The sequence below is a fragment of the Mchenga conophoros genome, linkage group LG22, assembly GCF_057382185.1.
Source record: "Mchenga conophoros isolate Kocher_MC1m ecotype Shallow Benthic linkage group LG22, M_conophoros_male_GT1.1, whole genome shotgun sequence".
Lineage (NCBI taxonomy): Eukaryota > Metazoa > Chordata > Actinopteri > Cichliformes > Cichlidae > Mchenga > Mchenga conophoros.
Genome location: NC_140546.1, coordinates 37,460,873 through 37,532,961, shown reverse-complemented (window position 1 = coordinate 37,532,961; position 72,089 = coordinate 37,460,873). Strand labels below are relative to the sequence as shown.

Here is a 72,089-nt window from a genome sequence, read left to right as displayed (position 1 = left end):
TTGGCTATAAATGCTAATGTTAGTAAGAGTTTATTGCTTCACTCTCATATCAGCTCATCTGTACCAATGCTGCCTGTTTTTATTTCTGGTAATCCTTTTAGAAACTCGAATATTAAAAGTAATATGTAATAAAGAATAAAGAATGGACTCCTTTTAGAGTCAAGTAGAGACTTCTTCTCAAAAACGGGCAATGCCAATTGGATAAACCAGCCAGAGCACACACTCATAATACAACTACATGTGTGTTACTTGTGATTATGACTTCATTTGCTAGTTATTATTTCAAACTATGATGTCTGGGTGACCATCACAGCACAGCAAATCTTAAAAATGTGAAAAATATCCGGTCCCTGTAACTAATATGTATTCTGATTACAGTCTTAATATCACACAGCGGTATTTTTCTCTGGTTTGGCTCACAGCTGGAGATGTGCTTACAATATCAATCTCAGTGAATCACTTTAAAAATCTGCACTTTTGTGGTATTTTGTGAGCAGTTATGACATCACTCATGTTTGCCCAGTTTGATCTTCACTCCACCAACACCAACACTTTCACTCAAAGCTTTTCCATCATCTGATGTAGTTTTCATCGATCTGTTTTCTTGTTTAACCATCTCAACATGGACTCAACATGAAAACAGCCAGCAGTGGAGTGTGGCTACAGACAGAACTGCACTGAGCATTATAAGCCATGAAAATATGTGTGTCTGTATAACATAATACATTCAAGTTTAAGAAAAACCTGAGCTTATTTACTTATTTTTGTGTCTGTTTTTCCCATCGTAGAAACCTTAGTTAATTTCTGTTGTTACGCTTACAGGCGACACTCAGCTGGAGCCACTCGCTTCAGCACTGCAGTCAGGCCAACCATTCCTTTAAGGGGGGGGGGGGTGATAGAGTACAGGACAACGTTCAAGAGCATCTGCTGAATAGAAGGAGTGAGGCAGGCAGGAAATAACAGGAGTGAGAAGCTGTTACAGTCTTTCACTAAAAACAATCATCTCACTATGAAATCTGCAGGTTACAACCACAGGAGGAAACCAGTACAATATACTGCATTCTCATCACTTACTACCAACTTCATGTCAGCTACAAGGAACCCCAATAGCAAGACTGGACCCAGTCTCTTTCCTCTGCTGGCTCACACAGCAACATCTCTTCTGTTAGGTTTTTCTATTACTCCTCCTCAGACTGTGAAACTGTTTTACCTTTAATATATGAGATGACAGGAAGAGGAGAAGGAGCACTAACAAAGGGCATTGCTTGTTAACAACATGTGTGTAAAACTCACTTTACCTAAATGTGTCTTTTATTTTCCTGTAATATCCTCAGCAAACTTAATAAAATATGAATTATATTCTTATACTGACCGACCCAGACACATTTCTGTGAATGAAAAATGAGCTTTCAAGTTGTCTGCCTCCCCCACACACGTAACAATCAACTTCAACATCAATTAGCATTCAGAATCAAATCTCACAGTGAGCTTGAGCCGCAGATTATTGAGGGGATAATTATTGCCTCGCGGTGCTTTAAAGTCGCCTGCCGACTGACTGACACTTATACATAAACATACATGAACAGTAATTACTAACAACCACATAAAGACACATAAAGAATAAGTGACACTGACAATTAACACACATGCACTCTTCTTTCCTATGCCTTCCAGAGGGCCTGTTTACACCACATTCACAATAATCCATCTCCATTAAGTCGATACAGGGCTCCGTCTCTGGAATTGTCACACTCACTAATTACTCTTAAAGATAATCAGCCCGTGTGGCTGGAGATGCAGCTCCTTTCCACGGCTCCGTCTTCTCAGGGAAAGAGAGGTTTAATCTGTGGTGAGATCAGAGCTACTGGGAGCAGGGGAAGGAGGATGGGAGGTGGATAGAGGGAGGTGGGTGGAAATGAGAAGGAATTTGGGCATCTTAACAAACTCTTAATTACATTCTCTATCCTCCGCTGGTGGCAGGCGTAAATGGCAGTCCCCGGGGAGCCTCTGATCCACTTTCTGATCTGCAGAATGCACAGCCGAGCTGCTGATCAAAAAGATGGAGCAGCCTAGATGCTTCAAACACATGGGACCTTTTTCCAGCGTGGGACTCGTAGCTTGTCATTGAGCGGAAGTTTGAATTGTTGAAATTCATGCTCAAAAAAGAAGAAAAAAACCCTCAGTTCTCTTTAAAGAGATGGAAAAAAGAGAATTTGAAGAGAGACGGGAGTGTTCAGTGGCTCCATGAATTGATAATGAGCATTTTTGCAACGTGCTGTAGGCGTTTGTCCCATATATGAGGCAGAATTCATTGGAGATGACCTCCACCCACATTCTCGCTGTTCTAATATGCCAGGCGCAGCTTTGATGTTGGCCATCAGCTGAATCCCAGGGGAAGCTCTGCTGTAATAAACCACAGCAGTGAGCACATTTCAACACACTCACCAGCAGGAAGAGCCATCAGCCCTTCCCCATGGCTCTCTGGGAGCTGCATGAGGTCAGGAGGCCAGTGAGAATGGATCATGTCAGGTTATTGTACTCGTTGTCCTCTGCTGACCACCAGTGTTAAATTTTATCTCCTGTATATGAAGCCAAATTTGATGATAAGATACTGTGATAAAAGGGTTTTGTTTGTTTTGTTTTTTTGTACAGCCCCATGTGACCATCGCTGACCAGCCTGCATGAGGTCGAAGGGAAATTCAAAAGGTTAAAGGTTTGTGAAAAGGACGCGGACATGCCAGAGCTCATACATGGAGAATGGAAAACAGAGCTTTTGCTGTTGATATAACTTTTCAATTTGTGACTTTTCAAATTTCCACCTCAGACCCCAAAAAGTAGATTCTGTTAATCTGGACATAAATTTTTCAGTGGGAGAAACTGTGACACTGAACCTGACTTTAATTCACTTGTTTAAGACCAAAACAAGCTGGATTCCTTTTACTGAATAAGAAAAAACAAACTGGAAAAGCAGTAGATCAAGTACTACAAGCAGAATAGCAATACTAGATGATTCAGAGTTTGTATTTTCAGGGAAGTCAATGAAATCGTGATTGAATCCTGGCATTTTTACCGTACATTCTCATCGCCTAACTCAATGTCTGCTCGTACCAGTAATGGCTTATAAAGAGAAATAATAAAAATCATTTTAAGGAGAATTTAGTTCACCTCAGTAGTGCCAGTTTGTCGTGTGGCCCCTTGGGGAAAATAAATGGCCACCCCTGGTTTTAGAGAGTAGTCTCCTTATTTGGGACAGCAGTATCTCTCACTGGCACAAAAGTATCAGACTTGCCATTGTCTTGCAGGTGTCTGCTCCCACGGCACACATTGAACAGAGACACGAATCACAGTTTGACTATTCAATTAAATTCAATTGAGTTTTATTTATACAGTGCCAAGTCATACCAGGAGTTGCCTCAAGGTGCTTTTTATTGTAAGGTTAACCCCTGAAACTGTAAAACCCCAGCAATTAGACAATCTAACCGAGCAACAGTGGGAAGGAAAAAAGGGAGATGGGAGAGAATAATGACAGCATAGGTTTAATTACTCCGGACATCACTTTAAGGTCTCTTTGGACTGGTTTTCATCCTTGTTCTTGGCTTTGTGTTCTGTAACACTAGCTAAGGTTACTGCAGGTTCCAGCATGATACAGGTTGTGGTTGGGAGAAGAACTCGGCAATGACCATCTGTGCCCCCACCCTATGGATCACCTTGAACCTAAATGGCTGGAGAGCCAGATTCCAGCGGGTGATTCAGGCAGAGGACAAAAATGAGGGAGAAGTCAGGCAAACACCGCCTGGCACTGCTCCATCCACTGGACCAGATCTGGAGCTCCCTTTCAGGAGGTCGGTTAAGAGATTGCTCAGCTGCAGTTAGTTTGGGACGGGAACGTTGGGGACAAACCTGTGGGAATAACAAGCCAGCCCCATGAACTGCCTCACCTCCATTTTAGTCTTGGAAGTGTATTAGACCATCTCCAGCATACCAGCCAATTACTTCTTAACTAACTGTCTCTTATGTTCGAGTTACCGAACCAGGGTGAGTTTCAAAATCCTGTGGATGTCTGGGGCTCCTCTGCACAGCAAATAACAAAGGGTCTAACCACTAATCCCAGTTGCATTCATCCTCGTGAATGAACTTGCAAATTAAAAACTTTAGAGATTTATTCAGTTGCATCACTAACCTTTTAGTCTGTGTGATTGACACTGGTCCTTTTAAAGTGCAAAACATAAACAAAGTCCCCTGGTTACTATCTTTTTTTGGGACGCCAAGTCAGGAATTGATCCAAAAACAGCATCTTTGCCACACTCTTTGCAGAAATGCTGCTCAGTGGCACAGTTTTAGATATTGCATTGCATAATCCACTCAAACTAATTGAAAGTGATGTCCACATGCACTCTGGTGAAATTGCTCGGTAAGGTCTATGCCATCACATTCAAACAGGACCTTCAGTAATGGCGATGGATGAACTCTTGAAGTCCTCTGGAGGCCCATTGACATATCTGTAGCATGAAAATACTTGCAACCATGCTGTTGGAGAATACAGGTTTCAGGCACAACTTTTGTCAATTTCAAGATGGTAACATTTGATTGGTGGATCTTTTTAAAGCTTTGCAGATCTAGAGGTAGTCATAATAATCTGAGAAAAATGTGTGTTTGCTTTTTGATGTTGGTGGTATTTATATTTTCATCTATTTGGAAATATTTTCTCATGAAACAAAACCGTCTTGTTCTTTTGTTGTTGTTGTTTTTTTTACATATACTCAATGCATACGTTGTAGTGTAATTACAATAGAACATTATTTTCTATCATAATTTACTTGCAGTTGACTACATCAAACTACAAACTACATCACTGGACTGTGTGATCATTTTCAAAGTACTTCCTCAGGGTGAATGAAGAATTTTAGTCTGCAGTTTTTAGTGACAGTCTTTGCATATTTTCCAGCACCATACACTTTATGTTGATATCAAACGCTAGTACAGAGCTCCCATATCAGCCTACAACCTTTGTCAGATCACAAAATTCCATATTCTGTGAAATATGAGGACATTTCTAAACTAGCTGCAAAGGAAACTGGGAGATTAGGGTGGAAAGTGCATTAGGATGCTGTGGTTGTAAATATATATGAGGATGGAGAGAGGGAGAGGGAGGAGGGTAGGTTTTTAAGTTGCTGTCACCACACTGTCACCGTGTCTGTCAGAACAGATCCATCAAGGCTCTGACACGTCAGGTTTCACATTTGCATGGAGTGCAGCAGGAGCGTGTCCTTATTATGCATCCTGCCTCACACTAACCTTCCTCTACCAGATGAGCTAACTAGCAGCAAGAGAGGCATATTTTACAGAATGGCATGAGCTGGAAATGATGGAGAGCAGTTATTGGCATCTGACTGTGTGTGTGTGTGTGTGTGTGTGTGTGTGTGTGTGTGTGTGTGTGTGTGTCTGTGTGTGTGTGTCTGTGTCTGTGTGTGTGTGTGTGTGTGTGTGTGTGTCTGTGTGTGTGTCTGTGTCTGTGTCTGTGTGTGTGTGTGTGTGTGTGTGTGTGTGTGTGTGTGTGTGTGTGTCTGTGTGTGTGTCTGTGTCTGTGTGTGTGTCTGTGTCTGTGTGTGTGTGTGTCTGTGTGTGTGTGTGTGTGTGTGTGTGTGTCTGTTTGTGTTTCTGTGTCTGTGTGTGTGTCTGTGTCTGTGTCTGTGTGTGTCTGTGTGTGTGTGTGTGTGTGTGTGTGTGTACCTATCTGTCCGTCTGTGTCTCGGTGCCGGGTGCCACCATCTTCCCTGGTGTATAAAGAACAGCCGTCTAGTCAGGTGAGTTGCCACTAACTATGTCTTGCTTTGCATTTTTCTCTGCAGGCTCAAACCTGGATATAGTCATGTGTACGTCTGTGTGTGCTGCACAGTATGGAGATGCAGATGCAGTCGGTCCCTCGGTGGGAAAGCTTCCGCTGGGACAGACACAGCTGTGGCACGGCATCAGGTTGCTAACGAGCCTTATCGCACAGGCCCTAGACTATGCACACACACACACACACACACACACACACACACACACACACACACACACACACACACACACACACACACATGTGCATACACATGCATAGAGGGAGTCGTGCACAAATTCCCTTTTAGTCACAAAACCGATGTCAGAGGTTTTAAAGTGTCCCACTCTAAGTAATAAATGTAAATATTTCCTCCATTGTTCTTTCACTATATGATTGCATCTGCAACTTAATAAATTATTTTTATTGTCCTTTCAGTTATATATTAGAGGTGGGAATCACCATACATCCCACGATACGATATTATCACGATACTTAACGCACGATACGACATTATTGCAATTTTTTAAAATATTTTGCGATATTCAGATTCTGTACATAAAGGTAAACTTTATCAATATTCATTTTATCTAATAACAAAGTCTCACACTCAGTCTTTCTCTCATTTCAGTCAGTTTTATTGTTGACAAACTGAACGGTTTGTATTACAGTCTAGTCCAACTTAACTGAATGCAACCATCTGGTACAATTACAGCTATTCTGAACTATGCAATATGAAAACTATGCAGCCCCTTCAGCAACTGAAGAATTTGAAAGTAAATTAAGACAAAATATAATTTTACATTAAATAAAAAAGTTTTAAACTTAATTAAAATAAAACATGTCTTAAATTAAAATAAGTAAACTGTCATGTTTATTGCTGCCAAAAACAAGTTAAACACATTTGGACAGTGAAGGAATGTCAGGATTCTTGCTCAGAAAAAGGATCAACATGCTCTGAAGTCAGAGTTCCAGTCCACAAAAACTTTTTTTGTAACAAAATATCGATTTCTGCTGTCCCTGTATCGATACATTATTAGCAAACAAAATATCACGATACTACACAGTATCGATTTTTCCCCCACCCCTATTATATATGAGTCCTTGCATTCACAAAGCTAATGGCTAATCTGTGGAAACAAAACATCAACACTGAGTGAGATGAAGTAAGAAACAAGTGAATATTAAAATTATTATCTTACTGCTATTATCATAGTTCATAGACTGACTTTGTGCAAATTGTAAATTCTTCAAGGATAAAGAGATTTTCCCCCCAGTGTATTAGGTTCAGTCATTTTCAGTTTATAACTTTGACGAAGCAGTGAACTCTCGGCTCATTTAAAAATTCGCCAATAATCTGAACACTCATGTCTAATGAGACAAGTGAGAGCAATTGTCACCCTTTGCCTGTTTCCAAATCTGGAAACAATGGCTTGTATTTATAGTGCAACTCTTACCACAGCTAAAACTGAGGGCAAAAAGGACAAAAACAAATATTATAAACTAGCTCTATAGCATGCTGGTGTGGTGGTTAGCACCACCGCCTCATAGCGAGAAGATCCTGGGTTTGTATCCACCATCTGGCCAAGTTAAAGATCACAGAGAAAACCCAAACAGTCAGATGCCCTCAAATCTCTCTGAATAACGTGGCTTTTGTTTCTTGTTCCTGGGCTTCTTCCAGTCTGTCTGTAACTACAGTTAAATGTAACCTCCCACTCTTTTCTCAGGAGGTTTTTGTACTTGCTCCATTCTTGCCTCAGCATTCCATCTTCTCCTTCTCTCCATTAGAAACTGTTGAAGGTAAATGGACTGGTTCTTATGTAGCGCTCTGCTCAATCTTGAGCACTCAAAGCGCTTTACCCAACTTGTGCATTCACCCATTCACTCAAGCACATTTTTCTTAGTGCTTTCTAACTTTCTAACATTCACACACATTCATACTCCAATGGATGCATCTGAGAGCAACTTGGTTAGTATCTTGGCCAAGGATATTCTGCATGCAGACTAGGGGAAGCCCCCTTCCGATCAGTAGATGACCTGCTCTAGCGCCTGAGCTACAGCCACCCATACCTACCCTACCCACCCAAGGTACTGAGCTCATGAAAAAAAGGTTTAGAGCCACCTGTTTTTTGGTGCCAAGCACAGTATCTACGTCATGGTGGAGATTTCAGGAGACAGTGATTTACTGTGGGAGAGCTGGACAGGACTGGTATCTGCTCCTTTGTGAAAGGATGAACAGACGGAGCACTACCAGAGACCTGCAAAGTGACCTCCAGCAGGCACTGGTGTTAATGTCTCTGACCAATCAGAAATAAACACCATGAGGGTGTCCTGAGGGTCAGACGCCCTCTAGTGGACCCTGTGCTCACTGCCTAGTACCATGGAGCCCCATTAGCATTTGCTGTAGTACACCTGAATTGTCAGGTCTACCACTGGAACCCCCCACCTGGCTTTTCACATATGAGAGTGGGCTCACCTTGACCACATGTCACAGATGTAAAAGAGTGTGGAGAAGCTGCGGAGAACATTATGCTGCCCGTAACATTTTTCAACATGCCCTGTCTGTTGGTGGGTCAGTGATGTCTACAGAGACACATCCATGGAGAGACAAATAGACCTCTACAGTCTAGGCAACAGCCAAATGACTGCCAATTGGGTATTAGGATGAAATCCTTGGACCTGAGCTTGGAAAGAAAAGTGTCTGGACTTTAAGCTTCTTGAAGACTTTTCATCTGAGAAGCTTCTTCAGTTTTAGGAGCGATTGGTGAAGAGCCCCAGATTTTAAGCCCAATTGGAGTGTCCCTAAGAGGTCCTGGACCTCCTATTGATCCTCTGCCTAATCACAGTGTGGGTCACAATCAGCCAAGGCTTCAGGTGAACCCGTTTGGAGACTTTGCCCCACCCTATCGACCATCTTTGAACAGAGGCGGTGGCTTACGACACCAACTGTCTGTCATCTATAATCCAGTTTTCAGATCCCTTCCTTAACGTCTACTCACATCCTGGGCCACCTGTTCTCAGTAAGTCACATGATAGGGTGGGGCTGGGTGTTCATTCAGTGGTGCTAGCTTCAGTCATTGTGTAAACGAACTGTTGGAAGGTTGGAAACCTGCAGTCAGCTGAGACTGAAGAAGTCTCCCACTGAAAACATCCAGATGAACAAAACCAGCTTTTTGACATTTACTTACCTGGATGATTGAGCATCAAGATGTCTCACAATGGGTTCACCTGAAAACTTGAAACTTTGGAAACCTTGGAAAGGAAAATACCAACGTAAGCAAAAACCACATTTTACTGTATATCAGCCTGTAACTATATTTTTCAGTCCTTTAAATTTAGAGATTTTAAGATAAGAGTCTACAGTATGAGGATTTTTGGAGTCTGCCAAGTGGCAAAAAGCAGAACTGCAGTTTTTGCCACTTGTTGGCTTCAACACTAGAATCAACGGTTATTATCCTACAGAGAGCTGAATTCTTAGATACCCCAAAAATCAAACTGAAAAAATGATGTGGTGGATTAGTCAATTTTACTGAACTTTCATTCAAGCAATTCCCAGAGGTATTCAGTATGGTCTGACAATGAGTCCAAGGATTGTCTGCAAAGGTTCTCAATCATCCAGGTCATCAGGAGCTTGGAAAGAAAAACATCTGGATGTTGTGAGCGTGTGCATTGCCTTTTGGACTATTTTAACAGATTACCTGACTAATGTTAAGGCTGTATTATGTGGTAAAACCAAGGTTTTTGTGCTCTGACCTAGAAAGCGTAGAAACATGGTGTACAACTAGACAGTTATTCTGTCTTCCAGTAACACTGGAGGCAGTCACCTCGTGGGTGTTCCAGCCATGTCCTTCTGGGAGGAAGCCCGTAGACCTGATCATCAGCTGGCCTGGGAAACGCTCAATGTTTCTCAGATAAGCTCGTGGAGGTCACCCGTCTTCAGATAAGTGTCACTTTTACTGAAGTTTTTGTCATTAATTTTCAAACAGCGTGCATCATTAATAATGCACGGCACAATGCAACGCACTTTTTAGTTGCGCTTTTTTGTTTTATTGGCGTTAATTTGTCATATTTTAATATCACGTGAACATCTTTTGTAGTAACATGTTTTCATATTATATTTGTGCCTTGAGAAAACTGTTGTGTATGGCACTAAATAAATAAAATTGAATTGAAATGAAATGAAGAATTTGTGCTTCAGGTCTGTCACATTGTTGTCTGTGCATTTCACCGTTTTTAAAGGGAACTTGCTGACCACGCCAGCTAATAAATTTAAACTTTCTTTCGTCACTCTAAGGTCATTTCTGGTTCCAAAAAACCCAAAATGCTAATTTTGTAACTTCAAAGGAATCCAAAGTGGGAGTCAACACAGTTACCATTTATACATTCACCTTCATTTATACACTTTCACTATAACATTTTTAACTATTTGGATCAATCAGAGTAAAAAGAGGTTCTTTACTTTTGTCAGCTTGTTTTATTGAAAATAAAACAATCACCTAGAAATACCTCAAACATACTGAAGTATTTATAGCATTATAATTTCTGCTTTCTTTGCATAATTATTTGTTGACTTGATAATATTAATATTGCATTATTAGTATTAACATTGTTAATATTCACAGTTAGTCACTGAAATTTGATTTTCCTATATGAGTTCTGTTGGCATCATCAAAAATCTCCAGCCAGTGAATTACTCTTGATCTTATATGACTTTATATTTTATTTTTTTAATCTTGGAAAAGCATGAACACAAACTAGAACTAAACATGTAAAACTAGTCCAATCGAATCACAGAGACACAAAACAAAAAGGGTTGTATTTTTTATTTTACAGTCACCAGAAGAGCAGATACATCATTTTAGAAAAGAAATTGATATTTGCAAAAAAACTATAGTACAATTTTGTCAATATAGATTATGTACATAACGAAATGTCGTCAAACTGAAATAGCTTTCCACTTCTTCGTCATCAAGGAAACAGAGAAGTGAGGGGTCTGGTCCTCCGTAGACCCAGCTCCCTAACCAATAAATATAAACTGTATATATTATCTGGTGCACTCAGCCAGGCATAGACAACACCAGGGCAAGTTATTTCTCAATAATATTCCCTTAATCAGTTCTTGTACATCACTGTGATACACGCTCGCACACCCACGACAAGCTTGACACAATTGCACACAGGCCAGAGAACAAATTACAGTTGAATTACAACAATGGGCTATCTTAACTCCTGAAAAGGAATGAAAAAATCAAAAGAAATGTGCATGGAAATACCCGTCATTGTCCTTGATCACCAGGGAGAAGTGGCTTTCTGGTCAAAGCTCGCTGCAGCTAGCTGAGTAGCACTTGACATTTGGCCTGATTGAAACAGCCAATTCCAAGCTAGAAAATCTCTTACGGTCTTAGAGATCCTACCTCCTCATTCAGCTCTTTTCCTCCCTCTTAGCATCTCTTGATATCCATCTACCTTCCTTCCCTCTCTTGTCCCTATTCTCTCTATCTTGAAGGGGACAGTTGCCAGCACGAGGGCTGGCAATTGCCACCCTTTTCCTGTTTTCCCCACTGCGAACAAAGAAAATAAAATGCACACAAAAGCTCCTATCCACGCTGTACCGAAACAGGACAGACAACTGCACGATCACAGAACAAGCACAAGAAAAGACAACAGCAAAGTAAAGCTATGGCCGGGATGGGAGTCTTGTAAAGAGGATTCTTGAAGGACATAGCGAGCATACCGTTTGCCAGCCGCTCTACCTCGTCGCTGGGTACCACCTCTCAAAATACGCCCTGCTTGTGCTTTGTGGGAGGTGCAGAGAATTATGACTTTGTGCCAATGAGCGAATACACACACTTGCATAAATCATCCATCTTGTTTGGCGGTTAATTACTCTTGTTTACCCTCCGAGTAACCTCGGGATGGGGCGGCGCGATAGGAGGGAGCCTGGGAAGAAGAGATAGCACCAAATAGTAATCTGCTGACGGTGTTCATCAGTGAGCAATTCACAGGAGTAAAAGCACATAGTGGGCTTGAACCTGGGTGTTAGTGAATTACACAAGGTTACCTGGGGTCTGAGGACAGCAGCTCCATCAACATGCTGGCCTGACCACACTTGCTCACTAAGGTATTCTCGGGTCAGTCGGTGAAGGTGCCACGCCGAGGCGATGAGGCACAGGCCAATCAGAGAGCCCCTAAGGATGCACAGCAGGCCGCGATCGTTGCTTATTTCATTATGGGGAAAGCTACATAAATCCACTAAATGGAGAAGAAGAGACACAGAGGGAATATTTGCATTTCTTCTCTCCTATCATCCCCCCTCAATGCCACCCCACCCCCGCCCTCAAAAATCACCCATTTCAATCCCTCGCCCATTTAGTGCAGAGTGAGTTTAATCATCACTTTTGCCAAAACACATTAAGCCAATGTGTCCAGAGTTGAAGAGAAAGGGGGAGGTTGAAAAACTATAGAGTGGCGCATTAGATTTGCAATAGTGATGCATCACTCTGGCATTACTTTGGAGATTAAAGAAGGGACGTTGCATTTCAGTGCTGAGCGTTGCCTAATGGACGCCTGTCCTCCTGTGCCGAGCCTGAAACGAAACACCGTTGTCCACCTGGAGAAGATGAGTCGCAATCACCCTGGAGTTCCCCTCTTCTATACCTGCAAATTCCCTCTTCTTCTAAAAACCTTTTTTCTTTAAACTTCAAAGCCTTCCCTTGACTTTTAACCCCCGATTTGAGAGCACCTCCACACTGAAGACATTTATGCAGCTGTTTGATCATGTTCTCAAGTCAAGAACAACGCCTCCTTTAATACTGTAAAGTGGATTGCATACATTAAAGTTAAGCCAACACACAACATGACTTTGCCTGGGCTCTGTGTTACTGCTGTTGTATGAAAAGATGGATATAAAGTGCTTGGAAGCTTAGGGACAGGCAGAATGAGCTTGGGATTAGAGAATAAAAATATAAAAAATGAAAGGCGGGGGGGGCGGGGGTTGCTTTAGCACTGTGCTAACTGGGGGCAGGTTCGATATGGCGACAGAAGGCTTTTAAGTAAGAGAAAGAGCACAACATCGGAGTGTGGGGAGTCCCCAGAAAACAAAATGATGATACAGAATCACAGTCAGTCAGTCCAAGGCTACAGCCAAACAGCAGCCCAGCCCAGGGAATGAGCTTTCTGGTCACGAGTCTGTATGTATGGGCGTAAGTTCACCCTGGCACCCAGCTCTGGTTGCTGTGTGAAGGTGGGGGGCATGCAAAAGCCCCTAGACTCATGCCCATCCCCATCCCCATCCCCACTCCCTGGGACAGAGAACCGTCAAAGTTGAAGTCCATGTTTTCTGTATTCATAAAATCACTGAGCAGGATAGAGTCCACATCACAGTCTAGACTATTAGGGACATTCTCCATCTCCAGGTCAGCAGCCATTCTACTCTGGGAGTTTTGAGGTTGGAAACCAGCATTCCCTGACTGGTGATTGTTGGGGTAGAACCCATGCCAGGAGTCAGTGATACCCTGATGGTGAGCTCCAGGGTAAGGCTGATGACGAGGGTGAGGTGCGGATGCCAGGCGGCAGGGGTCCTGGGGAACACCCATGAGGCCGGCAGGGTTCGGGGGCAGAGAAGGGGATGTTGGGAGGTGGGGACGGGGTCCATAGTGGTTAGAGGTCTTGAGACTGTAGGGCTGCAGGATGTCAGTGCTCACTCTCGGGGAAAGAGCCTGATGGTGAGGCCCGCTATGCATAGGGTTATGAGGGTTGTGGGGATTGTGGTTGTGCAGGTGACTCTGCGTGGAGTGAGGGTTGTGATCATGGCTAGGATTTACTTTACTGTGATTGTGATCATGACTCGAACCGTAGTCGTGAGCCGGGTGGGGCTTGTGACTGTGTGCGTAGTCGAGGCAGGCTTGGTGTTTGTGACCCTGATTGTGGTTCTGATGGTGAGTTGTGTTCTGGTCATGGTCATTGTGTAGACTTGCATTGCGAGCATGCTCTTGGCTGTGGTTCTGATTGTGGCTGCGATTCTGATTGTGGTTGTGCTGGCTGTGAATGCCATTGGTTCCCTGTGTCATTAATGTGTGTGGTTCCCGTCCTTGGCTCAGAACTGTGTCTTTGTTGCAATATCGAGGACCTCCAGTGAGCAAACTCTGCAGGGCATTGTTCTCTGAATAGCCCCTCACTGGGCGCTGAAAGCTGACTGGCTTGTTCTCCTGGATGGTCTCCATGGGAGTGTGGTGGCGCAGCATGCCCATAGAAGGCTGTCCGTACATTGGCGCACAGTAGGAGCCCTCTGCCTTGGGTCCAGGCACATAGGGATAACCATTGCATTTAATTTGTGGTGGCTGGGGGTAGCCACTCTCATCTAGACTGATAGCCCCAGTCAGGTCAGTCAGCTGAGGCAACTCCACCGTGGGACAGTGGCCTCCAGTGCCCAAGGCTGGGGAACGCGTGCTAGTGGGGCTTGGGTAAATTCTTGGGGAAGCTGAATTGGAAAGCCCACCCTCCTCTGGTTCATCAGCCTCGGCCTCAGCTAGGATTGGAGATAGGCAGCCGCTCAACGTGGAGCCAGAAGATGACGTGCGGGAATGGAGGTCTGTCCAAGTATCATACTCCTCTCCACCTATGCCCACACCTCCTTTCGCCGCTGGACTGCCATGCTCTGGGGAGCCTTGCATCGCTGGTCCAGCTCCCTGACCTTGTCCTCGTTGGAGCCCCATGGCCCCTGCTCTCTTCCGGCTGATGCGACCCTTCGTCTTCAGGTAGCGGGTGCCATTGTCTATAGATGCACGTCGCCTCGGTCCCTTTCCCATCTTCCCGCCTTCTGGGTTGAGCATCCACCAGGAACTCTTCCCCGTCCCTTCATTTTGCACCCGGATGAAGCGACTGTGCAGCGACAGATTGTGCCTGATAGAATTCTGCAACAAGAAAGAAAAATAGGAGAAAGGAAGAGAGAGAGAGAAGAAAATTGATAAATGTTAACACCCAAGGGAACATTTAGGGTTAAATAATCATTTCTTGAGAAAACAAAGTCATTTCGAATTATGGTTAAACTGTCGAGGCAGCACTGCAAGTGAGAAAAAAGATGGATAAAGAAAAAGCAGATGGAGGGGTGAGCAGAGAGGGCAGGGAAAGTGAAGGGCCAATCAATATCTCCCTTGACCTGCCTCTCCTCTCCACACGCGCTCAGTGAGTCATAATATGGACATGGGTGCAGCCTCTACATCAAACCATCACCAAGGTTACAGAAATGAATCACACAAGGCAACCCAATCACAGACAGCCCGTATCGATTGCAGGGCCTCCAAATATGAAAGCCTAAGATCCAGCCAGAGAAGAAGAGGGGGGAGGCGGGGGATTTGGCACGAGAAGCTGTGGAAGAGCACCAGAATAAAAAAAGAAACACTACAGAGGCCTGGAATAAGTTACAGTGGAAGTAAGTGGGAGGACGGGAGGGACCTGCTCATCTGACCTCTTTTAAAAATCATGGCACAATTAGCACGACTGTAGGTGACCACGGCAGACAGCTTTATAATGAAGTCCTTCTGCAAGTCGCTTGAAATGGAGACGGATGCAGTGACTGTGGGTGGGTGAGGAGCGCTGTGGGGTGGTGGGGGGGGAGTATGCAATAAGCCTCTCCAGACCCTGTTTAAGTGTCTGAGTGACGGCTGTATAGTTAATCCAGAGCTCTGCAGCAGCATTTGAAACTGGTGCCAACCTGGAGTGAGTTGATGAGATCTAAGCCTGCCTAAAGGAGAGCTTAGCAGGGATACACATCATCTCAGCTGGCCAAGTAAGACTAAGTACAGCATGTTCATCCAAATCTTTCCGGCTTGTGTCATTATTCACACTCTTTCCAGTTTTCCTCGCCATTCTGCCCTCTCTTTCTTCCCTTTGGTTTTTTGGTCTTTTGGGAGCAACAATTCCTCCAAACATCTACCCCAATGCCCGCAATCACACACTTTTCTTTTTCCTCTCAGGAGATATCTATCTATTTCTGCCTTGTTTATTACCTGCACATAGCTCACAATCTCTGTCTCCTGATATCTCGAGCCATTCTCTATCTTCATTCACTCCCCGTCCCCTGTCCAATTTTCCTGCTCTCAGCCCCATTCATCTCCCTATCTGTGTCCCAGCCTCTCTAGATCCTGACAATGCTCATTTTCTCTCTCTCTCTTATTCTCTCTCTATCTATCCTCCCATCATCTCGCAAAACTTCGGCTACCACCTCTCCTCTATCATTCACTCACTCATTTATTCATACATGCATATATTCGCATGTAAAAGCAAATATCAACCAGAAACAAACCTAAGGCTAAACATTTCAGTGCTGCCTGTAGATTCAGCATATGTATAGCCCCTCACACACACACACACACACACACACACACACACACACACACACACACACACACACACACACACACACACACACACACAGTTAACTGGCTGCAAATTGGACAGCACATTATGAAAAGCACAGCATCCAGAGTGGCAGGTAATGGGTTTCTCACAGGAAGAATTCAGGTTTATGTGAGTTTGGGATCAGTCTTGTATCCCACCTACTACTGTTTTCATTCATGCAGAAGAGCCCACCCATCCCCACGGCGTGACTCCTAACAGGTAATGTTTACCTATCCTCCACTCACATCACGCTGCCTTGACTAGACTCTCTTCACAGATGTGGAAATTTCCTACGAGAGCTGTATTTATGGTTTTTTCCTGCTGTTTCAAAGTGTTCTCTCCAAAACACCAGGTCAACAAAATTGCACAAGCTCAACATTTACCAAAGAAATAGAGCGACTGCACTCCTGCGCCGCAGCTCGCTATGGAGAGCAGACTTAATCAGAGCCAAATTGAACGATGACACCATGTGAAAGAGGCCACCAGTGGAGGCGACCCGCATCAGGTGATCTGAGAGCGGCACCCTGACAGGTTCCTCCGCAACATGACGGCTCCGGCTGAGCGTAGCCATGGCAACAGAGTAAACCAAAAGAGGCGTAGTGAAGAGAGGGGAGGTGATGGTAAGGAGGAGAAGTGGGGGGAGGAGGCTGATGCTGTTTGATGCTGCAGGCAACTCCAAACAGCCTTTTATCTGAGTCTGTCAGATTCCTGCTCCAATCCACCAGGGAGGCTCAATCACCAGTAGTCCCAAAGCCTCACTACCTGTACCAAGCTGTGATTAGTGTGTGTGTGTGTGTGTGTGTGTGTGTGTGTGTGTGTGTGTGTGTGTGTGTGTGTGCGCGCGCGCACGGTGGGGGAGGGGCTTCTGAACACCTACAAGAGCAACAATTATGCCACAACAGCAGGCTGCTGTTCCCGTCCCTGCTTTTATAATGTGTACGTTCATGTGGCTGCTTACATATTATGATTCCTGACTGTCAGTCCTTCTGAAACAATAACAGCACAAAGAGTTAAATCCTGAAATTAACAATTATGTAAACTTACTTCAGCTTCTTGCACTGCACCACGCTGCCTGCATTTTCAAGTTTAGACTTGAGGAGACTTTTTTGTGTAATTCATCAAATGAAACCTCAAATAAAGAAGTGTGTATGTTCAGTTCATCAATAATTGCACACAGGATAATAGATAATAAAGTATCATGTTGATCTTTTGAAACAAAAGTCATTTTTTTTATTTTCAATCATCATTGTATTAGTTGCACAGAGCTGAAACTAAGGCTGTCCTGTAAATTATTTCCCCTAATGTGCAGCAGTGGTCTAATAGTGATAATTCAGCCGTATGACCACTCTGGAGTCTGCTGTTTGTCATGCTGTTGAAACGTGCAGCACTGATTCATTTATTGGTATTTATGTTTAAATCAGTGTGAGCTAAATAACTGAAGGACTTTTCTCAGCAGCATTTTGCAGGTAAAGGTGAATTTCCCTTTAATCTTTATAAAGTTTAACAGAAACTCTCATCATAAACGGGTGGTCTCATCCCACAAATTAGAACAATTTGAGATATGTTTTTAGCATGGTGTCAATTTAATTTCACTTTATCTATACAGCACCAAATCTCCTCAAAGCCCTTTATATTGTAAGGTAGACCCTACGATAATAGAGACAAACTCAACAAGCATTTTGGGTCCAAGAGACTTTAAATCCTCTCCTTTAGCAAAAAGAAGTACTGAAACTACTTGACACCAAAGGCTTCTGTCTCTGTGGGACTAGCTGTCCAATGTGTTTAGTGTCAGAAATGTCTTTGACCACACTACACTGGGACTTTGGACAGTCTGCAGGTTATAATGGTAATCACATCTCTATAGCTGGAGTGAAATCCTCAAGTGTACCCTTTGGCTAGAATAAAAAACAAGTAAAAATAGATTCCTAGGCTTATGTAGGCCATAGCTGTGTTTATATTAAGCTGCCAATAAGACTGATCTGATGCGGAGGAGCCCGCTCCCTTTGCTCTATGTCTCTGCCTTTCTGCTAATGCTGACGGAGATGGACTGCTGCAGAGAGAACAATAACTGAATCTGTCCTCATATCCACCCTGCTCCTCTACAGGGAATGCACTGCACTGTAGCACAGCTGTATGTTCTGCCTAAATACTGAGTGAGTCTGATCCTGGCACTTCTTTCACTGAGTCAGGGAATAGTCAGTCCAGTTGTTAGCTAATGGTCCATAGACACACAAATCTGTGCGTACACAGATGTCCTGTTGTTTCCCCGTTAAAAACACATCGGGCTACAGTTCCAAACAAGTACTTCATATTTCTCTCTGTGAGATTAAAAGAGCTCAAATAGAATCGGAAAAAATCTTAGTTCAAACTTCACATACAGCATGAAAACATGAGGGGAACATGTGCTACAGATCAGAGACACGTTAGTCAGTGACTTTGGATCAGACTTGTTTTGTCCATTAATGTTTTGAAAAGTCCCGCCTACGATTTCTGTGACTGTTGTATTTAAGATGGAACGACAACAGACACAACTGAAGCAGAAGAAACTGATATGGCCTACCTTTGCTTCACAGTGCAAACCAAGCTTTAACAGTGCGTTTCCCATGATGCAACAGTAGCATCAAAATCAAAAGCTGACCTACAGAGGACATTATACATCTGTTTAAACAGGCTGAGCAGAGCATCCCATTCTGAACAAATCAAACTGGAACTGCTGCTTGGCTTCCACAGTGAGCATGCAGACGATGTCATCCCTGCAGTCTGTTTAAGTCTAGTGCAATAGATCAGATGATGCTCTCAGACTGCAGTAGGTCATGTCATGCTGCTGCTGTTTTGTCTGCTATGCACCTACATTTTGAAAGCTCAGAAAGCATGTGTCCTCTTCAGCTGCATGCCGACAAACTCCCTTTCAGAAAAGCAATAACAGAGCAATGGCTAATTTTCTTGATTATTATTATTTCAACCCCCTTGTCCTTTTTCATTCTGGGTGAGCTAGCTAACACTAATTACATGTATTGCAAATTATCCAGTTTGTGTTGCATAGCAACGCAAATGACTCAACCCATTCTGCTCTTTTCCCTCTTGTTGCCTTTCTAATATTTCTATCAATGAAGCTATACGTGCGTATAGAGAAAAGCCTTGTGTGTTAGCTCTGTGGAACAGAAAGTAGCAGCACACAAAAAACAAACACGGTTTCCACATATTTAAACATCTCTTTGCACTTTAACTCTGTCCGTGCTTTAGATCTGTTATTAAAAGCCAACCCACCAGCATTTGTGGTTTGCTAGTGTGGCACATTAAACGAGGCCTCTCAGCATTACTGTCATTCAAATGGATGCTGACTCCTTCATTAAACTGCATTGTTTTTGATGATGAACAGGCGTCAGAGACAAAGCTGGCCCTAATTTACAGTTCTGATTTGTAAAGTAGAAAAGCTGGTGATGTGGACTCTCCACTTTGCTTTTGCACCTTTATATTTTATATATATATTTTTGATGTTGTTCTCATTGTTTTAAATCAAACTTCATATAAAAAAAGTGTTAATATGGTCCGACAAAGTCAGGAAAAGACACCAGAAGAACAGAAGAGAGCAAAATGAGAAGCAAAGTGATGCAATCCATCTGTAAGACACGCAGGCGATTTGTGTCTCTTTTCTCACTCGGTCTTGCTCATAAGTTGGAGCGAGGGAAACCTTTTACATGTCTGCTCCCCAGGGCCTGTTATTTCATTATCTGGCTACAATTGTTATTATTATCTTCAATCTACTGTAATTTTTTTATTTTTCCTCTTCTCGTTTTCCTCTCGTGTGTCGTCCTTTTGTTCGGTCGTCCTCTCTGTGAAGCGCTGCTGCGTTTTGTAAAGGTGCTATAAATTGAATCAACAACAACATTAGATGCCACACATGTAAACACCACCATATGTACGGTGTTTCACAACTCGTTCGCCTCGCCTTGCGTGGGCACAGACTTGCACAAGGCGCCCCCACCCCACTCTAAACTGGCAATCATACTTAATCCCTCTCCAGCCTGAGTAATCCCTAACAATCCAGGGCTAATCCTGGTTAATTCTGGGCACTCCTCAGCTGGGTTTCACCCTGAAACCACAGAGACAGGGTGGGGATTGGTCGGATCATGGCGACTGAGGGTGGGCGCACCATTGATAGACATAATTGGTCAGACGGTTATTGGGAGTCGAGAAAAACAAGCACAGGTTTTCGCGGGTCTTCCAAACACATCCGGATTGACCCCGTGCTATTTGTCCTGGTAGAAAACATGTTTTTCTCCAGAGCCCGCGTTAGCGTCTCCCTGCTAATAAAAGTCTGTGCTGGTTATTTGCCTGCTACTGAAACGTGAGCCGTGTGTGATTTAACACAAGTACCACAGGCAGCACATACAGTATGAGCCATTCCTCTGCTATAAAAGGCTTCTGAGAAGTCATTAGCCTCTATTCAATCAGCTCTACCTACCGAAGCTCCTAGCTCAATTCTTCTTAGTGGCTATTGATCCTGATTCCATAATGAAGCACTTAAGACGCCTTGATCAAGCTGCTCCTTAATCTAGCGTTAAGGAGATTGAGACCTTTTCACCCCGTGTCTCAGACAGACTTATTACTCTGGCGCACGGGTACAGTGGCAGCCTCGGGTTGGTCTCTTTTAAGCCCCGTTGGTGCAGCGTAGGCAGTGCGAGCACTTTTACTCTCTGCCACTTTGAAAAGTGTCAATATTCCCAAAGCCAAGAGTGTTAATGAAGCAATGTGTCGGTGACAGGGGAAAAACAAGGAGGCCTTTGCTGTTTGCAGGCTCGACCATGTGCAGGATGTGAACCGTGGGTATGCGCGTGACAGCAAAGAGGAAACTGATTTACCTTCAGCTGCGGCGAGACGAGGGAACACGGACGAGTCCAGCTTCTGGACGTTTTTGCTTTTACCTCGCCGTCCTCGCAGGACAGAACGCATCTTGAAGAGGATTCAACAGAACGTCATGCAGTGGATTTGATAGTCCACACATTTTAAGAAGCCCACCTCTAATTTATAATGCATTCCACAGCGCATTCAAGCAGACTGTTGCATTTTGCATTTCATGCAGTGTCCCATTAGATGTGGTCCAGCAGTGGATTGTTCTACGCGCCGTGTTGAAAAGTAGCAGGACTAGGCAAAGCCGTTTGCTCAACCATTATTTATTAATCCATTTCACACAGCCAGGAGTCATTATGCACGGTCCTGTCAATGGGTATCTCTCTATGCCGCGCATTTATTTGATAATAAGCAGGAGTGGGGAAAAAGATAAAAGCACAGACTGCGTTCATTGTGAAGCGTTTTCTGCAGGCGGGGAGACTTAAATGAGAGCAGCCAGGCTCTGTGTAGGAATGGGTCTTGTGTGCTAAGCCTGTCTGGAGGCAATCGATGGAAATTAGTCAACGCTAAAGATTCACTTCCTGTGACTGATGTCACGGGCTGTGCTTGTCTCTTTGAAGGGAAATAAAGAAGTGGGAGGCTGAGGGATTAATGGGGTTGGAGAAGGTGTGAGCAAGCTGAGTTTGGGTGGGAGCTAAGCTGGGAAAAAAGATGCCATTCATCTCTCTCTTTTCTTGACTGCAGGAAAATATTAGGTCAGAGAAACCAGTGTAACTTTAACGTTTAAGACAATGCGTGGTTGTGTACAAGCAGCACAGAGCAGGGAGCTAGAATGCAGATTAGTGCGTGAGAAACATGGCATCGCATAGGAGATCATTGAAGTGTGTGTGAAACAACCACCTCGTTGAACGTAGACGACACTTTTGGTGCAAACAACAGTTAAGAAAGGTTTTAATGCAGGAGCTGGAAACAAAGCAAGCTTTGGCTTCATTTATACACGTCTGTCTCATCTGGCATGTTCTTTGGGTCATGATGTGAGCAGCCCATCAAACAAGAATCTCTGTGCTCAGGATGCATTACAGTGTTTACACTGCTAGCAGCAGTTTCAGATGTTCCTGTTGTGGCTGTGACAATTGGATCAGAGTTAGTGTCTCCTGCAGTTGTGCTGAGACAGCCTTCTGAAAGGTGCACCAGTTAGCTTCTTCTGAAAGTGCAGCCGAGGGACTAGAGCCAGTCCTCAGGCGACAGAAGGCCTTTCACTCCCCCTCACTCCCTGTGGAGCTCCACAAGCTCTAGAGGGGTCTGGTAGGGGGTGGGGTACACTGGGAGAGAAGGGACTAACCTGAGAAAAGGTAGACAAGAAAAGAGCCTGAGGGACTGGGGGCGGACAGCAAGCCCAATTCCCAGCGAAGAGGCCTCTAATTGGAGCTGCCGGCCTGCTGAGGCTCTCCCTCTGCAGAAGGACATAAGGAGCCAAGTGAAGGCGGAGAGCCCGGGGGCGAGAGGAGAGGGCAGATAAAAATAGAGCGGGCAGATTAACGAGCATCTGAAAGCGGGGCAGGGGATCAGAAAATCCTCCCTGCGTGCCAGAGATGCCCAGTTCATGGGCCAGAGCCAGCTCTGTAAAGACTGATGCAGCCATAATGGCGCTTCCTTCCTGTTGTCCTTACATCACAGAGAGCAAAACCAGCGTGTTCTGCTACTTACATTTAAATAAAGCACTGTAGGAGTCATCTTTCTGCTCTAAAATGCTCTTATTTTGATAGTTTAGATATCATATAAGGAAAGCCACACCGTAAAAGAAAAGATCCTAAAAAAACAGTAATATTCCAGCAGCTGGGGCGCCAAAATAATACCAGAAAATAACTTTCTCATGAAAATACGGTTATTTTCAGTAATGACAATACAGTTTGTTGCCCTACTTTTACATGGGCTTTTGCCTTTTTCAAGTGCCTTTAAACATTAAATTAGGAACATTTTAATGTGATTAAACAATGAAATTACCTATAATCAAGGTCAATGAATGCAGCAATATGAATAATAATACTTAAATGTACAGAAACATACAGTTAATTTAACTAATAATGGATTGCATTCATATAGCGCTTTATAATTCCCCTCTGGCCATCACTAGTAGGTGAAGCGTCTCGCCCAAGGACACAACGACCGAGACTGTCCGAGCCGGGGCTCGAACCGGCAACCTTCTGATTACAAGGCGAACGCCCAACTCTTGAGCCACAATCGCCCTAAACAACAATAATAGTAATTATTATGTGATGTAAAAAAAAGTTTATACGAATCATTTTATATATTTTTCCATAGCATTACATTTGAATTTAACAGTTCAATCTTTCAAATAACGGACAGATATTTGTGAAATCATGACACATTTCTGAATTATTTTAACAATGTAAATATGCATATGTGCAGACAGATACATGTAAAGAACAAGAATTATTACATTTACAGTGATTTTACGTAAATTTACGTTTGAAATGTGAAATCAGTCTATTGATGTGAATTTAATGATGTTCTAGAAGAACAGAACAAAACTGTAAAATACTTTTATATTACAATCTATTTACAGTGTATCTCACCTCTGCAGCGTATACATTTTTAAATGTTTGTATTTTGGGGGAATCACTTGCAAAGCTTCAAACACTTATGATTGAATCCTTTTCTGGTTTCATTATCCTACAGTTACATTATCATTACAGATTTCATGGAGTTTTGCTTGTGACAAAAATGAGGAAAAAATGATACAAACAATGAAAATGCCCCACATGATAGTAACAAAACCACATCACCTCCACAGCTGACTCCTCCCCCCTGAGAGTTTCACGCACCAGGTGTAACATCGTGACACCTACGAGAGCCAAAGGAGGAGCTGATAAACAGGACTGATCACACCTGCAGTCAGGTCTCAGGAGAGCACCTCCGCCCAGCACTGAGCACGTGTGCTGATCCACAGTGAAGAGCCGATTCAGGCTAACGGGAAAAAAAGATCGACTTGAAGAAACAAAGATGGAGGACCCCGCCACACGCTTTCACCGCCTTTCATCCAGAGTGTGAAAAACACAATATTGTAGCCTTGAATAACAAACTCGTATGGAAGCGGTGATGAGCTTTGGAGACGTATAGTTCACTCACAGGTTAGTCTGATTCAATCCAAAGTGCCGCTGAGAAGCCACTTAATCGTGACCATGAGTATTGCATGCTTTATACCGAATATTCATTATTTCTTTGAACAAACGAAGGTGTCGTTGAATATTCAGAGCCCAACAAGCTTTGCTCCCAAACTGCTGCTTGAATAAAGCATCACACAACATTAACTGCTTCACCAACATCACCACAATAACGGCCAGTTGCCATTTTGTGGCACTTCTTCCTATTCAGTCAGATGTGCGCTGATGTTAGCTTTATTATATTACACCTGACAATGACGTACGAGTCCTGCTAACAGTGTTAGTGCATCCAGAAGCAGTTGTGCCGTATAAAGATCTCTCTTTATATAAAACAACAAGTCTAACAAATAAATGTAGTACTCTGGTACGAGATGGTGCAAGAAACTCTGCTGACTGTCCTGTAGGTGCACTAAACCCTCACAGAGGCATTAAGATGAACTTCACCCCGTAAGCCCCGGGCGTTATATCTATAACCATCCTTTATGTGCAGTCTGGGCTTTCTGTGGATCAGAGGCCTGTCCACATCAGCAGGCAAGGAGAGAGAGAAAATAGCAAAGAAAAACTGTTACGTGTACCTGATCAACAAATAAATGAGCATTAGACAGTAAATAACAGCTTTGTAAGAGCGATGACACCAAACCTGCTCTAAAAGTTTTCATCTACGGGACCAAATCACCTGAAATCACACACTCATCTCAGTCCCAGCAGTGCTGCACGGCATCACCAGTAAACAGGCCGATGTGCATGCTTTGATACAGGATGGATCAATGACAGGACACAGCAGTGGAGTTCTTCTGACGCTCTCCTCCAGCCCAGCCACAGGGAAACTCATGCACTCATTATGGCCCATAGTTACATTTATACAGCGTCCTGTGACGCACAACGTGCTTGTTGTTTGGTTGTTCATTTATTTCAATCACGTAAACAACACACAAGGTTCAATTAGCAAAGAACATTTCAATCTGGCTTCACCCGTTCTGATTCAGCTACATATATTTAATCCCGCCCCTTCGCCATAAGTTAGCGGTTAGTTGCTTCTATGATGCCTGTCTGCTGACCTAAAGATGCAGTTTGTTTGTTGTTTTTTAAACCTTCCAGTAGCTTAAAGCTAAGCGAACAGTTAGTGAGAACAGAAGAATGAAACAATGAAAAGATTTTAGTCGCGCATGTGTTCAGTATTATTAGATTTAGTTTCACATCAGCAAACAGCCAATATGCTCATGTAGACGTGCACATGCTGATTACTGAGTAAATTTGCATGAATTATAATAACTCCATAATTCTATCTAATAATAATAAATAATAATAACATAACTATATATAATAAGTACCTGACAGTAGAATTTGATTCAATTAGTCCTTTAAATTCAGATTCAAACCCACCAGATAAGACTTGATCATTTTTTCCCAGATAACCATTTCCCAGTTCACACTGTCACACTCTCCAGTGAGCACGTCTCCTGTCAGACACACTCTGTGGAAATATTTCAATCTTAAAGGGGGAAAAATCACACTAAAATATGTGGGACATGTTGACTGAAAGAATAACCAGGTTATCCATTTCTCCTTCGTGGCAGGAAACTGAAGAGACGCGGGGAAAGACGATGAACGTATCGTCAGACTTTACAAAAGTTGTCATTCTGCTTTATCAGTTGACATCACAGCACTCTGACTGCGTGAATCTCACCCTTGCAAACACAAAGCCACACCAACACGCACACACACAAACGCACACGCATCTCGCGCTCCGCAAGCATGGCATGCTGGGACGGCTCATTACTACAATGCCAAGCTACTAGTTGCTAAGGAGACCTGAGGGAGAGGGAGGGTTCCTGTTTCCATGGTAGCAAGCTCGCATCCTGCCAACTGTCTTCTACCCAGGAGACTTGACCATCGTAGACAGAGAGAGAAAGAGAGACGGGGAAGAAAAAGTGAGGGCAGAATGGAGTGAAGAGAAAGGCTGGAGGGGGTTATGTTGACGATGTGAGAGAGCTTGCAAAGATGCCTGTGAGGCTGCACACATGTTGGAGAACCAAAGAGACCGTTGAGAGCCTGGGGGGGCATGTGGATGCAGCAGTGTTCCCATGGCTAACAGGTCGCTGCGTGGCTAAAACACACCTCGCTCTAAGCATTGAGAACGACGACAAACTGACACTTTGCAGCCCCTCCTTCAGCTTCCACCTCTTAATGTCACACGTGTCCCCAGGTGAACTGCCCGCCTCCCGGCGTGAAGATCTGACAGAGCTTTTCCACAGAGCCCATCCATCATGGAAAAATCTGCTTTAGTGAGAGTGTGCTGTAACGAACGACGGATGGAGAAAGGGAGAGGGAGAGCATGTGTGAGGGATGAGCAGAGAGAGATTAAACTGATTGGGGAGTGCAGGAAAAGGGCGACGAGGAGGTTGTACGAGGTCAAAGACGAGAGAAGAAGTCCTCAGTCTCAAATTCAAATTAGCCTTATTGGTTTTCAAGGACAGTGAATTGTTTCCATCCTCTGTTTCCCCCTCCTCCCTCTCCCGCCAGCACATCTCTGTTCTTTTTCTTATTAAATCATTCTTTTCATTGCGCAGGACTGCTTTGTCACTTTGAGGAATACATGCGTGCCAGGGGAACGAGAACTGCAGGAGCCACCATGTATTAACACCCAAAGCCTTACACGCTCTGCACGCTGGAGTGCTGCTACCAGTCCTGCATGTTCGTTTGGTTTAGATCAGGGAAGAGACGTTTCTGTGTTTGTTTGTGATCAAGATTACACCAAACCTACCAGGATGGACTGCATGAAACTACCTGCAACAACAAAAATGCCCAAGAGACATGTTTACATTTTTAAATGTAACAAATTATAGCTATATATGTGTAATCTGACAAAAAGTAAGGGGACAAAGTCAGCTTCTAAAGAAATAGCTGTACCTGCAGAGACTGAACACTAACTGTGAGCAAACCTTAGCAAGAGGTTTGTTCAACAATCGCATTTGGAAATACAAATGCAAATAAATACAAATAAATGTACTTTTGACTGATTTTTATGAGCAAAATCAACTCATTTGATTTATTTTGTCTTGGAAAAAGAAGCATTAAAACATGTAAGTGGTTGATTTCTGATCTCAGTTTGAGAGCGCTGCAGAATCCTTACACATGTGCAACATATTCACACAAACTTCCACACAACATACAGACAAGCTGCAACTGTCCCAGCGACGTGCTCCTCTCTGAGTGTGCGAGCCTCTCTCAGCCTGTTTCTCATTGGCAGTGCGGCGTCTGTCTCTTTGTCACAGATGCTGGGAAACCAGAAGCCTCATCACCCTCATCTGATTCTCTTCTCTTCCCTGTCTTTACTGACTCTCACCAATACCCACACACACACACACACACACACACACACACACACACACACACACACACACACACACAGTTTTATTGACTTATTCATGCATGGGTTAGTTTCGGGGGCAGAACTCCTGTCTGCCAGTCTGACAGACAACCCGTGAACCGTTGAGACTCCCCTCCCCATCTTTGTCTACACACACACACACACACACACACACACACACACACACACACACACACCTCTGTCACACCCCTACCCACCCCACCTCCCGACCCCCGAGTCCCCCTCACCCCGAGCAGGGCACATGGGTTATTTGTAGAGCGACCCAGGTTTATCCTACATCGTTTCCCCTCCCTTCGTCTGTCGTTCTCCACCTCCTCTTCACTTTCGACTTCTCTTTTCTCTCTCTGCTGGGGAGAAGGGGAAGGTATGCCCACATTTCCCAGAACAAAGACAGCCCAATTAAGTCAGTTTGAGTTAAGGTCTGTGTGGCAGAGAAGGATCGGAAGCGAGCAAGGTAGAAAGCGACGGCGGAGGAGCGAACGGCAAGCAGAGGGGAAGAGAGAGACGGTCTAACAAACAGGGGAAAGAGGGGGTGAAAGAGAAGTGGAAAGAAAGGAAGAAACGAGGCGCGCGAGTCACTTTGTAGCGGAAGCGGGTCGACTTTGTTTTTAGTTCCTCCATGGGAGACTATGAAATATTAATAACTGCTCCAGCCATATACTTCAGAGGCCTATGGTAAAACTTAAAGTCTAATGAGACGCCGCTCATGAATTGCTAATGGGGATGCTGCAATGTGTGTTTTTTGTGTGTCTTTGAGTATGTGCACATGTGTGTGTGTGTGAGTGAAGGGAGGAGGGGGGTCAAGTTGGTAACTGAGGGGTGGAGTAAAGCGGAGCTTTCAGTCTTTCAAAGTGCAGACGAGAAACTTCATTAGAGGCTTGAAGTTTTTCCTGCTGCACATCCAAGTGTTTTCTCTGATATTTGGCTTCGCTGTTCTCAGCGCTCCCACCACAGCTAACAAAGTTTCAAACCATCCTGCTAATTCAAACAAAACCAGACTGGGGTGTTTGTAGCCAGGCTTCCTTTTATTCATGGCTGGAGTTGGATGTGCGTCTGAAGGACAAAAGAAAATAGGTTCAAGAGTTGAACTGGATTTTTTTCCAACCGTAGTGTTTGTGTGTTTGTGTGTGATCTGTTTAATAAAAATGCAACATTTTGGGTGTAACACAAAGAAATGATTTTAGCCAAAAGTTATTCATCTGTTATGTCTGTGAAGGTTCTCAGTCGGTCTTTCCAAGCTCCTTAGATTATTAATCTGTTATAAATCAGTAGAAACTAAAAAGCCTTCTCTGGGCATTAGTTACTGTAACAGTTCTGTGTTTTGTACATATTCATGTTGGGTAAATTTTTCTTACTTTAAAACTCTTTTGTAGAGCAGTAAAACCAGCGTGCAGGCTTTGGTTAAACAGGTTTTAACAGCATAATTCTGAGTGTTTATTTACATGTTATAGTGCAGGAGTAACATTCGTTTTGATGTTAAGTGAAATTAAGTGTTTACTAAGTTTATGCTGTTTTCCAACAGAATAATACTGTGACCCCGTACACGTGTTCAAACTGGTACATTTATTTAAAGTTACGTAACCTGTTCCTGTGATGTACAAAACAAAAGTCATATAAAATTAATCAGCTATGCTCAACACAGCCCCACCTGTTTGACCTGAAGGGAGAGGTCAGAGGTCAAAGGTGACATGACATTTTAAATCTTTTGTATTGTATTTTCTATACGTCAAGAATGCACATCATGATTATAACAATAAATCCTTCTGCTGCGCTTGAAGCTTTGGTGGATGTGCTCCAACCTGACCCCGCTCTACACCCCTACAATATTTGGGGGGAGCACCTTGTAAAACTGTGGGTGGTGTCGACGTGGATTCTACTTGATTTATCTTTCACTGAAGTAAAGTCCGTCGCTGTCACTTTGGTGGATTCATATTTCGGCTTATTAAAAGTGAAAAGAAATCTTTCCCAGACTAAAAACTGTATTCAGGGCTTATTGCTGATTTATATGTTTTTAGTATTATTAAATGCCATTAGCTACAGAATTATACACTTTAAAATGTGTTATAAAAGAAGGAGGCTGATTCTGCTAAAACACAACATGGTGAAAGGTCACTGAAGTCTCTGCTCTACCTGAGAAACTGCCTCATGTTCCTTTCTCGCACAGATATTCAGTAAAGCGGTGAAATACCCGGCCGAGTCTCCCTCTCTAATCTGTGCCAGAGCTGGCAGGCCTAGCGGAGCCTTGTGTAACCCCACCCCCCGCCCTGGCTGAGCACGATGGCAAGGCTGAGCCATCAGCTGGGGGACTGTGGGCCGTGTGCATGCCGGGTCCAGGGGGAGCCCACGGGTGTTACACGGCATCGCAGGTTTGCTCACTGACCTCATTCCTCACCTTACTGAAACTCGCTCGGCAGGGCGCTGCTGTAGAGAGCCAAGCATGCTTAGATTATTAAAAATCAAATATGAACCAGTCAGTGATGTATACACTGGACTGGCTGCAGAGCTGATCGATGCCACAGTGGGAGTCTGTGGGAGTGAATTATACTGAATTGATTCAAATGAGCTATTCTGAACAGATTTCCATATGCATGACTGTTTATTATTAGTAAGAGCCAATTAGAAATTAGGAGTAAGAGCAGCAGGAGAATACGGAGTCAGTGCTGGAGCACACACTGATGAAAGAACACAAAGATATTCAGTTATTATCTTACTGAGAAACTAGGCTACTTCACCAAGCTTCACTTTGGAGGTGTTGCAAAATCTGTGAAGTGGCAACAATTTATTTGTGAGCACCACTGAAGTGTTTTTGCCTCGTCGCAGGTTAGTTAATATGTGAATAATAATATATGTAATGCTGGGATCCACCAGGCAACAGGCTTTTAAGTCATAACGAAGGTTTCAAACCTGAGGCTGGTTTGAGAATGTAAGACTCACGTGGGACAGTTTGAAGAGGATTCTTGAGTAAAAGCAGACATTTAAAAAAATCTGAAGGTTAAATTAGTGCTAAGATTACTTTACATTATCAGTAAATTCAGTGTCATTCACCTTAGATTTGAATCCCTTTGTCTGTCAGACTGATAACAGCTGAGCTCTCCATATTCAACATTAGGTAGCATAAAGACTGGTTCAACTGTTGGTCAATGTAAACAACTATAACTACAACAGACTATAAACAGATCAGGCTTCAAACACAACGAGGAGCTGTGTGTTACATGTTTTTGTACATGAACATGTGTTCACGTGTGTCAAATAAATCCAATAAATCCATTTCAGCTGCTTTTTGTCAGCCTGACAGAACCGTTCTACATTTTATTATTAGCAGTAGTGTTTATGTGCTAGGATAACCAGAACGATGATTCACACATTAAACATTTAAACATAGTGTGTTACGTTTGATTATCCACACATGACAGTGCATGACTGAAATAAATGCTCCCATAATACGACATCCTGAAAACTTCACCATCAGCACTCACTGTGACGTCTTCACCTCTCCTGTTTTTTAAGTATTAAGTCGGAAAAAGCTGATTTTTATTTAATTGATAAATTAATTATAATCGATTATTAAAATTGACAAAATGAAAAGTTACACATTTACTGTGAGTATTAACCAGCTTCTTCATATCGCTGTCTGAACAGAAGGTTTTAAAGCTGCTGTTCAGCCGGAGCCTTTCTGTATCAGGTTTGCATGTTTGTGCTGAATCAGTGCACAGGCTGTGACTGTGTGTTGTTGTCTGTCTCTTTGTGTTGGGCCTACTGACTGAGCTTGTACAGGACTTGCTGTAGTTTTGGTCAACAAGAAGCTGCCGCTGAGAGCAGGACTGGGGTGAGCAGCTCGTATGTGGCTCTGGGGTTGCTCCTCCATATCTGAGAAGCTAGAGTCATTTTCTGATCCATGAACTATTTCAGCTCCTCTCGTGCTAAACATGAACTCTTGAACCACGACTAACGCAGCTGCTGAAAGGCTAATCATGTCAAACCTTCACCATGTTTCTAACGTAACAGAAGTATTCCCATCTCTACTTATATCACATTATTTATATTATTTTATAATCTTTTGTCCCCAGGTGAGATAAAAGTGTGGGAATTCCACTGAAATGTGCTGCTTTCTATTCAGTATAATTCAGTCAGTCGGTCGTGCAGATGGCTTCAGTAGAATTCAAGTCACATCAAAATACAAAATAAAAAACATCAAAACTACATGAAAACAGCCAAAGGGAGGCGAGAACCCACTGTACTACCAGTGCCAGTCCAAGACTGGGTAAATGGGAAGGACTGCATCACAGAGGCTGTCTGACATAACATTCTGGCCAAGCCAAACATGCGGAGGATAAAGAATCAGTCAGGGTTAACAACAGCCGCCTTTACCAGTGGAAACTGTGCTACTGCTGGCCAAAGACAATGGAAGAGGAGAGTGACGAGGCGATAAGAGAGAAGGAAGGAAGGCTTATAACATATAACATATAAGAGTGGAGGAAGTTGCACATAGTTTCACTACATCTTTGGCAGAAGGTCTGATCTGGAAGAGGAGACTGAAAGGTGGGGACAGGGAATGCAGCTAGGCGTGGTACATCTAGCTGTCAGATAGTCGTCTGACTTTTAGACGTCAGGAGGAGGAAAAGGGGGAAACAGGCTGTAGGTGGCAGGGAAGAGTTACTAGATGACTGGGAAAGGACACCTGCAGAAACTGCCAAGAAGTTTTTGGTGTATCGTCCAGAGGGAAAGAAAGCAGACAGGGAGACCTGGGCGTGGAATAATGAAATACAAGGAAGTACTCAAAGGAAGAAGTTAAAAGAAAAAGTGTGATAGTCAAGAGTTAACTGGTCGTGGCAGATGGCCGCCCCTCGCTGAGCCTGACTCTGCTGGCGGTTCCTTCCTGTTCAAAGGGAGTTCTTTCTCCCCACAGTTGACAAATGCTTGTTCACAGGGCCTCAGCTCATTGTTGGGGTTTCTCTGTATTATTGTGGGGACTTTGCCATACAATATAAAGTCCCTTGAAGTGACTGTTGTTGTGATTTGGAGCTTTAAAATACAATGTAATTAATAAAAAGAAATTAAAATCAAAAATATTTAATATAAAAGTTTCATTGAATTGAACTGACAGCGGTGAGGTGCACGGTAGGAGTGACAGATCAGTTGAAGGCGGGGGTGCCATTACATCAAGGATCAGCTCTGAGCTGCTCCTGGTTGGCTACGGTGATGGAAAGGTAGACAGATGACGTATCTCCATGAAGCATCCAAGAAGGGAAGATCGTCAGTGAGGTCGGGTGGAAAGGTGAACGTGACACGAAAAGTATTATTGAATTACTGCAGCACCTTGAGGAAAATGATTTGGGGAAATAAAACTATTTATTTAGCCCCCAATAATAATAAAGTATTATTAAATAATATTATTAATAAATAATATTATTTAATAATACTATTATAAAATATTATTATTATTATTATTATTATTAAAACTGAATTTAACTGGACTGAGAAGAGAGAGTGAAGGTACATGAGTTAAAATCTGTAGGGTCACCATGCAAAACAATGGAAAGTGCAAAGAGAGGTGATGGAGAGTGGTTGGGGAATATTGGGGTAATGTGTGATAGAAGAAGAGTTTACAAGATGATAATGAGATCTGTTATTCATACAGAGCCAAATCACAACAACAGCCACCTCAAACTGCTTTATACTGTAAGGTAGACCCTACAATAACACATAGGACCTCTGTGGGAGTAGAGTTCAGGTAGCTGCTCTGCTCTGTGTTGGCACAAGGCAGTGAAGAAGACAACAATGGGTGAATCATATCCTTTAAGGTCAACCACAGCACTTTCAGAAAGACATCTACTGTGATGAAATCAAAAGAAAAGCTCAGGTTGGGCTTTTTGGAAAGCTGAACCTGAGCTGAACCTGTTTTACGCTGCTAACCTCTGTCTGCAAGATCGAGATGATCTGGACATTTCCAGAGGAGGGACAAAGGACACAATGGACAAAGCATGTTGAATATGAGACTGGCAGGCAGGAGGAACAGAGGAAGACCTCAGAGGATGTGGTGAAGGAATACATGCAGAGGGTTGGTGTGACGGGACACGATGCTGGGATAGGGTGTAGGCAGATGATCCACTGTGATGTCCAATAAGAGGATAAGATCATTTGAAAATGCGTGGATGGCAAGTCAGCTGCACAATGAGCATTCTGTATGTGTGTGGATAACATACACATGCTCTATGGTCTGTGTGTTGTCATCTGCTCTACATGTATATCTGCTGGCATGTAACTGAACAAATGGGCTTGATTAGTTAATGTAGATCCATCGATCTCACCGTGAGCACTTCTTCATGTTGGCGTGCATATGTGCATATGTAGCATTGTGATGTGCAGGAGTTCATTTCTCGTTTTGTGTGTGTGTGTGTGTGTGTGTGTGTGTGTGTGTGTGTGTGTGTGTGTGTGTGTGTGTGTGTGTGTGAGAGAGAAGGGGAGCAAGACGAGCAGATTTCCACATGAGTGGGGCTGTCAGTAGGCATCAGTCAGCTAGGCAGCGACAGGCGGAGCAGATCATTAGCAGAGACAGAGAGGGGAAAGTGAAGGAAAAGGAAAATGGAGACGAGAGAGCGCAGGGAGGGAAGGCCTCAGTGTTACGTCTTCAATATCCATCGTGCAAGAATTACACAAACAGACCTGAGCACTGCTCAGTCACGCAACCGCATCAGTACACCACCATCCCCTAACTGCCCGCCTATCAGCTCCAGTACTCAAAGCTTAAACTGACATCACATCTGTCAATATCTCCGGGGCGAAGCTGCAAATTGACAGCATTTAAGACTATGCTAATCAATCCATAACGATACGTTTTCTTACAAGCTATTGTGAGCATTTTGTAAAATTTGACCCAATAATCTCAATAATCCAACCCATTGTGTTGTGTGAAGCCTTAACTTCCCTGAAACAGATTTAATTCTATGTAATAAGCAAGTAATGCTTTTTTAGCAGTATAGTAAATGTATTATCATCATGCTCTCATTTTAATGTAACCTTATTCAACACCACAGCCAATTAACAACACGGCACAAAGTCGTCTGTGATGCTATAAAACAACCTGCCACAAAGTGACTGCTTTAAAGACACCTGGAAAAAACACGTATGATGTTTAGTGCAGACATATTTCAGCAGACTCATTAGCTATCCATTAACAGCATCCTAAAGAGATGGGAAATGAAAGCTGCTGGTGTGATCTCATCAATGTAAAATGAGAATCAGTTATGATACATCCTTAATCAAAAAGGGAAAAAAAAGAAGGGTGCTAACAAACACACTATCGCCTCGGGGATGTGTTAACCCACACCTAGCATCCTGGTGACACCCTGTTGCTAACTCTGACAGCGCAAGTCTAAATGTTTGTATTTCTCATCATCTTATCTAACCTGTAATTATTTATCCTCTGCTGTTAAGTGCAAAGGAAAACCTTGTTTAATCCCCTGCTATCCTACATATCACCAGTTTTGCATTTTGTCCTTTTATTGTTTGCTGGCTGGACCCATAACTCAAACTTTAGCGTTACATCTTGTGGTGACCCCCTTCTACTCGAAAGTAGAGCAGTTAGAAGTTAGCAGGAAGTTAGCTCGCTAGCTTGCACCTAAACATTATATAGCATGTTCTGACTGAGAGATTTCTGAAACAATTCAAACGTACAGCTCTGCTATCACTTCCAACATAAATGAAGACAGAAAACTAAACAGCAGTGACGTTTGTAGGGTTACTGAAGTTGGGCTAGCTGGTATATAATGATGTGCTACGTGGTAGCTAGCGACACAGCTATGTTAGCATAATATAAACAAGCTAACTTTTTTGCCACTCGATAAAAGTTAACGTGAGTGTTCTCGGTGGTCAGGAACAAATGTAATCGCATGGTAGGATGCTGTAAAAGGACCAAACTTCAGTCAGGAGAACAACTGAGATAATCCATCCACAATACGAGGTTAGTCATTCATATACTGCTGCATTGGCTGCAGTTACATCGGAAGGGTTTAAAAACCGAGCTTTAAAATGAACAGTGGTAATAAAAACCGAGAGAGGTCGACAGTGACCACTGACTGTTTTTAGGGGCTTGTTCAGAATAAATAGAGCATGATACAAAGCATGTTAAAAACAGAACAGCCTTAATAAGCACAGAGCAGTTTGGACCCAGAAGCAGGATTCATATGTCATCACTTAAAGACCGGATAGCTAGAATAAATAAAAAAGCCAGTTTGCATACGTGGTTTTTCTCAGCTTTAAAGATGGTTGTGATGCTTGCTGAGAAAAACTAGTGTTAGCAACACACAGAAGCATGTTCAGAAGCTGGTATTAGCTTTGAGCTAAAGGCTAGAGTATAGCTCTTCTCTGGTAACAAGAAATTAATTTAATGGCCTTTAAGTAACTTTTTCAAAGTGTAAATCTATCAGATCTAACTTATAGGTGTCTTTTCATTTTGCTGTTAGCTTTACATTTGCTTCACTTATGAGATGGCAGTAGTGAGAGATGATCATACATAAAGATGACAAAACATTCTGCAGACCTTGTTATTGCAGCCATGGCTCAGTTCATGAAACTTTACAGAGCAGTTTTTTCTGTTGAAAGCAGAGAAAAATACTCAAAACTACGTCCTAAACAGGTAAATTGTATCAGAGTCTGCTGTGGAGTGCAGCTTCTTTGAAAGAGCAGGCTTTTAATCTTTGGCCAGCAGATCTGAATTTCTTTACATGAGCTTGAAGCGACAACAGGCACAGCAGAGACAGAGAAAGACGGGAGAGTGTCTGGATTAGACAGGAAGCAGGAGGGGAAAACAGAGAGCCAGAAAGGGTGCGGGGTTCATCTGAGGCTAGCTGTCATCACGTGCAGCGTCAGCCATCACATGACCGGAATGCTAAATGCAGAGCTCGGAAACCTGACCTATTTTCATCAAACTGACACAGAAATCCACCGAGAGGCTGTCTTACGCTGCTAACCTCTGCCTGCCTCCTGGACCACCTCCAGCATGCCGTCACACACACTTTGCACATAGCATAATGTAAATCTGCTTAGCCTTCATTTTAAGCAGTTTAATGATATTTGAAGAATATTTCACAAAATGACAAGATTTTTCTCGCTCATCCCAGATTTTTTCAGTTCACTTCAGTTTTATTTATATGGCACTAAATAACAACAGCAGTCGCCTCAAGTATTGAAAGGCTTTTATTGCAATTTGACCAAATATGTCATTGGACTGATGAATATTCAGCAGTGAAACCGTCCTCGTTTCGACCCATCTTTGAGCTGACAGCAGGTATTTAGCTCTTTCTCCACCTCGGCTCCGCCTGACATTGTTCACAGACACCTTCCCCAGAGCAGAAACTGTTCTAACAGACATTTTGCAAAGACAATGGCCAATTAATTCTGGTTAAAACACAGCAAATGATCCTGCTCTTAAGACACTAATGGCTTTAATTTTCAACAGGCTTTTATCAGCTATGATCAAAGTGCAATAACAGACATCTTTAATGAAAATGGATTCAATTGCCTGCAAATGAAAGTGAGTTGATTGATGGTGAACATCACCTCGCTGTGACTAAACTACACTGAGAACAATAATTATCACGGGTGAGTGATAGTACAGTAAAATGACAGAGTGGAGCTTTTTACTCTGCTGTTCTGTAACTATGGCAGGCGTGAATCTGCCTCACAAATGTCAGACTTTTCATCATCCGTCAGTACAAATGTGTTTCTTCTTCCTAAACCGAGTTCCTACAGTGCAGAGACCACGTTACACCATCGGCCGTGGCATTTTGGAGAGACTTTTTTAGGTTTTCTGAACAAAGCAGTTTAGATTTTTTTTTTTTAAACAATAGTATTTATCTTATAGTCTTTTATTTAATCATGATAGAAACATGGCTGGATGAATTGCCCTACTGGTCTCTCACCTACTTTAGGTCAGAGTTAAATATATATCTTTGAACTAAACAGCCTTCAACACCTGAGGATGGTTACAAATGGCTCTGATGATCCTTAATGATTTCAAAATTGTTACTATTTTCAGCTCTATCACGTCTTGTTCAAAAGTCTAAAATGGCATTCATGCAACATTCAAGAAGTATGTAGTAGTAGGGAACTACTCCGATGACGGCACGACTTTCATTTTGGAATTCTTTTCCAACCAAGTCCAGAAATGACTCACAGCCAATGGTTGTTCACCTCTGATGGGTTTGATGGGGGACTTGGTTTGATCAGTTCACCAGTTTCTCCAGCCTGAAAAGCTGCACTGCCAGTTTGTCCCTACTTTAAAAACATGAAACACGTGTGGGAAACGACTTCTTCTGGTTTAGTCAACAACGACAAAAAGACGCCGCACTGAGCAAATGTTCTGGATTTGAGTTGCATTAATAACAGCGCTTTACACAACCAGTCATCCACACATTCACACACACATGATGGCAGCTACATTATAGCCACAGCCACCCTGGGGCGCACTGACAGAGGCGAGGCTGCCGGACACTGGCGCCACCGGGCCCTCTGACCACCACCAGTAGGCAACGGATGAAGTGTCTTGCCCAAGGACACAACGACCGAGACTGTCCGAGCCGGGGCTCGAACCAGAAACCTTCCGAACTAATAGTGAGTGCAGTTCTTTAGGAAGATAGTAGGCATGTTTAAACTCATAATTCTGCTAACTATTGCAAGCTTTTATAAAAGTCACTGCAATAATTTCAGTATTTTCACACAGCATACGTTCTCTAATTCAGCCTGCGTTTTAGCCAATTTCTGTCAGTACACCTATTAAGAAGGGCATATGTTGCGCTACATTTTTGAATTTAAAGGCCAGTCTTTAGTTTCTGTGTCCAACGATAAACAGGTAATGAGTGCGGATTTTGGTTTTTTAGCTTGTTTTCAGAACATCTACATAAAATGTTGTGTTTCAGTGCAGCTATGTTTCAGACCTGGGAGCTCTGTCCTAAATGTAATTATTATAACTTGTTGAATTTTCAGCCATTTTTGAATTGGTAGTTTTCTGATTTCCCATAAGTCCTCCTGGCTTGCTCCTTCCACGCCAGCAAACGGGCGCAGTGCCGTCATGCTCCAGGTTCAGTTACAGAAGCCAAGACAAGGGCCTTCTGCTGCCCGGTCCATACAAGATACTCAGTTTACATGTGGGAAAAGGTTTTTCCCTCCTTTCTTTGTGCAGTTAGGGAAAGGAGAAATCTATGACAATAGTTAAATGAGAAACAGTCACAAATACATATGTTGGGAAATTGTCATCCACCTGGGATCTACACATACATATTCTCTTACCCTAACCCAGGGGTGTCCAACTCCAGGCCTTGAGGGCTGGTGTGCTGCAGGACACACCCCTGCCCTAACCCAATACCCAACTTCTCACTGTGGCTGTAGCAGGCCATCTACTAATGGGAAGGTTGCTGGTTGGATCCCCAGCTGCTCTGGTCTACATGCCAAATATCATTGGGCAAGATATTGACCCCAAGTTGCTCTCGGTTGCATCCATTGATGTGTGAATGTAGATAGAAAGCGCTTGTATGGGTGAACGAGGCACTCTGAGGTACAGTATATAAGAACCAGTCCAAATGTGCTCTGTGGGACTGGGCTGACATGCAGGTAGAACAGAAATTCTTCAGCGCTTCTGGAAATTTGTGGTGGAGACGCTGTGATCCAAGTTCTCCAGTGTGGTGCTGAGAGCTCCACTCTCCAGAAGCATTAATCACAAGCCCGCTGTCCCCCGACTGATTACCTCCCATCAATCTCAGTTTGCCGAGCCCTCGAACAGGAGAAAGCCTTCACGAAGATCTGATTAAAAATGTAACTGACTCATAACAGGAGCGCACGACCGGTCTCTGAGTCGATGCTCTGTGACAGAACAAAGGCGAGAGCACAACTTATCTGCTCATCTCCAAATGTACGTTCATGTGATTATGCAGAAATCCAGGTCTGATCCCACTGAGGAGACCTGCTGCAACTGGGAGGTCTGGAAGAGAACCAGTGGAGGTCTGTCGGCGTGCGTGCATCTGTGTGTGGTACTGCAGACAGGAGGGGGAGTGACTTTGAGAGTGTCTGAGAGGCACATCCTGCCTGCAATTAAGGTGGAATCAGAGAGAGATCTGTGCTGCCTTGATAATGAGCCTCATCTGAATTATTAACTAGAGCTGTACCCCCTGGACCTGGACTCCCATCAGCCCCAGCCACACCACAACAACAGCAGATGCACACATGTACACACACAGAATCTTCAGATCCATACAAACCTCTATTAAATCCATTTCGGCATGTGCAGGAACTCCAAACTAATCCCATTTGCAAAGAAAATAAGGGCAACACATTACTTGGAGTGGTCCTCATAAGGCATTATGAGGCATCAAAAGCTCTTATAAACTGAGTGCATAATGATTTATTAAAATTGATGCATAGTATAATGAGTACAATATGCAGAAAGTTGGGGTGAATACTTTATGAGGCAACTCTCTCATTAATCACATTAAAATTTAGTTCAATTTCAGATGCATGATTACATTAGAACGTTTTCTCGGTGATTCCAGTGGGATCGTAATCAGTTTGATGCTGCTGTGAACTGATGGACTGACTGCACACTAGCACCCTGTATTATGTTTCGCTATGATGGTAAACCTAAAACTGGTTTTAGTTTTTAACGTCATTATGGGATAATTCACAGACTGGCTGGAAATTTCCTGCCGTTTTCATACAGCTGTGGGTGTTTTAGCGTCTTAATACAGAGCTCTTCATGTCACATTTCAAAAAAGAAAAATGTCATTTTGTAATAAACGGAGGAACATTGGTCGCAGTGCATATACACAGATCTGTGTATGGATCACACATCAGCGGTTTGCCAACATTTTCTTACCTTAATTGATTTGTATGAAAATTAGAAATTCCAAAAATTTGAAGTCCTGATGACCAAATGAAGCCCTGGCTGAAAATTGAAATACATCTTTAATATGAATATTACTACTACTAATTATACTTATTATTGCTTTGTGCTGATTGTTTACAGCTGTCTAAGCATCGTGAGACACGTGCCTGGAATCAGAACCTAAAACAATTTAAAAATCTAAACGATTATATAACATGTAAAAATATAAAAACAAATACTATATTTAATACTAAATATATTCCACTATTTCTTGTGTTATCTTGAATTATTTGATCTTTTATTAAAAGTCCTGCGTGTTGTCTCCACTGTCCCACAGATGCTGGAGGATGAGGAGGGTTTCTTTGTTTTCTTCTTTTCTTGTAGTCTCTTTGTCATTTTTCATACTGTGATTCAGATTTTTTTTTTTCCTTTAGCCATGGTGATTTTTTATTTTTTTATTTAAAATGATCAATCAAATATTTTGGAAAGTGGCCCCTCTCCTGGTTTCCTCCGTGGACCTCCAACACTGTTATTTAAGTTTCTCCAGTGTGATATTTTCAGTGTTTTTGCTTTAGTGTAGTTGGTGTAGCCTTCTCTCTTAAATTATCATCAACCGCAAAAGAACAAAATTATTCAGCATCTGATAAATCTGACAGTGATTCTACGTGGGAACTATTTTTTTCCCCCACACATGTGTTAGTAAATCAGGCACATTGTCTCGATGTTTGCAAGAAAATGTCACAAACTGATCCAGCTCCAGATCTCCTTCTGTATCTGAACATTTGATTCATGCAGGAGGAGTAACATTTAAAGAGCAACAGTTAAAGAGCAACATTTAAAGAGTAACAGTTAAAGAGTAAATTTAAAGAGCAACAGTTAAAGAGCAACATTTAAAGAGCAACAGTTAAAGAGTAACAGTTAAAGAGTAACAGTTAAAGAGTAAATTTAAAGAGCAACAGTTAAAGAGCAACATTTAAAGAGCAACAGTTAAAGAGTAACAGTTAAAGAGCAACAGTTAAAGAGCAACAGTTAAAGAGCAACAGTTAAAGAGCAACAGTTAAAGAGTAACAGTTAAAGAGTAAATTTAAAGAGCAACATTTAAAGAGTAACAGTTAAAGAGTAACAGTTAAAGAGTAACAGTTAAAGAGTAAATTTAAAGAGCAACAGTTAAAGAGTAACAGTTAAAGAGTAAATTTAAAGAGCAACAGTTAAAGAGCAACATTTAAAGAGCAACAGTTAAAGAGTAACAGTTAAAGAGTAACAGTTAAAGAGTAACAGTTAACAGTTAAACACTTTCCTGTTCTTAATTTTCCTCTGATTTTCCTGCCACCCAGGCAGCCATTGCTCTGCTATTGAAAAACCAGTGCTTTATTTTCCAAGCACCCATGTTTGTATTGGGTCATCAAGCCAGACGGCTGCTGTCCTTATGATAATACATAGACATTAATGGCTGTCTGGAGTGCTAGACATTATAAATGTGAAGATGAATGATCTTCACTGGACTCACTTTCCTTAGCAACACTCAGGGTACATTTACATCTATTTAAATGAAGATGTGTTAATGAAACTTTTTTATTGACTCAAGTCACCATCATCATTATTATTGTTATTTTATGTATTTTAATTATGGGATGACCTGAAATGTCTGTCCTGCATTAACTGTGTCATCAAGACTTGATAACAAGTGGAACAAATGGCTTTACAAAGCTAAACCTTACTGCTATCATGCAAGAGAAGCTTTGCATGAGGCACATGTGTAAGGTATATGACTGAGTCTCGTATCATTAAACCAACGGAAACCAGCAGGAAGGTGAAAAAGGTCAGAACAATCGTAACAACACGTGAACTGAAAACAATGGCTGCCTGCAGCAGCAGATGATGATATATAACCACATTTCAAAAATGCAGCAGCATTGATGAAAGTAGCTAAAGTGAGTAAAATCTCTTGGGGAAATCTTCTAAGGTATTGTTAGTAACGCCCCGACTTTACACGCTGCTGTTATCGGACTGTTGTCTGGCGAGGCCTCTGCTCATCATCTGAGCCAGAAACTGGAACATTTTGAAGGTCTGGTAGACAACACAGGGAATGTGTACTGGGTCGGCATTTTACGACACCACCAGGCACGATTCCCAAGATCCGCCTGCCTCACTGACTGTTCTGTGTCTGGACTCTGTTTTCTCTCTGGAATTTCTGTCTGAAGACAGTTCCTTAACAATTTATTCCAGCTGATTGAAGTGTGAGGGCTGAGAGCAAGAATATTATGTGCTATTCCAACCACTATGACTCATTTAGGCAGTGAACACCCCGCCTCCACTGCTGGTGCATCCCTTGTTTACATCCCAGTCCTTCTCCAGATTGAAGCGATATCTACTCAGATGCCTTTTGTAGAAACTGACAAGGCAACTGATCCCTTTGGACCAAAATCAGCCTCCTTCCCATTCAGGCCCTCACCAGCTCTTCCCAACTGTTTTCTCTCCATTCACAAGACTGATCAGATGAGTTTACCACAGTCTCAGACTCAACCACCAACCCCCCTCGCCTTCCAAATTCCTCTTCTCGTTCCACGCCCCCAGTTAACCCAGCCCCAGGCCTGCCAACTCCAGAGCTGCCTCTCCTTCTGCTATGCCTTTGTGATAATAACAATAACTGTGTAGTGGTGCAGAGGGCTTTCTGTTGAGCTAGCGCCAGGCCGGCTGGCACGGGGAACCCTCTAAGCTTGTTTCACCATCTCCAACCAATTCCCCTCTGTCTGGGCTGGCACTGGAGCATCACAGGCATTAAGGCTGCTATCAATGTGCTCAGCAGCAGGGGCCATCAGCACCACTCACGCACTCGCTCTATCTCTTCTCTTTCCACCTCTCTCTTCCTCTCCCACTCAATATGGAATCCAGTTCAAAAAAGGCTTTATTGGCAAGACAAGTAATACTTGTTCTTCTCTCTTTTCTGCTTTCTCTTTCTCATCTCATCACCTTGTTGTCCTTCTCTATCACCCACAAGTGGATTCTCAGCAGAACACGGTGACGTTCCTCAGCCCGGGCAGTAATACAGCAAGTGCTTTATGATCCAGATTAGCAATAAAGATTCAGTTTTGCTCTCTGTAATCAGGGACACAGAAGATAAGCTAATCTAAAGTCAGTTTGACTGTTTTAATGCGGACATCATTTTGGATTAAAACTGATTTCCAGCAGGTGAAAATGCAGCCCAGAGGAAAGATTCAATGGATGTAATTTGCTTTCTTTTCTTCTCTGCAGGAGTTAAAACATCATTATCAATACTTTTGTTGTGAGTTCTCTCATAAGTCACCGTGTTAAAGTTTTTCAGTTTAATCTGTGTTACTGGAAGGTCACTGGAATAAGCTGTAAAATTCCTCCTTGCCTAATGATCCTCGTGTCTACGTGCTTTCAGACAGGATGCTGCATATGGACGGATGACACGATCGTGAGCTACTTTATTAGTTACACCTGTACAGTCTAAAGCAACCCAGGTTTGCCTCATTTTATCAAACACTGTGTTCATTTTACTGAAAAGATTTTGCTTTGGTGTTGACGGCATGGGTTGGAATTTGTTCTCTAAAAAATATATTCTGTTCATATGTAAATAAAAAGAGCCAAACGATACGACTCCACCTTTACAATTGTCCCCAGTGACAAAAATCTAAGATACCTATATCTTCATATTCACTAGCTGGGCCCACGTCCTCATTTTAAGTTTGATAGCGTTTTAGTAGGTAAAGGTGAAGCTTGGACATGAATTGAGCTGCGGTTTGGGGAAGGCCTCGAAGGGGACTGGCGACGGCTGCCGGGCCTGGCAGATCCCCGTGTACTAAATAGAAGTGAAGAAGTTAAAGAATTGAAAACAAGGAGAGAGGGAGGGGCACGTAAACGAGAATGAACAGCTCGCAGAACTGGGGGAGCGTATACAGATGAGGCCCGGAAGGAGCGTGTTTGGAGGCGTGGCCCTGCTCCTGAAATTCCAGTACATTATCTCCAATTTTCATCAAAGGCTGAAAGATACGAACTGAGGAGCTTAAACTGAAACAGAATCCAAATTGTGCTGTAATATATATGTAATATTTACATATTAGTTACTGTCCTCGGCATCGTACTGTTTTACCCGACCATAACACTGGAAACACAACCTGTGCTCAACCACGCTGGTATAGTAAACAAACCTGATGCTTCCCCTACATCACGTCAGGTGTTTAGCAGAGCCACTCCAAATTCAGAAGACCTGGAGCTTGTTCTAACATGAAAAGCATAAATATAACTGCATCCCATTTCAAATAGCTAGTCCTAGTACTAGTTATTCTGTGAAACCTGCTTGGCTTTGGTGAAACTTTGTGAGGATTTTTAAAATGTGTCTCATCAGGTTCAGATCAGTTCTAAACACGTATTTGATCTGCGTTCATGTGTAGATTGCTGGGAAAATATGCCTCCCCTAAGCTGAGTTCACTAATGAAACTCTACAGTCGTTCTGGTGCTGAATATACCAACGGAAAGAAACACTATAGTCTCTCATGACCAGTCTCTCATGAGAGACAGAAAACAAAAATTAATACATATTAAGTTGCTGCTTGTCTTGTGTTCATGTCATTTTATCGCAGTCTGATTACCACAGGCATACACCCACAATGAACCTCTAACATGCTTCTTCGTAAAGCCTTCAGGTAGAGTCAGATCGTTGCTGCCTACCTGCCTGCCTGCTGCCCAATCTGTGTGCAGTACAGCCTGCAGACAGGCCACAGCTCAGCACATCCATTCCCACGCAGAGCCACTTGTGAAATGAACATAACAGTGTGTGTGTGTGTGTGTGTGAGACAGAGAGAACGCACCCCCCTCCCCCGTCACCACCAGCAGCACCGAAACCACCCACAGAACTGAACTCACTTCATACAGCCAAACACAGCCTCCCACCTCAGAGCCAATAACAAACATGGCTGAAACACTTGACCACAATTACTGAGCCACAGTCAGAGAAATCCATACATAGTCAGCAGTTCAACCCTGCTGCCACACACACACTGCCTGTGTGTGTGTGTGTGTGTGTGTGTGTGTGTGTGTGTGTGTGTGTGTGTGTGTGTGTGTGTGTGTGTGTGTGTGTGTGTGTCAACAATCAAAGAAATCCACATACGTATCATTGGAGACAAGCAGTGTGTGAAAGCATCTGATTGGCTGCTGTGGCCTCAACAGTGTTTGTCTGAAGGGTGCACGGGAAGCTGCTGGCCTAGATATGGAGATACAGCCCAGTGGCAGGGCTGAGCAGCAGCTCTCAGACGCGATTACACAACAGCTCTTAAAGACTTCTTTTAGCAGCAAGACTTTGATTGGATCTTATTTCCTTCCCACTCGTCCCATTCATCCAGCCAGTCATGTACTCACAAGCCCCAACCCCTCAGTGTGAGGGTGTACACATATTCTACTGAAATGTCAGTGCCTGCGTACGTTTTTAGGTATTATATACCTATAAACACACTGCGTTAGAAATTTCATTGAAGCAGTGTGCACGTCTCTCTCTTACTCTCTTTTGTTGATGAGACTTATTGTGATTGAATCAAGTTGTTGTTTTCACGCAGGACTTGCAGTCCGTCTCTGCACCAATCACCTATCTTGCCACACCGGCCAATCAAAACCTCCAAACAAAGCTTCAGTGGAGGTCAGCCAGGGATCACGCTGAGCATCCCCCGGTCAGCAACAAAAACAAGACTCAGGGAATTAAACCCTGTCATATCCAGTCTTGTTTATCATTGGTTTACGTTTCTTTGTTGTTGTTCTTTCACATTTTTACGTGGATTAATCTGCAACTCGGTTATGTTCAGTTTTCAGCTGGTATAGAGTTGAAGCTTGAAGGAAAAAGTTAGTCAAATAAGAAGAAAGACGCTCACAAAAACATTGTAAGAATAGGATAAAATGTCACACACAGATTAATCCCACTATGACCCTGTTTCCTCTTCTTCTGCATGCCTGATACAGTATCCTCTGGGTGACCCACTAAAGCAAAAACACCATGGCAACAAACCGCGGCTTTAAAAAGCATCCACATTTCTCCTCCACCTGTTACAAACAAGACTGTCAATTGACTGTTATGGGGATAATTTTTTCAGTTGTATATTATTAATGCAGCTCTGAGAGGGCTTTAAAGTTTATAAAGAAATCATTCTGATGATGTCATAGTGATGTCATCAGAATTTTGTAACCATAAAGTCAGCGTGTACACCGTAGAGAGTTTTCAGTTAGAGCCTTAACGATGACAGAAGAAAGTCTGTGCGTCTCATCCTCTGTAGCTTTAATTATGAACTCTTTGATTTAAAAAATAAACTTCTGCTCTCGCTATATCTGTATGTCTACTGCGAGTCCCCACTCTTTCTGTGGAGACTGTCATCATGTTTAATAAATACATTGTGTGTTTTCACGGCGCCTGTGAACCTGAGTAAAGATGGGAGAACCTGAGGCCTCGTCCGTGTTCTGTTACAGTTAACAGTGTGTTTCACTTTTTAAAACGCTCATTAATTGCAGCACTGACCCTTGCATCCCACTGAGGGAACTCCCACTGAGACCATAAAACACAAGTGGAGACAGAGCAAATCAGGTCTCTAATGATGCAAATGTTCTTGTTATTTACGATAAAATGCAGTTCCGTTACTTTTGTGTTTAATGTAACTTGAAGCCCACTTTGATGCTTTATTGACAGTCTCCTGTTGGTTTGTAAACGAGAACGGTGTCAAACAGTAGCTACGAAGGAAAAACCCACATGTGAGGCGTGGAAACAAAAGACTAGTAATCCTAACACAGAATAGGTGATAACCTTAAGTAGATTACAGCTAGCAGTCTATGAGATTACCCTCGTATTAATTTGAATGATAATCTGTAGTTACATCTGTTTGCTGTGACACCCACTGTTACCCTTTAAGCCTCTCTCCTTGTGCCATGCTTTCCCACAGCCTGTGCGTAACTCGGCGTGCGCGCAATGGATAGTAGGGGGCGGGGTGGCTCCAAAGGGTTTATCCCCGTCACGCAACCGACGGCATAGGTGACAGAAATCGGACAGGAGGCTCACTATGTCCCCGATGTGACCGCGGGGAAATACAAGCTTACGAGCGCAAATGCGTCACGGCTCGCCTACCCGGGAGGAACCGTGAAGAGGGGAGTTTGGGCTCCGTGTGGCTTCTCCTGTTTGCACACGGTGGAATTCCTGAATGCAATGAACCCAGTGAACCCTTATCCAGCCACGCTCATTGCCCCTGCTCACACACTGTACTGTGGAGTGACACGAGGACACGCCACTGACATAAATTGCTGGAACCAGGGTCAATTATGTGGCTTTGAGATATGCAGGAAAGGGGGTGTGCTGCAGACACAGCTTGAGGCTAAACATAGTGTAGGCTAGTATTGCACTCAAACCTTTGCTGTGTGGTGTCAGAACATTCTTTCATGTGGCCTACCTTCCACCCGGCTGAACTGTTGCTGTCGCCTTTATCCTTAAAATAAGGAACAAAGCGAACCATCCAGTCGTATATCTGGGACAGGGTGAGCCTCTTCTCCGGGGTGCTCTCGATGGCACGGGTGATGAGATCTGCATACGACAGGTTTCCCCACGCGTTCCGTCGGGAGGACTTGGCTTTGCGTAGCTGGCCGGCCACGTCGAGGGCAGCCCCGGACATGCAGGCGGGAGCGGCCACGACCGGAGCCGGGGCGCCGGCCGGATGCTTGATCTCGGCCGGCGCGCCGCCTTTCCTCTCGCCCCGGCACGCCGGCACGTTGTACTGCTCCACTTTGACTGCCGCCAGGGCCAGACCTCGGCTCGCCTCCTCTCCCCCGGGGAAGTCTTCCGGACACGGCAGCGGCCAGGTGCACGACGGCGGCCGAGCGTGAGGCTCAAATTCCGAATCGATGTCAACCTGATGCACATCCACGCCGCTGTTCTCCATCATCATCAGCATGATCTCCCGCTGAATAGATGTCAAAACCGGGCAAGGTCACAGTAACAAAACGCGTGTCAGTGTTGACGTGACAGTGAGTGAAAATGCCCAAACTGTCCAAACGGGGGTAAAAAGATGTATTTGTACAGTTTCACACACAGGGATTATCAGCAGCTGTGTGGCATATTATCATTCTCCTCAGCGCAACAATGTGGCATCACATCAGGACAGATGAAGGTGTATCCAAGGCATCAAAAGCAGTATCAGTCTCTCTTCCATGTTAATTGCACAACACTGGCTGTGTGGCTGCATGCACAACCGAGTGACGGTCAAACATCCAGTAAAAAAGCCAGACACACTTGGAGAATGTCTCTGTTCGCGCTCCGGCTGCAGCAACAGTTGATCCTTGACAGACGAGGTCCAGAATTCTTATCAAACTCCCCCCAAATTAATTGACTTCAGATTTTTCTCCAGGCTCTGATCCCAGCTCTGCTGGCGCGTTTTGGCAGGTTGGCCAGTGAAACAGAGCCTATTTACTCCTTTAGAAATCAAAACAGGCTCTCATGAATCATTCATGTGAAGCCGTAAATTTCCAGATGAGAGAAAAAAAGAAGCCTCTCGTGGGTTTGTTTGGGAGCATCCTCTGCCTCCTCTCCGCGCAACCTGACTCGGTGTGGTTTCTACCTTTGTCTTCAGCTTTCCGTGCACGTGTCACATGGGTACCGTCTCTCTGTCTGTTGCTCTGCCTTTATTCTACAAGTCTGTGTGTCTCTGAAGGCTCCAAGCCACTCAACTGTAGCCTGGAATAAAGTGGAATAAGTGCTGCTTCCATATAATTGGACGCCGCCTGGATCAAGTCACTCCCTCTAGAACAGGTTTCCAGAGAGGGAGGAGTGTGTGTGTGTGTGTGTGTGTGCGTGCGTGTGTGTGTGCGCGCGTGCGTGTGTGTGTGTGTGTGTGTGTGTGTGCGCGCGTGTGCGTGTGCGTGTGGTGAAATTTCCGACAATACTCTAAAAGCAACCCTTTCTATACAGCAGACAAATTCATTTATAGACTTGTGTTTTAAAATAGTCACATTTTTTTAAAGAAACAATTGAACTGACGGACTTTTTTCTAATCCCACTACAAAGTCCGTCCATCAGAACAAGCCTGTCTAGAAACTTCTGCCAGGTTAATGTTTGAAAGTCCAACTGCCTCTTATTAGGAAAGCAAAACTAATAATTTACCACGAGAACACAAACTAGAACTGAAATCATACGTATAATTAATATTTTCTCCCATTTGTTTTGCATTATTATTTTTGTAGCTTCATTCAGTGAAGTATCTGAATGAAACCTCCATCCAAAGGATGCATTTCTGGGTGTAAATGTTATGAACTGATCCGGTTTAAACACGGTCTGAACTGAAGATAAAATACTGCGTTCACCTTGCAAAACGCAGCTGATGTTCATCTTTTCCTGATGAACCCTGATATTGTTTTGCATTTTTTAAATGTGGCTACAAGAACGATCGTGGCCATCTTGTTATTGTGTGATTAGTGTTGATTGGTTACAGTTAAAAGATTGTTATCAGTCTGCTTGTTAATAGAATAATAGAACATAATGCAGAAAAAGATTAAACACCAAGGTTTGTGTTCGGTAATTAAATCCCTGCAGTAATTATAAGAGCAGCAAAGGTTGTGTAGTATGTCCCAGTATCTCAGTCTGGGACTTTTGGCTTTGCCGTGGCGTCAGTTTGCACAGGTCACAGAGGGGCTGTGGCATGCTGCCCAGTAGCAATACTGACACTAAGTGCAGGTATTTGAAAAAGTCATGGCTGGGGGCGGAGTTAATTTGAACAGATATTGGAGATCAGCACAGCGAGGAAGAAGCAGATGAAACATGAAACATCAGAAAACAACAGCACACAGTGGCTGCACTTGTTTCCAAGTCACTACAAAGACTTTATTTATTCAGTCTTCAGTCTTCTCCACGGCAGCGGCTGAGACCAACCACAGACGCCATCACGGTGAAGTAGATATTTTGCTGTCATCTTGAAGCTTTGAGATCAGGAGGGTTTGAGACCAGAATATGATGAGTGACAGAGGAGCCCACCCACTCCCAGAGGTCCTGGCAGAGGGTCATTCTGGATCCGGAGCTGGCTTTAGGTTTCAGACACGGAAACCTTCATGCGTCTACATGACCAACGTTAGCACCAACATGGTCTGTCTATTTATTTTTGGCACTGCAAGTGCCTGTACACAAAGAACCCTGACTACTGCTCTGTGGGATGCTGGGACACTTTGCATTTTAATTTCATTGTATCTTCTACTGCATTACATTTATCACATACAACAGTGCAAGAATCTTAAGATGTAACTGTGAGCGGTTATTTTATTATCTGTTAACCTCAAACACACAGTGTGAGAGCCGCTCTGATTCACTGTGTGAGGATCATCACCTGTGTGCTGTGCTCCTCGTCTCCTTCAATGAAAGGTGGAATCTGAAGATCTTTCATTGAAAATAAAGAAAAGCACTGAGTGTAGTTTTACTGTAAAGCAAGGTCGAGGTGGGTGAAACACTGGATTTTAACACAGGAGAGCGCTGTGCATGTGAGTGACTGAGCAGAAGAAGAACTAAGGAACGGTTTCATCACAGCCACCCTCCTCCTCATATATCTGTCTAAAAGTAGACGGAAAATCCAATGAGAGAGTGGACAGAGGAGCAAATTCTTCTTGTTGACAAAGTCCAGATGATCACAGTGCTGTAATTTAGGCTTGTGAGGGCCAAAGGAGGACGCTTCCAAGTCTCCTCGGTGTGTTTCTCACACACTGCTGTCTCTGGGTGGCCCTGAGTCCATAAAGCTCGCCCCATCAATGGCCGCTCTGTGTCTCGTAAGCTCCTTTGGAAACCCCCAACGCTGATAGAGGCTGCCACTCTCTGTCAGCCGGTTGTCAGTGACAACCATAAACCTCAAATGCACATAAATGGAATGCTTTCACAAGAACTAAATGGACCTATCAACAGAACGAGAGCCAGCGATCAGCGTTTGTGTGTGAGAGAGTAAAGGAAAAATGAGAGCGAGCGAGATGCTGTAAATGGGAACAAAGAGAAAATTCAAAACACATGGCTCTGCGGTTTTCCGAGGAGATTTTTATGTGCCACAGAGAAGTTGTAACAGGAATGCGGTGTGACTCCTATCATATGGAATGAAAACACTGAAGCGGTGCCAGCAGGGTGGATATAGTGTGGTCTGCTGTGGCTTATGGCAAAGTCCTCGTCATCACGACTAGGTGATGTACTGCCGCAGCGTAAACACGAGAAACATGAGTCACACGGCCGGACGCAGCGTGAAGGCAGACAGGGGAGTGGATTTGTTGAAGACGCTGTGGCAGCTTGTGGGAAACATGAAGAGACTATAAGTAGAGGATAAACACTCAGCTCGTCCAACAAACACATTTTATGTCATTGTTTCGTTTCAGCTGTTATTTGTCAGATTAACCGATTGTACACGGTGGATTCATTTTTATCCATTATCCTTCTGTTTTCTCACCATCTAATATTCATGATATGCATATTGACTGTGTGTGTCACTTCCCTCACTCTGCCCATTCTTATTGATCTCAAAGTCCACTGATCCCCAAACTAATGAAAGGCAAACGACCTACATCGCTCTCATTTAAAGCAACGCTCCAACACAGTCAGCGATGAGGTGTGCTCTCTCCCAGGGTGTCAGGTGCTGCTGTGCTGTCTCAGTGAACATGTGCGTGAGAAGGCCGTGCTGGTGTTTAAGTCCAGGAGATCCTGTTGATTTTCACTTGTTGGATGGCTGTACTGAAAGAGTGATGCATGACACTCAGGAAACGAGCATCATTTGGATAAAAGTTCATGTTGGCTTCTTTAAAATGACGCTGAAGATTATCTGGTGCATTAAAACGTTGTGCTCCACGTGGGCGCTGAGCCCAGTCAGAACGGAGCTTTATGCTTTACCTACCACAGACACCAGCGTGTATCCAAATCCCAGTTCAAACACACCAGTTTTGTGTTTTTCAGCAGAAAAATGTCCAAACTTGTTTCTTCAGATGTTTTAAAAGAAACATCTTTTTGTTGCCAAAGTAACGACAGACTATGAACAGGTGGGACTTTTTATAAAATGCTCTTTGGAGTTGGAAAGGTTGAGTGAACAAAGATCAGAATTCAGGATTTTTCATCGTGACATTTAATCAGCTCAGTTTGTAAAAAGCTTGATGCTCATTTTCTTATGACTTTAATGTTTTAAAGTTAAGCAAACCTAAAACGTGCACTGGCACTTTTACCTTCACTAGCTGACAGTAAAACCATACTCACTCTATCTGTATATATATGTAGGGTCGACCTTACACTACAAAGCGCCCTGAGGCGACTGTTGTTGTGATTTGGCGCCGTATAAATAAGTAATTCTTTTTGTTCTCTTGAACATTTTAAACCAAACTAGCTTCTCTTTTTACAAACTGATGGCTGCTTATGTTCGGCTGGCATGTTTTATTTTGATAACAGTAGCACATATGAAACCAGCCGTGTGCTAATGAAATCTGATCAGGTGCTGCTCCTGAGGGAGGCAAAGAAAGTCAGTGAGGTGCCGGGCCGACTCCTGTGACTTTGAACTGTTGGGCATTAAATGCTTCTAAGGGGGAATTCATGCCATGGGCCAAAATTAAAATAACAACATAAAATGATCAAATAAAAAAACTGCCTTGAAAAAAAGGACACGTACCAGGAGGCCAACAGCCTCGGTGCCTCAGAGCACCTGGGCTTTGTCTGTGGATACATATCAGGTTATTTTCACAACCACTGACATGACCTGCATCGTCATTTAGGTATTTAGACCTGTTGTGAAAGACAGAAACCACAACGTCTTGTTTTTATATTGTTTTCCTACACGGCATGACGAGGAAAGCTTTGGAGTTGCTGCAGGGCATATTTGAAACATCAGCAGGTTCCCCCTGGTTGTAGTGTTTGTTCATACATCAGCCTAAATGCTCTCTGAGCCGAATTACACGAATTACATTTATACTTATCTTTAAGACAGCTGGCATTGTTCCATGCGTGTACTGGAAACCAGTGCATTAAAATGACAAATTAGTTCATAAAGATAAACAGTAAATGAACTGATTCTTATAGAGAGTTTCAACTCAGCACTCAGAGCATCTGTGTCAGACTCACACTCGCTCATACCCCCATGGATGCGTTGGAGAGCAACACGAACCTTCAGCCAACCGGGCCTCATGATTCACCCACCTTTTAAACCCATCCACCTTAGAGTGAACACTAATTGCCTCTTCTCCACAGGTCTTCCTGCTTTATTTTCATGCCAGTCAGTCAGCCTGAGGGATTATTGATGTGTTCACCAGTGGAGAGGGGATGCCACTCCCTGCCTTGGGAAACCCCGAGGCTTTCAACTGTTGAGTAACACCGGCGGCTGCTGCTGATGCTCCAATCAGGAAAGCTGGGATGTTTCCCTCTGTGCTCATGATAAGGACAAACACGAGGAAAGAAGTGGTTGCTACCTGAGTTTGTGCTTCCTTTCTGGATTCACCTGTTTTACTTGAACATAAAGCAGAGCCTGAGCCTGGGCTTCATGCCAACCTCACAGAGAAGATAAACATGCCGAGACCCTGAAGCTGACTCACAATTGAATTCTGACTTTATAGTTAGCATTAGCAGCATTTACAGGGAGCACCTGTCCTCCTCCTTCAGTGCTGCTGGTGCCAGAAACCCAGTGATGATTCTGAGAAAAGATAATAAAGCAGCATTACAACAGTAACATGGTAATAACATTAAATTCAGAAGCCTTTACATGAGTCTAAATCCTTCTGAGTATTCCACTAGCACAAAGTGTTCACTGCACAGTGTTTAGCAGTGTTAATGTGCAGCACTCAGGCGCAGACTCAGAAAGACAGCTCATTTATTTACAGTGACACAATAACGTACAGCAGTGTGGGAACGTGCAGGGATTGGTGGTGCGAAGGGTTGGGGTCAGGCTCACCAGGGTCCAGAGCCTGAGCACAGGGAGACGGGGAGGTCAGGCAATCCACAACGACCAGCGAGATCTCAAAACGCAAGCACATGCCTGCTTCATGCCCTGGTGGACGGGGCTGTGGCTCCCCACACTCCCTAGCAGATCGTTACATGGAGAAACCTTTGGAATGCAAGCATGCTGATCCACACAGGTATGCACACAGGTGTACACACGGGTATTCACAGACGTGGACTACACCTTTCTTGGCTGCTGCCTCAAAGCACACTGTGCGCTGTCTATCTTGCTTGCTGCACAATAGCGTTTAATATTTAGTATCTACTGTTATCTACTGCTAGCTAGTTTATTGTGATGGTGCTGTTTTTTTATTATGTTGCTCCTTTTTTGTTTGTTTTCTCTTCTGTTTTTTTTTCTCCATACAGGTGATCCAGGTGTTTTGTTTGTTTTTTCTTCCCCCCCTTCTCACCGTCTCTTCTCCCCTCTGGTTTTCTTTCTCTCCCTCTCTTTCTTTCATTCTCTCTCCCTGTCCTATCCCCCAGTCATGTCTGTCCCGTCTTAAAAAACAAAAATAAAATAAATTCATAATTATAATAAAGGTCAATCAAATGGACCAATATGGCAAGGCCATGATGATCCACTTGGTAAAATAAATCCGCTTGGCATCTTTCTTGGCCTTCAGACAACAATTCTGATGGTAAAGATCCAAACAGCACACAAAAAAACAAAACAAAAAAACCCGCAAGCACGAAGAAACAATGGGCGGGGTATCACTGACGTTTAGACGTTCAGCGATCCAGCAAAGACAGAATCTCCACCACGGCCTAAAATAGCAGCGTCATCAGCCAGGTGATCGGCTACAGATGGGACCTCTCGAGGTGAGCACAAACAAGCGTGGGACATGGGACGAGTTCGCCCAAGGCCACGAGGCAAAAACCAAAACACACAGAGAACAAGGGCGAGAGACAAATATAGAATACACATCGGAATGTCTTTGCTGTTAAGTTTCATAACTCATAAATAGGTCAAGTACAGAAAAGTAATATCACTCTCCAAATTATTAACAAAATAATCAGTTCAACAGAAACGACACAGACTGTGTTTTTTTCACTAACAATGCCAACATCAAAAACATCAAACTCTTTCTAAGGTGCTAACACTCTGACTGACTGTCCCTGTGGTATATTGCAATAAGCAGCAGCTATTACTACCTCCCACCAGTAGGTGGTACTGTGGTATTGTATGTGATTGAAAGGGAGCTGAGTAAAAAGACCCGACCTCCACCATAGCCTCGTCTCAGTCCTGTGTGCTTGATCTAAAGTTGACTTTGACCGCAACCCACGTTAAACCAGCAGTTGGTACAACGCTGCATAAAGTTACAACATGGTGTGAGAAGTTGGCGAGACCGTGTGAACGGGGACCGCGACGTGAGTAAGCTAGCCGTAGATTAGCTAACGATAGACGTTGCTAACGGTATGGGGCAATTCAGGCCACCATCGCCGCTACTGCTCACCGGCAATTTATCTGAGACCTGGCGCAGGTGGGAACAAAGATTCAGACTGTATATGACTGCTACGGGTGCGCTGGAGAAAGATGAAAAGGTTAAAACAGCCATTCTTCTCCACACTATCGGCGAGGAGGCGCTTGAAGTGTACAACACACTCACTGTAACCCCGGCCGGAGACGCGCTAGCAATGGAGGACATTCTGAAAGCGTTTAAGGACTACTGTAGTCCACAAAAGAACGTTGTTTTTGAGCGCCATAAGTTCTGGTCATACCCAATGTCAACAGGTGTAACAGTGGACAGATATATCACAGAACTCCGTCAGAAAAGTAAAAGTTGTGAGTTTGGGGTCAATGAGGACGACATGATCAGGGACAAATTGGTGTTCAGCATAAATGACACAAGACTAAAAGAGAGATTACTTCGTGACAACGACCTCACACTGCGCAAAACGATAGAAATATGCAGATCAGCAGAAGTGGCCAAGTCACAGATTCAGGCTATGCAGTCAACAACTGCAGCCCAAGATACATCAGTGGACGCATTAAGAAAAAAACTTCGAAAGGGCTTCAAAAACTGGAATTATTTGATTTAAGAACATTTTTGTGTAGATTCAGTTCAAAATAAATCATATCCCAGTCGTTTCAGTTTCACCGATGTTGGGAAGCTGCAGACATCACGTTACAACACGTAGAGTAACTGAACTCAGACGTTTAAACATCAGCTCATTTAGAGTTTGCTTTCAAAAAGTGGGACATTCACTTATTGTAATAATAATAACAATAATAATAAAGAGGAAAGAGGTTCAAAATGTATAAGTAAGTAAAGCTTTATTTGCACCTTTAACCCTTTAGAGCCGGTCGGAGCGGACACGCTCCATTTTGTGTAACTATTTTTAAATCCCGGTAGCTCTGCAGCCACGTAAGCTAGCGCAATAATTTTTTTTGCATATGAAACCGGAGGAGTTGTACTTACATCTGATGCCATCAGCTTGTCCTCGGTCACGGTTTCCTTCCACGTATAGCTTTGCAAAAACTGCATAAAAAGCACTTGCAGCAACAAAAACATAATATTCCAGAAACACGCTTTGCCGATCCGATCAGCTGTTCATAACACTTCCTACGTTGGAATAGACGTCAGCGCGAGCTTTTGCATGTCCGCCATTACCTGCCCATAACGGGAGGTGATGTAATTTTCGCGGAAATGTAGTTTTTTTTACCATCAGGGCCTCAGGGCCTATACTGGTGTTTTTAAAAGTTATCTTTGACTTTATGACTTTCTGTGTGGTTTCTGGGATGCTGAGGACTCATATTGCACTGCTGGAAATAGTTTATTTTGATGCATATGCTGCTTTTTTGCAAATTTGCACTATAATATTTATTTTCGTTTTTCCTGCAGTATATAAAAATTGGTGTATTTCAAAAATAAAACTATGAAGACACTCAAAATAAATTTCCTGTGGTAGGAAACTATTTTGTGCAACTTTTTTGTATTTACAGTTTTGAGGGATAAGCCTCTCAAATTTCTCTAACTAGAAATATATGTTAAAAAAGCAAAAACGATTTTACATTTTTTTGTAGTTTATTGCACTTTTTTGCTATTTATGTAATTACTATGCACTTAATGAATACATATTATTAAAATCTGGGCTATAATTGTTGTATTGATGTATAGCAACTTGAAATGCTCCCAAAAATGGCTCCACAGCCTGTAAAAATATGATATAAGCTCTGGCGGACTTGGTTCTGTGGTAGGTCTTAAAGGGTTAAGAGGTAGTATCTTTATCTCGGAAAAGAGGGATGTGGTATATTGCAATAAGCAGCAGCTATTACTACCTCCCACCAGTAGGTGGTACTGTGGTATTGTATGTGATTGAAAGGGAGCTGAGTAAAAAGACCCGTCCTCCACCATAGCCTCGTCTCAGTCCTGTGTGCTTGATCTAAAGTTGACTTTGACCGCAACCCACATTAAACCAGCAGTTGGTACAACGCTGCATGAAGTTACAACAGTCCCCCTGCTAGCTTATGCTTACAAATGGACCGTGTGCCATCGTGGTCGCACAGACGGACACACCGCGCTGCTCTGCTCGCTAAGCTAACTAAGCTTTGGGAAACAAAAGAAAAAGCCCGATACTGGTTATGTTACACTGGCAGCATGAAGTCAGTGCATTATATTGAATCATTATCATCTGTTAGCTATCCGTCTGTCTCAGCGTGTTAGCCCTGCGACAGACTGGCAACCTGTCCACAGTGTCCCCCGCCTCTCACCCTGAGACAGCTCGGATAGGCTCCAGCCACCCCCCCTCTTCTTCTCATTTCTTTCTTCTTTTTACCCTCCCAGAAGGATAACTCCTCCACACTAGGAATGGGTACCGGTATCCGGTGCCATGATGGCACCGGTTCTGACATAAACGGTAGTAACCAGACCGAAAAGCAGCGCACATTTCAGGGCTTTATTTCGGTGCTTTTTTTCCTGAGACGTCACACACTTTGAATTCTAGCCAATCATTTTACGTTTCCGAGGATAGTAGGCGGGGCCAGGTACGTACGTTCTTTTAGAGCAGAGCTACAGATTAAAAATGTCCAAGGCGAAGCGGTCAAAAGTCTGGCTGTACTTCACAGCAAAAGATGCAAACTCAGCAGCAACAAGTGCTTTAAGCTGATACTGTGATACTGTCAAAGGAGGTAACACCTCGAATCCGATGAAACACCTGGCGACGCATAGCGTTTTTTTAAAAGCCGAAAAATGTGCCGTATTTGATAGCTTGCTGCGAGACCTCACACCGAGCACATCTACTGCGGGTGTGGTGCCTGTTATCGAGTTAGCAACATCCCCCAGAAACCCGAAGAGGAGAGTCCTGGCCCCTAGCCCTGCCAGTGTAGCAGAAATGATGAGGATGATGATGCAGCAGCAGCCGTTCTTCTCTGCGTGAGTAGCTTAATGTTGTTCGTGTGTAATTTACGTTGAGTAGGCTAACCACGTTATTACATTAATGCATGTAAGGTGAACTAGCAAACATCATCATAGCTACATGCTGCTGTCTTCTTGTTTGATGGCAGATACTCCCTTCACCCTGGCCAAAAAGGCTAAAATGACCAAAGAAAAAGTGGAAAACAGCTAAACATGAGAGGTTTTTGGACAAAGTTTGTGTTTTTTCCATTGTTTAAGCACTGCTTCCAGCCAAGAGTGATACCATATATGCCCCATAGCTGCAGAAAAGGCTAACATTGTTATCTTTTTACAAAAACCAGCTGAACATGAGAGGTTTTTGGACCAATTTTGTGTTCTCCATTCTTTAAGCACCGGCACTGTTTCAAAAGTACCGATTTGGCACCGGTATCGGATAAAACCTAAACGATACCCACCCCTACTCTTCACTGTCATTGACCTACATCAGTCATCAGGTTGGTTTAAACAGAATCACAAAGACAGGAACGACAGTTGGTGGAGTCAGGTGAGGCTCGCTCATTGCATCCTTTGTATCCTCAACAGGACATTTTATAATAAGAACACTTGGAGGGAAAGTTGTTCAAGCAACAGTGTGTGGCGGCCAAACACATCAGCAGCCATCGTAGCCTGGAACATTTCTGTGTTACCAGACTTGTTGTTGTTGTTGTTGTTGTTGTGAGAACACTAATATCCAACTCGGTAAATCGGACATTAAAAACATTTGCAACAAAACAACAAAATAAAAAATGAATGTTCCAGATTCTTAAAATGCCTACATTTTTTATTTGTGCCAACACATTTACTTATTTTACTTTTAGGATTTATGCAGTGTTTTGATCCTAAACTCGTGGTATATCTCACCAGAAGTGGAACATTAGTAAAACAATGTAAAGCTCTTACTAAAGAACTAACTTCAATAAGCAAACGAAGAGACGTTCAAAGGAGTCGACTAAAGCTAACCCGAGTCCTCCTGTGGAAACTAAATGTTGGATCGATCTGGAGTCTGGAGCACGATTGTGGATGTGGAGCTTCCTGCTTGAAATAGCAACTAGAGATGCCAATTTGATTTTCCCAACACCGCTCAAAGTTCATGTGTGAAATTAGTTTTCTCTTAAATTTGTTATCTGTTGCTCTCTTTAGTAAAAACAGCTCCCCGAAAACTGACTTGAATACAGTCACAGTGCAACTGTAAAACCCCCAAATCTCAAACTGAGCCAAAGCACCTGGGCTGTAGGATATCATCATTCCCACTATCATGTACTTTGCATCTGAAGACAGAGTTTTAGCTGCATGTGACACTGAGACCTAATAAAGGAAATACACTAAACACGTTACTTTTTATTTTAAAGTTCATAGCAGCTCAAATGTTAAAACAAGTATGAGGGACTATTCACCCACAGGGAGGAAGGATACTGTGCAGCGTCTGTGGCACTAGTTTTGAATCTCTGGGTGAGGCTGTAAAATTTGTGTTTCTGAGCTCAACTTTAAACAACCTCTTCTTTTTGTTTTCCTTTTTTTTGCTCAATGTTGGTTCATAATCCTTCCCTCCAGCCCTCCTGTTTCTCTACAACTAAACCTCAGTTACATAAACCTACTGAATCTGTTGTTGTGTGTGGAAACTGTGGGTGCAGAGGGCGGGGCATCTTACTGCCAACGGCCACCCCAGGAATGCAGCCCCACAGTGGGTCTGGACCACAGCCAGCCATGTGGCACTGAAACACAAAGAGGAAAAAAGAGGAACTTTGAGTGCGTTTTTATTTATCGTAGGACAACAAAAGGCAGCATTTTGCTCCCGTGTTGGGAGTACACGCCGAGGTCGTCTAATACTGCACGCGTTGAGTCTTTCTTCTTCTCTTTAACGATAGAAACCGCGGCGTTGTGGTGCGTCTGGCTCACAATCCTTTGATGAACACAAACACAGTTTCAGTAATATTTAAAGAATCCCCTCCAGCAGTGTTCGGTGGTAAAAGGGTTCATGCAGACGCAATGACAGACTTCTCTCTGCCATACCTGACATAAAGAGGTTTAGCTAACACTACCTGACACCTACTGTTAATCCTATTTCAAATTGCACTCTCAACCATGAAATCCACTCACAAGAGGTAAAAAATACACAGCGATGCAATGCAGAGGTGTTACAAAGATAATCTTTCCCCTGCCACTTTTCTCCACTGGCTTTAAAGGAACAGAGCAGATACAATTAAACCATGGGCAGGTCTTCTGGGTGAGAAACGGGGGGTGGGGGCTCCTTGTGAAATTAGGCTATGCAGCAAATCAAAGGGGAATGTTATCATACTGCGAGGCAGCCAGACATGTGGCAGACACCGTTTCCTTGGTTTTTAAACCAAAGCTTAATTTGCACCAAAGCTTCCTGATGCTGGCTGCGGAAAGTTAATCATACAAACTCTTCCAGGCGTTGCGGTCTTGTTGACCCAGCGCTGATCCCAGAGCGGAGGCACGAGTCTGGACGGAGCTCATTCAGCACGACTGTTCTGACTGAGGGTTCGTGAGCTGCAGTAACAAAACCAGCAGGTCCTCCAACTAAAGCAGCCGAGGCTGATGTTGAAGCTTATTGCAAACTGGCAGATGAGAGGCCGAAAACACACACTGCATAATTTCCATTACTGGACAGTTTGGGCTGATAGTAGCAAAGTCATCTGGGTTATCTTGACAAAAGCTCTAAAGGTTTCGTTTCTAACAGCGTGCTGGCTGTGGTACTGCTATCGAACTAATGAAAGACTGTCTCCGGTTGCTGTGCGCAGGGTCCAGCATTAGTGGAACTTGACCCAAATTCTTAATCGATGAACTTCCACTTGAACGTTTATATTTAATTATCTTTTCAAAGAATATTATTAAGCATATCTACCTCTGCATTACACAGATTTAAGGAATATGACTTTAAACAAATAAAGACCCAAAAAATAAAGAGAGAGTAACTTTGTAGTGCCGCTGACTGCAGTCAACGAGGAGGTCGGAGGCTGACAACAAGGCTGTAAAGGAGAGGGGTAGACAGTGCGGGAGGCCGGCTGTGACAGGGATGGGAGGGTGGGTGTCACCAGGTACGATTCCCCCTGTCTCGGTGCATCTCAAGAGTTTCGCCTGGCTGATCAGGGACGACAGGAATGCTGCTCCTACCCTTCAGTCAGCTGTCACAAGAGGTCACGGAAGAAGACAGAGCATGCGAGTCACACACTGCACAGGTCAGACGCATGCGGGCTACATGTGTCGGCATTCAGCAGTGCGCGCTCACGCCGCATGTGAAGTTCGACAGCAGCTCTGGAACTGGGAACAGGCGTGGGCTGACAGGAAGTGATGTGCTGCTCAGTTTAATTTCTCCATCATTTCGATTATTTTGGCAGTCACTGGTGAAGTCTGGGGACTGAAAATAGAGGAACAAAAATACAACAACTTGGATTAGAGAGGGAAAAAAGGAGGGAGTTCAGAGGGTCGTATATCATTAAGCAATTGAGAAAGTTAATTAGGCAGCTCTGATAATTATTGCCATGGCAACCTGCGTGCACTCATGCAGATTTGATTAACGAGGTGCCATTTATGCGTACTGGCTAGACGGCGAGGCCTGCAAAGAGCTTGAGAGACCCCTATAGGTGGAAGATGTAACGTGTGCTTTATTCACAGCCTCATTGTGATCCTACACTTCAGCCAGCACTTCTTTACTGGCTCCTAATGTCTCGTTCCAGTGAGAGCAGAAAGGTTTCCCAGTAAGAATAAATGATATTTCCACAGATGGACGGGAGTGTTGAAGAAAAGAGTAAAGAAAAGATGCGTTTTGCATCTAAAGAAGTGCGTTGGTGTGGGTGTGTTGTATTCTAGTACACATGTTGCCCTCTAGTGGAGTACAGCAACACTCCTGAGCACACACCTTGCACTGAAAGCTGTCTGCAGCCTTGCTTTGCAGTCTGGTGCAGGGATGCTTCATTATGCAGTGGGGACAGTTACTAATGGCTGTTAAGATAACAGAATGCAGCAGCAATAAACCCAAAGAGCATCCGAAACGAGAGCTGAGCCAATTTCAAAGACAGGAGCTGTCATCAGTCAGTACATGAATCAGAGAACAGATAGGTGCTCACGATCTTCAGAGCATAGTTTCATCAACATGATGCACGAGACACGCTATCAAAATCAGTTAGCTAAAAAATTAATAAATAAAAACTTAATTAGCACCCTCACCATAGATGGCACCAGCATGCAGACAAAAGCAAATACATGAAAGTAAAGTAAGCTCAGTGGGAGATTTCTCCAGGGACACGCTAATCCTCCTCCACATCATTTCACACACAGCCAAGTGAGAGGTATGGATTATAGTTTATTATACAAATATCAAGCACAGATGCATTTTAATGACAGTCATATCAATTACAGCCTCTCGCTCTAAAGTGTTTCATAAATCTCTGACAACAGCACGTGCTCAGAAAGCCACGTCCTGGTGTAAAAATAGAAAACGGGAATAAAACATTGATTTTACTGTCATGAATACCTGTTTCTTTATCGAGCTGCTTTGAAGCCAGTCTTCACCTGCAGTTCACAGCCTTGTCACAGTCTATTACAGCTGCTGCTTGTTTCCTGGCTCGTGACATTTTCTTAAATCAGCTACTGACCAAATATATTTCACACCCAATGTGAAGGATCCACACACACAGGCGGATGAGGAACGATGGACACAGAAGGCAGAAAGGGACGTGATAACATACATCATTTAAATGCTTTCAAAGTCGTTATTAGAGCTACAACATTTCTCTATCAAATCAATATGTTTTTGTGTTTCTACACCACAATATTAAATACTAATGTAATAGACTATTATTGGTTATTGTTAGATGCTGCGTTTTTGGACATACTGCCTGATACAGGCTCATTTACCACAATCAGCCTGCTGATAAGACGTTTTGGTGCAGCCAGAGCAAAAACCAGAGTTAAAACATCAAAAACCACAAAAAGATACTGACGTGTCACTGAAAGTTTCCTCATCATCAAGATTATCTGTTGTGGTGGTGAAGACAGAAAAAGTTAGCTGTCAGTCTATGTTTCTGTCCTCGCCTGTGTTCACAAACTCATAGTGACCAAGTGGGCCAAGAGATAACATGAGCTATCGACTCCACATCGAAAAGGAGCGAGGTGAGATGGTTAGACGTCTGTGCACTGAATCATATCTGTTATTAACCTCTGTCTCTCTTCCACAGCATGTCTTTATCCTGTCTTCCTTCTCTCACCCCAACCAATCACAGCAGATGGCCCCGCCCCTCCCTGAGCCTGGTTCTGCTGGAGGTTTCTTCCTGTTAAAAGGGAGTTTTTCCTTCCCACTGTCGCCAAAGTGCTGCTCACAGGGGGTCATATGATTGTTGGGCTTTTCTCTGTTGTATTATTGTAGGGTCTGTATAAATTAAATTGAATTGAATGGGTTAAGATGGTTCAGGCATCTGACCAGAACGCCTCCTGAGCACCTCCCAGTCAAGGGTTTTTGGGAACTTCCTATCGGGAGGAGGTGTATGAGCTGGACGAGGTGGCTGGGGTGAGGGAAGTCTGGGCTTCTCTGCTCAAACTGCCCCCACGACCCAAACAAAGATAATAACCACCGTGTAGCATCACCTCTTCTTTTACAAAACATCTTTAATAATAATAATGGATTGCATTTATATAGTGCTTTTCGAGAACCTCAAAGCGCTTTACAATTCCACTATTCATTCACTCTCACACACTGGTGGAGGCAGCTACAGTTGTAGCCACAGCTGCCCTGGGGCAGACTGACAGAAGCGAGGCTGCCATATCGCGCCATCGGCCCCTCTGGCCAACACCAGTAGGCGGAAGGGTAAAGTGTCCAGGACAGAGAGCCCAGGGATCGAACCGGCGACCTTCCGGTTACAGATGCGATTCCCAACCCCCTGAGCCACGGTCTTTGAACTGAGCAGACCGGTTCCTGGACTTTGGGGAGAGGTCAGTGTTGTCCCATAAGAGATTTTAGCTGCAGAGTCAAATGTTTTCATTTTAAACGAGCTTTAGCCCCGACAGGGTGGTGACGTTTCTGCATCATGTGTCACAGAGGGAATCTCCTTTGCACTAACCTGCATTTGTTGACTGAGCCCATGCTGTGACTTCCATGATAGATCATAGACATCCAACACTGACCTTGAGACTCCAGATTCCTGTTTCTTGGTCAAAAAGTCTCTGCTTTGACGTTTGCTTGGAGTCGTGGTCTTGTTGGTGTTTGAACCCACTGCTGATCAGATTTAGTCTAGAAGGAATTCCATGATCTGCCAGACTGGTTTGTTCAAGATACAGTTAAGTTTCACTCATTTGAACTTCACCGGTTCCAGAATCAGAATCCCATACAGTAATGTAATCTCCACATAACTGTGAATGCAGTGCAGCATCAACACATTCTCCAGGTTTTCCTGCAGACATAAAGCCAACGATGCGCACTGAAGGGTTCAGACTCGGACTCGTCCATCTTCCAGTCCATCGTTTGTCCTCTCTGGCAAAGCTGAGCTGTTTCTGGACGTTTGCAGGCCTCAGTAACGACTCTTATTCCTGCATGATCAACAAGCACCAGTCTTTTGGTACAGCTGTGGCTTAAACCTGACGCTGGCTGATGGTCTAATAAATCTGTTAAGCACTGGCTTAATGAACTAGTTCAATACTCACATTAGTGATGATGATATTTCTATTGACACTATTATTATTATTGGATGACTCTTTTCCTTTACACAGTGACGCCAGAGAGGCATAAAGTTGATATTTAAATAACATCTGGATGTGAAAATGAAGTTTGTGTTCTGACTTTCAGGACTTTACATTTGGCCTTTTAATCCAAGGAAAACTAGAAATGATGAATGCATCCACAGCTGTCAGTCTTATATTTTGTCAGCTCCCGGCAAATGAAGTTGTTCCTTTACAAAAGCACGTGGAGTTTGGGGCTGCTCGCACTCAGCACACAGATTCCCCTTTGAATCCGCACTTTTTCAACATCCTGCTGAGAACCAACAACAGCAAACAAAGACCGGTTTGACGTACCTCTAATTCAGTCTCCTCTGTGGGCAATCCCAGCAGGCCTTCAGCTCCCCTGGAGTGGTGCTAGCTTGGATCTGGGCTTTTTCCCTAAGAGTGGAGTCTAATGGACCCTGCTGTGTGGTTCCAGGCATATTCATCCAAGGAAAGTCATGTGTGCTGTGTTATCAGCACCAACATCTAAGACCAGCTTTCATTCATGCATTTCTCCTACATCGAACTAGTTCGAATAAGCTTTGGAAACACAAGTTTTTGAAGCTGACTGACATTAAGCTCCACTAAAGCTGAACTCATTTTAACCAGTCATGTGACTGGGACACTGGACCTGACTCACTGCTGTTGAGGTCTACAATGAAAACGCTCTCCTCTGATGTTTGTGGACACGAGGACAGAGTGGATGCTCTGGTGTGTATGTGTGGTCTCACACATGTCCTTCTAAGCAGTCTAAGAAGTTCCTGCAGAATAACCAGACACCTGTCACTGGGTCTGAGGACAGAGAGTTTATATCTTCTGCTTTTTGAATATTCTTTGATTTATTGTTATTCATGTTGTGTAGTCTTTGCATTTCTTGTTTCTAAGTTATTTTCTGTAGTTTCTAGGATGTGGGTTTTGTTTCTATGCCTCCCCTGTCTAGTCAACCTCGTCTCTATGTTCATGCATCTCCTGTGTCCAGACTATGTCTCCATGTCTCAGTGTCAAGTCTGAGTCTTTGTGAATGTCTCCTGTATCTTTGACAGTCTTGCGTGCTCTGTCAGTGTTTTTGCTTTTGCTTCCTGGTCTCGTTATGTGTGATTACTCCCAGCTGAGCTCTCCTCCGGTGTCCGATGCCCTCGTTATCCCTCTGTGTGTTTAAGCCCTTTGTCTGTTTCCTCCTCCGTGACATGTTCCATGTCTCAGGTTTCTAGTTTCCTCTCTGTTTAGGTTCAGTCATTGTCTTCCTTCGCTTTTGTTTGTGTTTTTGGGTCCACACTCTCTCGGCTCCACGCCGTCTGTACAACACCTTACATTTGATTCTCATCAGCATAAAGCTTTCAAAAACTTGTGTGGATGCTGTACACAGAACACAGTGTAAAGGTCTCAAACCACCATCTTTAGGTTTTACTAGGAAAATGACAAATAGTTATGGTGATTTACTGCAACATGTAAACATACACAAAAACACAGTTTGTATTCAGGGAGCCTAAAGGGGCCGACCAGCTCTCTCCCTGTGATTCCAGCCTAAAACAAGACTCCACGCCTCCTTACTGATGTCGCAGCCTTGTTGGGACATGGTGGTCGTCCACCAACCATCCACCACGTGTGAGCATGTGAGCATTGATCAAGGGTGGTCGAACTGCAAGTCTCTGGAGGATCCTGTACCTTGATGTTCGCGGGACTCCAGAGGAACCAGCAGCTTCAAATATCTGTTTGCTGCTTAAAGGCCTTTCAGCTGCTGCTCTCTTAATGTATTTGTCTGGCAGAAACCTCCCTCATTGCTGTGACTCAGCCACAAATCTCTTAACAGTACAGTCATCACGCTGGAAGTTTTCGTGAAGGTTTTCATTCCTTGTCCAAGTCATTAGACTATTTCACGATTTTCAGCAACAGAGATGCTTTTTCTCTCTCGTACTGTTTGGTGGTCTGCTTAATGTTTTATTTGTCACCTGTCACCCACTCGGCTCTTACGCAGAGTTTCTGTCTGAATCCTGTTCATGTGTTTCCACCACTTTGCATTTAATCATTAGTTATTATTAAACCCTCTCCCACAGTGTGTCTTTTGTCCCGTCTCTGTTAAAGGTGAGTTTTCCTTCCCACTGTCACCAAGTGCTTGCTGGTAGGGAGTCAATATTTTGATAGATCCGCCCAATTTCTCCAAATGAGTTTGCTTTGCAGATTTTCAGTCAGTTGAATCGGGTGAAGCGGGAGGCAGAGTTTACTGAAGAATGCCTGCAGAGTCTGTAACTGACTCAGAGTACAAGCCAACCAGAAAGCCCGAGTTCGCCTCATCTCAGGGTCAACAAACTCAAATCAATTTAATTCAGTTTTATTGCTGTGGTGCTAAATCACAACAAGAGTAGCCTCCAGGCACAAACTCGCAGTTATTAGCTAAGCCCGTTTCCTGCAGTAGGGTCCAGGTGATCGACCTGGCAACTAGAGAAAAACCAGACGAAGTACAACCCCGTACACTTAGAACTGCATCCTACCAGACAGATGTACTATCAGTAGTATGGGGTGGAGGAGCAGCCTGTTAGACTCCTGCAGACTCCTGCAGTGAGAAGCAGTAACATAAAGACACGTGCAGAGAACCTCTCTATAAGAGCAACTGATTAATGAGTCACTGCTCAGCACCCAGCCAGGCTACAGAGGGCCAAAGTCTTAACATGTCGACACACTGGGCTCTTAGGTAGGCACATTCAGCTTTCATTGATGCAATTATTATTGAACTAATCACGGCATTAAAAAAAATCTTTATTTAAGCAGGGAAAAAATTAATTGACATTAGAAAAATTCTTTTCCAAGGATGTCCTGGCCAAGATGAGAACAGCACAGTGTGCAACGTGCTAAATAAGCCAGTGTATTTAGCCATGTAGACATGAGCAAGAAAACCTGCTGAATTTCAAACTGTGGCAGTCGGCATTGATCTGTTTTGATGTTGACTCTGAGTCTTGGGCGGCAGAGCAGGAATTCTGACTTTCCCACACAGGCTGTGCTCCATCAGCCTCAGCATAAAAGGACCAGCTCCTGCACACAGTCTCTGTCATATGTGAACATATGTGAAGTGTGGTAAACAGGCTCCTATATGGCTCCGTGTTCCCAGCGCCTCCCTGCTGACTGAAAGAGGGCATCACTAACGCCTCATCTGTAAAAACTCACCTCCTTTCCCCAAATTTGCAGCTCACAGCCTCAGTAAACAAACGCAGTCCCCTTGGAACAGCTTCTTCTCGTCGGTGTGGAACTTCTCTGGATCACCTGGAATATCCTCACCTGCACTAAAAACCATCTCCTCTCCCTCACTGAACTTTCCCGTGGTGAGTGGCTCACCTGTGTCCTCCTCCAGGTGCTTAGCAGTCCCTACAGTTAAATCTTAAACTTGTCCCTGTTGGCTCCTCATTTGAGTCCACCTGTAACTGTTGGCACAAAATGGGGAAGAAACCTGATCTGAGTGACTTTGACTGAGGTTTGGTAACTGCTGCTGGGCAGTCTGGTCTCAGTATTTCAGAGACTGCTGACCTACTGGGATTTTCCCCATACAACCACTGTATGGGAAACTGTTTACAGAGAATAGCCCAAAAATTAAAAACATCCAATGAGTAGAAGCTCTCTGCCTGGTTGATGCCAGAGAGCTTTGATCTGACAGAAAGGCAATAATAATAATTCTTATGACCAACACACAAGGTTAAAGGTTAACATTAAACCTGAGACAGATTGGTTAATATACATATATATATATATATGGACAGATAACCCATCTCACCTAAAAGTCCTTTTTTAACTGTTCGTATTTATAATCCTACCATATGATGTTTACCAGCAGGTGTCAGTGGTCACCAGTTTACTTTTTTCCATGTGGACTTTTAAAGTAAAGCCAGCTGGTTTTAAAGACTTCAAAGTCCTTACTTTCTGTTTGCTGTTGTGCCAAACACACATTTCCTTCCTGCTTTCACAACATGACTGCCTGCCATCAGGCTGGGTTGAGATATATCCGTTGACAGGAAGACAAAGACACGATGCATGCCGGGGCACCTTTTCTTGCAGTTTGAATGTGCTTCCCTCAGTCAGTCTACACCAACCTGTAAATGTGATGGATTGCCTTGAAGTTGATTCAGGGTGGAGAGATGAATCCAAATTACTGCGGCAACCTACTGACTTCATAAACAAACAGCTGGACTCGACTACCATGAACTTTCAGAAAAAAGACACGAAAAGAGACTTGAGTGCCTGACATTTCTTTACTTGACACTGCAAATATAATTAAATGATGCAAGTTTTCGCCTAACTTTTAGGTTTATACTTATACTTGGTTCAACTATGATGTTTGCATGAAGCTGCATGTTATACAAAGCAATGCATGTATTTAGTTTACGTCTATATTTTCAAGCTGAATCATCCCAAGATTAAAAAGACTGAACTAAATCACATCACCAAACTCCAACAGCCTAAATGCAAGAAAACCTTAATAAAGCTTCATTAGATAAACTCTGACAAAACTTTGCAGGATTAAGAATTATTGATATTATAACCACAGACTGTATGAAAGGTGAGCATCATAACACCATCTTAGTTTGGATACAAGACCCTGAGGACGCTACAATCATAAAGCAGCTGATTTTAGACTGACTGAGGTTCCAGATGAAAATAAAGTTATCAGATGCATAACTCCTAACCCCTTTACCTGGACCACATGAGGAAGAAGGTGAAGTGAAAGTATCTGTGCTCTTATGCCGAGTCCCAGTCACAGGCGAATTCTCGGGCTTGGCTTCTGTGGTCAGACCAGAGTAAAGGAGCACATCTTCCTCACACGGCGTTTACTGTAGAGTCAGACGTGATGCTTCTAATCCTGCCAACAGTCTGTATCATAACAGTCTCATGTCGTTTGTTCCCTTCTTCTGTCACTTACCTTGAATCCACATTGATAAAATGTTGCAACCACCTGGACGATCACTGACGCACCAGCAGGAGCCACAAAACCGTGTTTCAGAATAAAAAGCACCACTGAAGCAAAACCACATTCAGTTTGGTTTAAACTTTAAACGAGTTCATTTTTATTAAAAATCCATTGGTTCAACAGTGATTGACAGCTGTTGTTTCACATGTGAAACTCAACTCAGTTTCTTCAAAGTATCTTACAATGACATGAAAGCAAGAACTGTGCGTACAGATGAGTGAGAGCAGGAAAACTGAAACGAGCGCAGCCCTGATCCAGGACTCGCAGTGCTGACTTCAGTCACCGAGCGGCATGCACGATTCGTTTTGAGAAAGGTTAAACTGGCAGGTTTCCATTCCAGCCAAAATGCCCACTTCTTTCCACGAGTACAAAAGATACCAGCATAGACCAGCTGTGTGTGCTGAGGCCAGCGTTTTAATGTTAGACCAGCCTCAAGTTGCCCACTCTGTGATACCAGCACACTGAAAATGACTACATGTTGAAATCACAGGTCAGAACCTGAAAGCTTCCAATTAAAGTTTACAAAGACCAAGAAAAGATGTGAAAGATTTTAGATCTAAATCTTTGGAGTATCCAACCTGGAGCTCTGCCACTTCCTGTGCTGCGGGACAAGCGGACTCCATAAACCTTGTGTCTGCTCTGTATTCATGTTCGTTGTTTTATTAAACTACATTTTGTCATTTTTCCAGGATGAACTCATCCTCAAAAACTTATGTTAAAGGCAGCTGGCATGATTGGTGTGAGGGGCATTTCTATATCCACACATGGAAAGTATAGCAGCTGAAATCCCACTGAGCAGCTTCCCCCGTTATCCAACCCACAACAGGACAGCACAGACGATAGCAAAGGTCAGGACCTGTTACTGCTGTGGTTCTGTTGAACTGTGACGTGTTTTATCAAACTGATTCAGGACGCACCGAGACTGGATTACGATCTAGAGTTAGCATTAGCAGCGAATTAGCCGCTCGGGTTTAAGCACAGCGTGGAGCTACGTGAGCTGTGCTGACAGCGACTCCACCTGGGCTCGCATTATAACGAGCTCTAAACACTCCACCACCACTGTTGGATTTATAGCAAGTGCTCTGCTCTGTTAGACAAGACGAAAGTCAGCTCTGTGATTACGCCATTATTGGAACTTGTCCCTTTAGGGTTGGGGGGTGGGGACCTCCAGGCCTGGAGGGCCGGTGTCCTGCAGATTTAGATCTCACCCTGGGTCAACACACCTGAATCACATGAGTTCATTAGCAGGCCTCTGGAGAACTTCAGGACATGTTGAGGAGGTCGTTTAGCCGTTCAAACCAGCTGTGTTGGATCAAGGACATCTTAAACCTGCAGGACACCGGCCCTCCAGGCCTGGAGTTGCCACATCTGCTTTAGGGGGATGCTAGAAAGTTGTAAACGGGGAAACCGTCAGTCCCTCTACCATCGATCCGACGCTCTGTATGTGTTAGCAGCACTGAGCACAAGTCTCTCTCACTGTCTGGTGAGCTTTTTTAAGCCCACTCAGTAACGGACATGTCTGAGACTTCGAAGCAGTGCTTGGTATG

At 43.5% G+C, this 72,089-nt stretch overlaps 2 protein-coding genes across 3 annotated transcripts in view; both read right to left on the bottom strand.

Annotated features, from left to right (window-relative positions):
* Nucleotides 1-12,156: 12,156 nt before the first annotated feature.
* foxo6b (forkhead box O6 b) lies at nucleotides 12,157-49,191 on the bottom strand. Its single transcript, XM_085262483.1, has 2 exons — nucleotides 47,957-49,191; nucleotides 12,157-14,730 (listed from the first exon to the last, which is right to left on the bottom strand). The coding sequence occupies exons 1-2, from the start codon at nucleotides 48,452-48,454 to the stop codon at nucleotides 13,027-13,029; spliced, it is 2,202 nt and encodes a 733-aa protein (XP_085118609.1). The 5' UTR covers nucleotides 48,455-49,191; the 3' UTR covers nucleotides 12,157-13,026.
* A 21,418-nt stretch (nucleotides 49,192-70,609) lies between these two features.
* Nucleotides 70,610-72,089, bottom strand: part of pdik1l (PDLIM1 interacting kinase 1 like) — an 18,397-nt gene continuing 16,917 nt past the window's right edge. Inside the window, exons 3-4 of one of the 2 annotated variants that reach the window (XR_014890368.1) lie at nucleotides 71,896-72,089; nucleotides 70,610-71,715 (exon numbers count right to left, since the gene is read on the bottom strand). The exon at nucleotides 71,896-72,089 is cut by the window's right edge and continues 3,916 nt beyond it. The gene's annotated coding sequence lies outside the window, so the exon portion shown is untranslated. The other variant, XM_085262102.1, reaches the window with a different exon arrangement.

Bases quoted from the DNA above. Each gene is read 5' to 3' on its own strand.
- foxo6b (XM_085262483.1), bottom strand. From the start codon at position 48,454: ATGCTGATGATGATGGAGAACAGCGGCGTGGATGTGCATCAGGTTGAC. The intron at 14,731-47,956 runs GTAGGCCACATG...TTCTTGTTGCAG, and splicing joins ACAGTTCAGCCGGGTGGAAG to AATTCTATCAGGCACAATCT.